The sequence below is a fragment of the Bubalus bubalis genome, chromosome 20 (genome assembly GCF_019923935.1).
Source record: "Bubalus bubalis isolate 160015118507 breed Murrah chromosome 20, NDDB_SH_1, whole genome shotgun sequence".
Classification (NCBI taxonomy): Eukaryota; Metazoa; Chordata; class Mammalia; order Artiodactyla; family Bovidae; genus Bubalus; species Bubalus bubalis.
This window is the reverse complement of record NC_059176.1, coordinates 49,489,922-49,562,010: the sequence shown is the minus strand read 5'-3', so window position 1 is coordinate 49,562,010 and position 72,089 is coordinate 49,489,922. Positions and strand designations below refer to the sequence as shown.

The window sequence follows — 72,089 nt, the reverse complement described above, 5'->3', positions numbered from 1 at the left end:
TTTGGAGGGGGGTTCTTAAGGGAATTTTCAAATACACACAAAGTGAATAGTAAAATCAAACTCTTTGGATGTATTATCCGCTTTCTGCAATTATCAATATTTAAGAAACTATCGGGGTTGAAGGGACTTTCCTGGCAGCCCAGTGGTTAAGACCCTGTGCTTCCAACACAGGGGGCAAGGGTTCAATCCCTGGTTGGGGAACTAAGATCCCACGTGGCCCATGGTGTGGCAAAAAAAAAACAAAAGGAGAAGAACCTGAGGGAGGAGGGATTTGGGGATCAAGCCAATGCTGGAATTAGTGCTGGGACTACCAATTAGTGTCGGGATCCTGGGCAAGGTGTTCAGTCTCTCAGAGTCTGTTTCTTCATGCAATAGGTAGAAATATTACCAAATACCTGAAGCAGTTGTTCTGGAGTAAATGAAATAAGGCAACTCTAAGGCACTAGCCGAATGCCAGCCCAATCCACGCCCCACCCCTAGCCCACCGAGTCAAGGTAAGTGCTCATTCAATAGTGATAATCATTGCTAAAGGCAATGTGATGTAAATCCCAGCTCTCACTGCCTTCTAGCTATGTGACCTGGGACAAGTTCCTGACTCTCTCTGTGCCCCCAGTGTTTTCACAGCAGTATCTACCTTACGGGTGTTTTGTTAGGTAAGTACACTTAGAGCATAGAATAGTGTTTGGCATATATTAATAATAAGAGCTCAGTAAAGATAGGCCTTGTTACTATTAACACAACCTGTCAAATTTTATTTAATTTGGCACTTCCTGCATTCCATTCCCACCCATAAGCATTCACCTACTGAAGTGGAATCTCACCAGATTTTTCCAAAAAGACTGGACAAAGGAAATAGAAGTCAAGTCTCAGAGTCTCAATTCCCCCAGTGATACTCCATTGACACATCTTCTATTTCCTTGCCAGGAACCCCAGACCTGCAGACCCAAGAGTTATATGCAACTGATTTGTTTGCTTGGTGTGTGGGTCATAGATTATTTGCAGGACATCCCAAAATGCTTTTCCACTGAACTGACACAGTCTTGAAAAGCTGGTGTCACAAAGCAGAAGGTGACTTTCCCCACCACTAGACAAACAAAAAGAATCTCAGAACTTGAAGACCTCTGCCCTGCTGCCTGGCCCTTCACTAGGCACCCTGTTGCCTGGAAATCCTGTACTGGGATCCATGGATGAGTCTACCCTGTTATTCTTCTCTCATTGAGCAAACGCAGACCCAGTACCCAATAAGGTGTGGGGGTTCCCTGTATTGGAAGGCAGCTTCTTAACCACTGGACCACCAGGGAAGTTTCTCTTTTTTTTCCAATAGTCTGCACCCAAATGATATCCAGCATCCCTTCCAACCTTGCCTTTTATAATTATATAATTCAACTTTTGATCTGAAATGCTACTATTCTAACAATTTGACTCTTATACCAAAACAAGGGGTGAGGTGCGGGGAGGGGGACAATAAATAGAGAAATCGGGGCCTGTGGCTTCCAGAGAGCGTGGCTTTCCTCTGGGTCTGCGTCTGCCCACACCGCCTCCTGCATCCAGATGTTTACGGCAGCCCAAACCACAGCACTTCCGGAGGTTTCAAACAGTAAGGCCAGCTCATCCCATCTGACCCTTTGCTTTGTTTATTAGGAAAAAACACCCAAAAAATTCCTACCACCAAGGTCCCAGACAGGCTGAACCCATAACCCCAGAGAGGGCAGTGTCCTGAGCCCTGGGGGTCAGAGGGAAAGCCCAGAGGCCACAGGAGGGCTGGAGATCCTTCTAGTGCCCTGGTCAGGATGTCAGGAACTGGAAAGAGAGTCCTCTGCCCAAGTCCTGACCTCGTCACCCAGTGCCTGTGAGGTAGGCTGGGACCTGGGGCCTGAGACCCTTGACTGCAGGGCTTGTACCTCAACAAACATTTCCTCAAGCACAGACACAAAGGAACTATAAAAGGCTAAAAATAACTGCACGAAGTCAGGGCAGTTATGAACAACAAAATACAAAAATGTGTGCCTGCTCAGGTCCTTCGGGCGTGTCTGACTCTTTACAACCCCTGGACTGTAGCCCACCAGACTCCTCTGTCCATGGGATTCTCTGGGCAAGAATGTTGGAGTGAGTTGCCATGCCCTCCTCCAGGGGATCTTCCCAACCTAGAGATCAAACCCACGTCTCCTGCATTGTAGGCAGATTCTCTACTGCTAAGCCACCAGGGAAACCCAGATACAAAGATGCCAAAACCTAATTGCCATTTTGTGACATGCTGGTAGCAAAAGCAGGGTACCAGGGCACTGTTCATGACCCCTGCACACAGCACCACTCTGGGGGTGGGCAGACCACCTAAGCTACCCCTCCAGCCAGACCCATCTACCCACCCCTCTCCTCACCTCATGTGAGGAACCAGTTCGTCCCCTTTTCCCCAGGGAGCAAGCAAGGGCACCTGTTGCCTCTTTTCAGTCCCTGGTGCTGCAGCCCAAGTCCCAACAAAGCCTTGCTCGAATTTCTTGCCAGACTTCTTATCGATTTTTATTGATTAAACAGTCCAAGAACCCGGGTAGGTAAGACCTGGTTTTATTACTTTGTTCCCTCCAGTGAACTCAGTATAAAATGACTTTCTTCTCTGTCAGTCATGTTAGTTAAATGATGCTGTTTAAGAAGCCAGCTGGAACTCTAAGAATCAGGCAGATGGCGGCTTGATATACTGTGCTGTGGTTCCCATTATCCACTGCCCTCCCTTCCTGTGAAAGGATTGTTTATGCCCACCATGAGATTCATGGTCCCCACCCTGTTGTCAGACCTAGCCCTGTGATTTTTTTTTTCTGGAAATTTTTATTTAAATTTTAAAGTTGTTATAATTACTGGTCAGAATTTCCTAAAATATATTTTTATTATGTATTTATTTGACTCTGCTGGGTCTTAGTTGCAGCATCTGGGATCTCATTCCCTGATCAGGGATTGAACCCAAGCATCCTGCACTGGGAGTCTGGAGCCTTAGCCACTGGACCACCAGGGAAGTCCCCAGCCCTGTGATTTAGCACTGCCTGTGAGATAGGACGCTTGCTCCTTGAAAGAAAAGCTATGACAAACCTAGACAGTGTGTTAAAAGGCAGAGACATCACTTTGCTGACAAAAGTCCATATAGTCAAAGCTATAGTTTTTCTAGTAGTCCATGGATCGATGTGAGAGTTAGGCCATAAAGAAGGCTTAACACCGAAGAATTGATGCTTTTGAATTGCTTGAGAAGACTCTTGAGAGTCCCTTGTACTGCAAGGAGATCATTTCTCCTTGATCTTGAGAGTCCCTTGGACTCCAAGGAGATCATTTCCTTTAGTCAGTCCTAAAGGAAATCAACCCTGAATATTCATTGGAAGGACTGATGCTAAAGCTGAAGCCAACTTTGGCCAACTGATGCAAAGAACCAACTCAGGGGAAAAGACTCTGATGCTGGGAAAGACTGAGGGCAGGAGAAGGGGGCAACAGAGGATGAGATAATGGATTGGCATCATTGACTCAATGGACACGAGTTTGAGCAAACTCCTGTAGAAAGTGAAGGACAAGGAAGCCTGGCGTGCTGCAGTCCACAGAGTCAAAAAGAGTCAGACATGACTGAGCGGCTGAACAACAACATGAGGTAGGAGTGTGAGTGATATGCCATCTCCAAGTGGAAGCCTGAAGTGTTTCCTGCAGCAATCTCACTTTCTTTTTGCTGTGGGAATACCAGATTCCAGATAGGAGATCCTCCTTCAGCATGTGTCCTGGAATAAACAGTCATGTGGACAGAACTGTAGCCATGAATATATAACATGAGTGAGAAACATGCCATGGCTGTTCTAAGCCGCCAAGATGTGGGAGCATGTTACTGCATCATGACCTGGTGGAAGCCGACTAACCCAGTAGTGTTATCCCAAGATGGTGTCATGGCTTGCCTATTGGCCTCTCCCGCCTCAGTTCAGTTCAGTCGCTCAGTCGTGTTCAGTTGTTTGCAACCCCAAGGACTGTAGCACACCAGGCTTCCCTGTCCATCACCAGCTCCTGGAGCTTACTTAAACTTATGTCCATTGAGTTGGTGATGCCATCCAACCATCTCATCCTCTGTCATCCCCTTCTCCTGCCTTCAATCTTTCCCAACATCAGGGTCTTTTCCAATGAGTCAGTTCTTCATATCAGGTGGCCAAAGTATTGGAGCTTCAGCCTCAGGCCTACTCAAGACTGATTTCCTTTAGGATGGACTGGTTGGATCTCCTTGCAGTCCAAGGGACTCTCAAGAATCTTCTCCAACACCACAGTTCAAAAGCCTCAATTCTTCAACGCTCAGCTTTCTTTATGGTCCAACTCTCACATCCATACATGACTACTGGAAAAACCATAGCTTTGAATGCACAGACCTTTGTTGGCAAAGTAATGTCTCTGCTTTTGAATATGCTGTCTAGGTTGGTCATAGCTTTTCTTCCAAGGAGTAAGCATCTTTTAATTTCAAGGCTGCAGTCACCATCTGCAGTGATATTGGAGCCCCCAAAATAAAGTCTCTCACTGTTTCCATTGTTTCTCAGTCTATTTGCCATGAAGTAATGGGACCAGATGCCATGATTTTAGTTTTCTGAATGTTGAGTTTTAAGCCACCTTTTTCACTCTCCTCTTTCACTTTCGTCAAGAGGCTCTTTAATTCTTCACTTTCTGCCATAAGGGTGGTGTCATCTGAGTATCTGAGGTTATTGATATTTCTCCCAGCAATCTTGATTCCAGCTTGTGCTTCACCCAGCCTGGCATTTTGCATGATGTACTCTGCATATAAGATAAACAAGCAGGGTGACAATATCCAGCCTTGACATACTCCTTTCCTAATTTAGAACCAAAATTCAAGCACTAGAAATAATCTGAGTCTTTTTCCATCATCATCCAACACCCAGTTGGAAAGCACTAGTCCTGGGAAAGCACCGGGACTTCTGCAAAACCAACTGAACGGCATTCAGATCAACAGGAGCTAAACCTTAGGAAACCACTTGACTTTCATTCAAAATGGTGAGTCATGTGAAAACACTGCTGTTTTCCACTCCACATGATTCTCTGCTGCCTTGCATTAGAAGCACAAAATCTGCTTATTCTGTTCCCAACTTTACCTACTATGATGGCTAATTTTATGTGTCTACTCAGCTAGGGTTTAGGTGCTGCTGTTGTTGTTGTTGAGTCACTAAGTTGTGTCCGACTCTTTGTGACCCCATGGACTGCAGCATGCTAGGCTTCCCTGTCCTTCGCTTTCTATAAAAGGTTGCTCAAAGTCTTGTCCATTGAGTCAGTGATGCCCATCAACCATCTCATCCTTTGTCATCCTCTTTTCCTCCTGCCCTCAATTTTTCCCAGTATCAGGGTCTTTCCCAATGAGTCAGTCCTTCACATCAGGTGGTCAAAGTATTGGAGCTTTAGCTTCAGCATCAGTCCTTCCAATGAATATTCAGGGTTTATTTCCTTTAGGATTGACTGTTTTGATCTTCCTGCTATCCATGGGACTCTAAAGAGTCTTCTCCAGCACCATAGTTTGAAAGTTTTATATAGTATCCAGTATAGGGCATCAATTCAGTTCGTCACTCAGTCCTGTCTGACTCTTTGTGATCCTATGGACTGCAGCACGCCAGGCTTCCCTGTCCATCACTAACTCCTGGAGTTTACTCAAACTCATGTCCATTGAGTTGGTGATGCCATCCAACCATCTCATCCTCTGTCATCCCCTTCTCCTCCCGCCTTCAATTTTTCCCAGCCTCAGGGTCTTTTTCAGTGAGTCAGTTCTTTACATCAGGTGGCCAAAATATTGGAGCTTCAGCTTCAGCATCAGTCCTTCCAATGAATACTCAGGACTGATTTCCTTTAGGATGGACTGGTTGGATCTCCTTGCAGTCCAAGGGACTCTCAAGAGTCTTCTCCAACACCACAGTTCAAAAGCATCAATTCTTCAATGCTCAGCTTTCTTTATGGTCCAACTCTCACATCCATACATGACTACTGGAAAAACCATAGCTTTGAATACACAGACCTTTGTTGACAATGTAATTCTCTGCTTTTTAATATGCTGTCTAGGTTGCTCATAGCTTTTCTTCCAAGGAGCAAGAATCTTTTAATTTTAAGGCTGCAGTCACCATCTACAGTGATTTTGGAGCCCCCAAAAATAAAGTCTTTCACTGTTTTCATTGTTTCCCCATCTGTTTGCCATGAAGTGATGGGACTGGATGCCATGATCTTAGTTTTATGAACGTTGAGTTTTAAGCCAACCCCACATCCAAGGAGCGGCAGCTGCGCAGGCGCAGGAGGGCTGAGAGGAGCTACTCCATGTTCAAGGTCAGGAGGGGCGGCTGTGAGGAGATACCCCTCGTCCAAGGTAAGAGAAACCCAAGTAAGATAATAGGTGTTGAGAGAGGGCATCAGAGGGCAGACACACTGAAATCATAATCACAGAAAACTAGCCAGTCTGATCACACAGACTACAGCCTTGTCTAACTCAATGAAACTAAGCCATGCCATGTGGGGCCACCCAAGACAGAAGGCTCATGATGGAGAGGTCTGACATAATGCGGTCCACTGGAGAAGGGAATGGCAAATCACTTCAGTATTCTTGCCTTGAGAACCCCATGAACTGTATGAAAAGGCAAAATGATAGGATACTGAAAGAGGAACTCCCCAGGTCAGTAGGTGCCCAATATGCTACTGGAGATCAGTGGAGAAATAACTCCAGAAAGAATGAAGGGATGGAGCCAAAGCAAAAACAATACCCAGCTGTGGATGTGACTGGTGATAGAAGCAAGGTCCGATGCTGTAAAGAGCAATATTGCATAGGAACCTGGAATGTCAGGTCCATGAATCAAGAAAAATTGGAAGTGGTCAAACAGGAGATGGCAAGAGTGAGCATCGACATTCTAGGAATCAGCAAACTAAAATGGACTGGAATGGGTGAATTTAACTCAGATGACCATTATATCTTCTACTGTGGGCAGGAATCCCTTAGAAGAACTGGAGTAGCCATCATGGTCAACAAAAGAGTCCAAAATGCAGTATTTTGATGCAATCTCAAAAACAACAGAATGATCTTTGTTCATGTCCAAGGCAAACCATTCAGCATCACGGTAATCCAAGACTATGCCCCAGCCAGTAACGCTGAAGAAGCTGAAGTTGAACGGTTCTATGAAGACCTACAAGACCTTTTAGAACTAACACCCAAAAAAGATGACCTTTTCATTATAGGGGACTGGAATGCAAAAGTAGGAAGTCAAGAAACACCTGGAGTAACAGGCAAATTTGGCCTTGGAATACAGAATGAAGCAGGGCAAAGGCTAATAGAGTTTTGCCAAGAGAACGCACTGGTCACAGCAAACACCCTCTTCCAACAACACAAGAGAAGACTCTACATATGGACATGACCAGATGGTCAACACCAAAATCAGATTGATTATATTCTTTGTAGCCAAAGATGGAGAAGCTCTATACAGTCAGCAAAAACAAGACTGGGAGCTGACTGTGGCTCAGATCATGAACTCCTTATTGCCAAATTCAGACTGAAATTGAAGAAAGTAGGGAAAACCACTAGATCATTCGGGTATGACCTAAATCAAATCCCTTACGATTATACAGTTGAAGTGAGAAATAGGTTTAAGGGACTAGATCTGATAGACAGAGTGCCTGATGAACTATGGACAGAGGTTTGTGACATTGTACAGGAGACAGGGATCAAGACCATTCCCATGGAAAGGAAATGCAAAAAAGCAAATGGCTGTCTGAAGAGGCCTTACAAATAGCTGTGAAACGAAGAGAAGCAAAAAGCAAAGGAGAAAAGGAAAGCTATGCCCATTTGAATGCAGAGTTCCAAAGAACAGCAAGGAGAGATAAGAAAGCCTTCCTCAGCGATCAATTCAAAGAAATAGAAGAAAACAACAGAATGAGAAAGTCTAGAGATCTCTTCAAGAAAGTTAGAGATACCAAGGGAACATTCCATGCAAAAATGGGCTCGATAAAGGACAGAAATGGTATGGACCTAACAGAAGCAGAAGATATTAAGAAGAGATGGCAAGAATACACAGAAGAACTGTTCAAAAAGAGCTTCACAACCAAGATAATCATGATGGTGTGATCACTCACCTAGAGCCAGACATCCTGGAATGTGAAGTCAAGTGGGCCTTAGAAAGCATCACTATGAACAAAGCTAGTGGAGGTGATGGAATTCCAGTTGAGCTATTCCAAGTCCTGAAAGATGATGCTGTGAAAGTGCTGCACTCAATATGCCAGCAAATTTGGAAAACTCAGCAGTGGCCACAGGACTGGAAAAGGTCAGTTTTCATTCCAATCCCAAAGAAAGGCAATGCCAAAGAATGCTCAAACTACCGCACAATTGCACTCATCTCACATGCTAGTAAAGTAATGCTCAAAATTCTCCAAACCAGGCTTCAGCAATACGTGAACCGTGAACTTCCAGATGTTCAAGCTGGTTTTAGAAAAGGCAGAGGAACCAGAGATCAAATTGCCAACATCCGCTGGATCATGGAAAAAGCAAGAGAGTTCCAGAAAAACATCTAGTTCTGCTTTATTGACTATGCCAATGCCTTTGACTGTATGGATCACAATAAACGGTGGAAAATTCTTCAAGAGATGGGAATACCAGACCACCTGACCTGCCTCTTGAGAAACCTATATGCAGGTCAGGAAGCAACAGTTAGAACTGGTCATGGAACAACAGACTGGTTCCAAATAGGAAAAGGAGTACGTCAAGGCTATATATTGTCACTCCTCTTATTTAACTTATATGCAGAGTACATCATGAGAAACACTGGGCTAGAAGAAGCACAAGCTGGAATCAAGATTGCTGGGAGAAATATCAATAACCTCAGATATGCAGGTGACACCACCCTTAGAGCAGAAAGTGAGGAGGAACTAAAAAGCCTCTTGATGAAAGTGAAAGAGGAGAGTGAAAAAGTTGGCTTAAAGCTCAACATTTAGAAAACTAAGATCATGGCATCTGGTCCCATCACTTCATGGCAAATAGATGGGGAAACAGTGGAAACAGTGTCAGACTTTATTTTTTGGGGCTCCAAAATCACTGCAGATGATGATTGCAGCCATGAAATAAGAAGACACTTGCTCCTTAGAAGGAAAGTTATGACCAACCTAGACAGCATATTCAAAAGCAGAGACATTACTTTGCCAACAAAAGTCTGTCTAGTCAAGGCTATGGTTTTTCCAGTGGTCATGTATGGATGTGAGAGTTGGACTGTGAAGAAAGCTGAGCACCGAAGAATTGATGCTTTTGAATTGTGGTGTTAGAGAATACTCTTGAGAGTCCCTTGGACTGCAAGGAGATCCAACCAGTCCATCCTAAAGGAGATCAGTCCTGAGTGTTCATTGGAAGGGCTGATGCTAAAGCTGAAACTCCAGTACTTTGGCCACCTCATGTGAAGAGTTGACTCACTGAAAAAGACCCTGATGCTGGAAGGGATTGGGGGCAGGAGGAGAAGGGGACAGCAGAGGATGAAATGGCTAAATGGCATCACTGACTCGATGGACATGAGTTTGAGTAAACTCCAGGAGTTGGTGATGGACAGGGAGGCCTGGCATGCTGCAGTTCATGGAGTTGCAAAGAGTTGGACACGACTAAGCGACTGAGCTGAACTGATATGGTATAGTGTCTGATATTTAATCAAACATGAATCTAGGAGTTGCTGTGAAGCTACGAGTTGGCAAGAAAGTTCATTTCCATAATATCTTATGGTAAAACCAAAAGAAACTTTTTGGCCAACCCAATATTGACAGATAGGATTAATTATAATCAATTGACTTTTAGTAAAGAAGATGATCCTTCATAATGTTCATCAGCCCTGTTCAATCAGTTCAATTTTGCTCATAAGAGCAAAATCTGAGGTTTCCTGGGGAAGAAAAAGTTCTGCAGCCCAAGTTTCCAGCCTGCCTTAGAAATTTCAGACTTATCAGCCCTTTCATTAAAAGAAATCTCTGTCTCCCCATCCCGTTCCTCTCCAACCAGAGCCAGTCCAGATTTTCCTATATTCCCAGGTCTGAGCGACCTCACTACCCTCAGGGCTGCTGAGAGGGAGGCCCCTGGTCTCAGGCAGTCCCTGTCACACTAGGGATGTGGGATGCGGGATGTGGGATGTGGCAGGGATAGGGTAGGGGGGAGGACTGAGAAGAAGGAGAGGCTCCCCCTCCTTAACCTTCCTTATTGTAAAAAGCCCAGCAGGTGGTAAAGCGGGGAACCCTCTCCCCTTTTCTAGAACCTCCTCTCCCATACCTCTCTGTTCCCCTTCCATATTCACCACTCAGCACATCTGTCACCCTTTGCTGACTTCTCTACCCTGTTAAGGCTATCTGTGAGCATGATTTCATCCTAATTCCAGCAGTATAAAAACAAGTGTACTGGCGCTTCCCTGGTGGCTCAGTGGTAAAGAATCCGCCTGCCAGTGCAAGAGACAAATGTGCTTCCATCCCTGACCTGGGAAGATCCCACGTGCCATGGAACAGCTAAGCCTGTGCACCACAACTATTGAACCTGTGCTCCAGAGCTGGGGAACCAACTACTAAGCTGAGGTGCCGCCACTACTGAAGCCCGCATGCCTAGAGCCCATGCCCGTCTACAACAAGAGAAGCCACCGCAGTGAGAAGCTTAGGCACTGCAATTAGAGAGTTGCCCTGCTTGCCGTAACTAGAGGAAAGCCCACACAGCAATGCAGACCCAGCACAGCCAAAACTAAATAAATAAAATTTAAAAAACAAGTGTATGACACTGAGGAAACCAGAAGGGAAAGAGATACATGTACCCCAATGTTCATCGCAGCACTGTTTATAATAGTCAGGACATGGAAGCAACCTAGATGTCCATCAGCAGATGAATGGATAAGAAAGCTGTGGTACATATACACAATGGAGTTATTATTCAGCCATTAAAAAGAATACATTTGAATCAGTTCTAATGAGGTGGATGAAACTGGAGCCTATTATACAGAGTGAAGTAAGCCAGAAAGAAAAACACCAATACAGTATACTAACGCATATATATGGAATTTAGAAAGATGGTAACAACAACCCTGTGTACGAGACAGCAAAAGAGACACTGATGTATAGAACAGTCTTATGGACTCTGTGGGAGAGGGAGAGGGTGGGAAGATTTGGGAGAATGGCATTGAAACATGTAAAATATCATGTATGAAACGAGTTGCCAGTCCAGGTTCAATGCACGATACTGGATGCTTGGGGCTGGTGCACTGGGATGACCCAGAGGGATGGTGTGGGGAGGGAGGAGGGAGGAGGGTTCAGGATGGGGAACACATGTATACCTGTGGTGGATTCATTTTGATATTTGGCAAAACTAATACAATTATGTAAAGTTTAAAAAATAAAATAAAATTAAAAAAAAAACAAAAAAACAAGTGTATGGATCAAAGGCACATCAGTAGCCTTCCCCCTTCAGGAGCGACGCAGCCTCCGGCCTCTAATCTTTCTTTCCCTCCTACTTCTTGCTCTTCTCACTCCTTCCTCCCCATCTTTTCTCTCATTTCCACAGAAGTGAGGACAGTGGAAACAGTGGGATGGAGAAAGGGAGCTCTGGCAGAGGTGATTGTAAAGAACTGGGGCAGGAACCGAGCCAGACCCCGAGGCACGGAAAGGCAGGTATGGGCGTGGACAGTGGACAGAGGACGTAGAGCGAGTTGGCAAAGGACAGTGCAATGTTGTGATTTACGATAAGAATATGTATTTGGTCTTCCCCTTTTTCTCGCACAGGACTCTTAAAACTCCTAGGATTTCCTAAGTAGTAAGTGCCATAAAGATGTATTTTGTTATTCATAACAAGCCCCTTTCAATCACATCAGAGTTTATATTGACAAGGAGACTTTCGGAAAGCCCCCAGGATGGGCTGGTTGGCGGGAAACCAACCCTGTAATCAGAGACAGGGGTTGGAACGTTCAGCCCCACTCCCAACCCCGGCAGAGGGGGGAGGGACTACAGAATGTGTTCGGTCACCCATAGCTAGTGATACAAGCAATTGGTGTCTATGTAATAAAGCCTCCCAAAAAACCCAGAAGGAAAATCCCAGAAGGATGGACTGATAAACAAGAGTGCATCCACATGCCAGGATGGTGGCACACTCTGGACTCCACAGGGTCAGAAACTCCTGTGTTCAGGGCCCTCCTGCACCTCGCCTTGTGTGTCTCTTCATCTGGCTGCTCCTTTGTGTTTTTGTTTAGTCGCTCAGTCGTGTCTAACTCTTTTGTGACCCCACGGACTGTAGTCCACCAGCTCCCCAAGTTCATGAAATTTCCCAGGCAAGAATACTGGAGTGAGTTATCATTTCCTCCTCCAGGGGATCTTCACAACCCAGAGATTGAACCCACGTCTCTTGCATCTCCTGCGTTGGCAGGCAGATTCTTTACCACTGCACCACCAGGGAAGTTCCTTTTCCCTCTGTGATAAACCAATAACTAATAAGAAAACTGTTTTCCTGACTTCTTTGAGCTGCTCTAGCAAATGAATCAAACTCGAGGACAGGGTGGTGAGAACCCTCTTATTTATAGCTGGTGGGTCAGAGGCATAGGTGACAACCTGAACTTGTGATTGGCAATGAGTGTGTCTGAAAATTCTTTAAGAGCTGGGAATACCAGATCACCTTACCTGCCTCCTGAGAAATCTGTATGCAGGTCAAGAAGCACCAGCTAGAACCGGACATGGAATAACAGACCGGTTCCAAACTGGGAAAGGAGTACATAAAGGCTGTATATTGTCACCCTGCTTGTTTATCTTATATGCAGAGTACGTCATGGAAAATGCCAGGCTGGATGAAGCACAAGCTGGAATCAAGATTGCCGGGAGAAATATCAATAAACTCAGATACTGCCCTTATGGCAGAAAGCAAAGAATTAAAGAACCTCTTGATGAAAGTGAAAGAGGAGAGTGAAAAAGCTGGCTTAAAACTCAACATTCAGAAAACTAAGATTATGGCATCCAGTCCCATCACTTCATGGCAAATAGATCAAGAAACAATGAAAACAGTGAGAGACTTTATTTTGGGGGGGCTCCAAAATCACTGCAGATGGTGACTGCAGCCATGAAATTAAAAGATGCTTGCTGCTTGGAAGAAAAGCTATGAACAACCTAGACAGCATATTAAAAAGCGGAGACATTACTTTGCCAACAAAGCTCTGTGTATTCAAAGCAATGGTTTTTCCAGTAGTCATGTATGGATGTGAGAGTTGGACCATAAAGAAAGCTGAGCATTGAAGAATTGATGCTTTTGAACTGTGGTGTTGGAGAAGATTCTTGAGAGTCCCTTGGACTGCAAGGAGATCCAACCAGTCCATCCTAAAGGAAATCAGTCCTGAGTATTCATTGGAAGGACTGAGGCTGAAGCTGAAGCTCCAATATTTTGGCCACCTGATTTGAAGAACTGACTCATTGGAAAAGACCCTGATGTTGGGAAAGATTGAAGGCTGGAGGAGAAGGGGATGACAGGGGATGAAATGGTTGGATGGCATCACCAATTCAATGGACGTAAGTTTGAGTAAACTCCAGGAGTTGGTGATGGACAGGGAAGCCTGGAGTGCTGCAGTTCATGGGGTCACAAAGAGTCAACTCGACTGAATGACTGAACTGAACTGTGTCTGAAAAGGAGGAGGGGAGCTTAAGCTGTGGATCAGATGTTATCTTCAGGTAGATGGTGTCAGAATTGAGTTAACTGTGGGACATCTGGCTGGGTCACAGAATTGTTTCATATAGGAACCCCTCCCAATACATAAACACACACGGGGTGACCACAAGGGTCAGGAGTGGAGAACTGAGTGTAGAGGAAACACACAGGAGTGTGTGTTTTTCTTTCCAGGTAGGAAGAAAGTGATTTTCATTAAGATTTTAAGTTATCTGTGAAATACTGTGTGGGCTGAGCAGGTAGAAGGAAATTTGGGTCTAAACACCTGAGACTTGTGGATAAATGAATTATGGTTTGGACAGGGCTCAGAATATAGGAGAGAGGTTAGGTTGTGGGAGTAGGTATGATCACTTGGAGAGGAAGAGGTGAGTGACAGAGACACTCTGGCTGGTCCCCGGGGGAAATTCCAGCACTTGAAGGACCAGCAGATAAAGAATTTCTTAAAAAAAGAAAAAAATAATAAGGGACAGGAGAGCCAACCATCTGAAAGTTCCAGAGAAACAGGAGAAAGAAAGGAAAGAAACGGGATGGAAATAATAGAAAAATATATCCACAAATTGAAGAAAGGCATGACTCTTTCAGATTGAAAAGACTCATGTGTCAAGCGAGACAAACAAAGGAACAACAGAAAACCCCAACAAAACTCCTAGATGATATTAGAGCATTCTAAGGATAATGAAAAAAAAATTCTAAGTTTCCAGAGAGGGAAAAACAGGTCACCTGCAAAAGAATGAATATCCAACTAGCCACAGACGTCTCAGCAATATTGGATTCTAGAAGATTGAAACAACGCCTTCCAAATCCTCAGGGAATGTGGTTTTGATTCTGTACTTCTATGCCCAGCCAAAAGATCAAATAACCATTTTCTTCAGATATGGGACTTAGAACATTGACTTTCAGTACTTCCCTGGCTGGCTGTGGTTAGGACTCTGAGCTTCCAATGCAGGGGGCGCAGGTTCAATCCCTGGTCAGGGAGCTAAGATCTCATTTGTCCTGCAGCACCCCCCCCCAAAAAGAACATTGACTTCTGTGTGCCTTTTCCGGAAAAAAAAAAAAAAATTCAAGGACAAACTCTAGCAAAATGAATTCAGGAAAAAGAAATGAAAAATGGGACAAGGGAAAAAATCCCAGAATGATGGTTGTCCACAGATCTGTGAATTAGTGCCTCAATTAGAGTAAGAAGTCAAAGAGTTACATGAAGAATGCTTTCAATGAGAAAGTAGATTTCAACCAACAGGGAGTGTTTATGAAAGAGGATAATCTTTGCTCTCCGTCAATAAAAAAAAAAAAAAATAGGGGAAGCAATTTCAATTAAAAAAAAAAAAGGCAGAGAAGCAATTTTAAAAAGTTCTAGGGAAAGCAAAAAATGGTATAAAAAAGTCAGGATTTATATATAAAATGCTGGGGAGGGAGACATTTCCCAATACCTTTCTAGGTCCTTCTGGCTGGTCTAATAACTAAATTGACATGAGACAGATCAACAGAAGGAAATCAAATTTTAATCTTGTGTGTATGGGAGTTCATAGCAGTTTTTAAGTCTTTTAGATGAAGAAACTATAAATTTGTGAAGAACTGACAAGACAAAGAAACTTCGGCTTAGGTACTAATCAGTGAAGAAACTAAGCAGAGTTTGTTTACACAGCCCCTCTGGGCTCCAAACTCCTTATCTCTGGCAGTAAGGATGTCCAGTGTAGGAGGGTACCTTTCCTGTGGGAGGTTAATTTCCTGCTTTCAAGGGGATAGAGAGGAGGGTCAGAGTGTCCTTGCACCTGCTGTTTCTCAAGGAACTTTAATTCCATCAGTATGACAGAGTGGCATGTATTGGGGCAATCTGCTCTGAACCACATTATAAACTATTTGTTTCATTTAAAATTGAGGTATAAGGGCTTCACTGGTAGTCCAGTGGTTAAGAGTTCACCTTCCAATGTAGGGGATGTGGGTTTGATCCCTGGTTGGGGAGCAAAGATCCCACATGCTTCACAGCCCAAAAGCCAAAAACATAAAACAGAAACAATATTGTAAAACACAGGCCACATTAAAAATAAATCTTAAAACATAAAATAAGATTGAGGTATAATACACATATGGAAAAGTGCATGCATGCCTGCTCAGTCGCATCCAACTCCTTTGACTCTATGGACCCAGGGGCTGAACCCGCATTTCCTGTGTTGCAGGCTGATTATCACAGAGCCAGCAGGGTTTCCCCGGTTGCTCAGTGGTAAAGAACCTGCCTGTCAATTCAGGAGACACAGGTTTGATCCCTGGGTGGGGAAGAACCCCTGGAGGAGGAAATGGCAACCCACTCCAGTATTCTTGCCAGAAAAATGCCATGGACAGAGGAGCCCGGCAAGGCTACAGTCCAAAGGGTTGCAAAGAATCAGATGTGATTGAGCGACTGAGCACGCATTAACACAAGCCCATTTGACTTGGATTCTTAGAACATCTCCTTCAAGCAGCACAAAGAACAAAGAATTACATTTATTTCTTCATGGATCCAATCACAATTTTTTTGTCCTAATACTGTAATTGATATTTATTGAGATATTGGCTTCCTAGCACTACAGTAACAAAAAACCACAATCTTGATGGCTTAAGGGCTTCCCAGGAGGCACTAGTGGTAAAGAACCCGCCTGTCACTGCTGGAGATGTAAGCGATGCGGGTTTGGAGATGCAGGGTTGATCCCTGGGTCAGGAAGATCCCTTGGAGTAGGAAATAGCTTAGGAAAACAGCAGAATTTGTTCTCTCACATATCTGGTAACTGGAAGTCTGAAGTCAAGGTGTCAGCAAGCCTGAGCTCCCTCCAAAGGCGCTAGAGGAGATCTTTCCTTGTGTTTTTCAGCTTCTGGTGCCTCCAGATACCCCTGGCTTGTAGCTGCATCACTCCATTCTCTGTGTCCATGGGTCACATTGGTTCCCCTGAACCTCGGTGTCTTCTCCTCTGTGCGTCTCTTCTAAGGACACCTGTCATTGGAAATAGATATTCCAGGATGACCTCCTCTTCTCAAGATCCTTAACTTAATTGCATCTGTGAAGTCCTTTTTTTCCTAGGTAATGTCACATTCACAGATTTTGGACATGGACCTATTTGGGGAGGGGAGGTTCAGGTGTCACTATTTAGCCCACTACAACTGGTTTTCAATTTTTAAAGCCAACACCTAGATGAGTGCTGCCATTAGAAATATAAATGTGAACAACATGTGTCATTTTAAATATTCTAGTAGCCCTATTGGGCTTCCCTGGTGGCTCAGACAGTAAAGAATCCACCTGCAATGCAGGAGACCTGGATTCGATCCCTGGGTTGGGAAGATCCCCTGGAAGAGGGCATGGCAACCCACTCCAGTATTCTTGCCTGGAGAATCCCCATGGACAGAGGAGCCTGGTGGGCTACAGTCCATGGGGTCGCAAAGAGTCGGACACGACTGAGTGACTAAGCACCAGCACATATGTACTCATATGTAAAAAGTAAAGTCATGTGTAAAAAAAAAAAAAGTAAAAAGAAATAAGTGATATTATGGACTGAATGTTTGTGTCTCCCAAACTCATATGTTCAAGCTCTACCCCTCAGTGTGGCTGTATTAGAGACAGGGCTTCTAAGGAAGTAATTAAGGTGAAAAGAAATCATAAGGCTGGGGCCCTAGTTTGAAGGATTGGTGTCCTTAGAGGATGAGATACCAGTGCATGGTCACGAATATAAATTGGTGCCGTCACTGTGGAAAATAATATGGAGGCTCCTCAAAAAACTTAAAGTGAAACTACCTTAGAAACCATCAACCCCACTTCTAGGTATTTATCCAAAGGAAGCGAAATCACTATCTCAAAGAGATATCTGCACTTCCAAGTTCACTGCAGCACTATTCACAATAGCCAAGACATGGAGACAACCTAAATGTCTATCAACAGATGAATGAAAAAGAAAAACATGGTTTATATATACACAATGGAAGATTATTAGCCCATGAAGAAGAAGGAAATCTTGCAATTTGCAGCAACATGGAGGAAAGTTAAGGGCACGAAGCTAAGTGAAATAAGCCAAATAGAGAAAGACAAATTCTCTATGAGCTCACTTCCATGTGGACTCTCAAAAAAGCTGAACTCAGCAAGTAGATCAGTGGTTGCCAGCGGGTGGAGGTGGGGGAAATGAGTGAAGGTGGTCAAAAGGTACCAACTTCCAGGGACTTCCCTTGTGGTCCAGTAGTTAAGAATCTGCCTTCCAATTTGGAGAAGATGGGTTCAATCTCTGGTCGGGGAAGATCTCACCTGTCTCGGGGCAACTAAACCTGTGCACCACAGATACTGTGCCCTAGAGCCCATGCTCTGCAATGAGAGACGCACCACAGTGAGAAGCCCGCCCACTGCAACTAGAGAGTAGCCTGCACCCACTGAAACTAGAGAAGGTTGGTGATGTAGCACAGCCAGAAATAAAATAAACAAATAAATCTTTTTTTTAATGGCAATACTTCCTAATTAACATAGAGTTTCAATTCAATCCCTATCTAAATTCCAGCTGCCTTTTTGCAGAAGTTGACAAGCTGATCTTAAAATTCATAGGGAAATACAAGAGATCCAGAATAGCTAAAACAATCTTTAAAAAAAAACGAACTTAGAGGCCCCCACCTCCCAATTTCAAAACTTACTACAAAGTTACATTCATTAAGACTTATTTGGTTCTGCAATAAGGATAGACATAAATCAAGGGACTAGAATTGAAAATCTAGATGTCACCCCACATATTTAAGGGCAATTGATTTTTGACAAGGGTGTTAAGACCTTTCAATTGGTGAGGACTTCCCCAGTGGTCCAGTGGCTAAAACTCCACAGTCCCAATGCTGAGGGTCTGAGTTCAATTCTTGGTCAAGGAACTAGATCCCACATGCTTCAACGAAGAGTTTGCGTGCTTCCCGTATGCCACAAGTAAAAAAGATGCCGAGTGTCGCAACGAAGACCCAGTGTAACCAAATAAATAGTTTTTAAAAGAGAAAAGAAAAATAAATGTATAGACATAGAAAGTAGATTAGTAGTTCCCAGGAGCTGAGGATAGACAGACACTAAGAGTGATTGCTCATGGTTACAGGGTTTCTTTTGGGGATGATGAAAAGATTCCAGAATCAGATAGTGGTGATTACTGCAAAACTCTGCGAGTACATTAAAAACTATTCAATTGTACATTCTAAAGGGGTGAATTTTCTGGTATGTGGAAGAAGAGAAAGAGAGAAAAGAAGAGAGTAAGCTAGGAAGAAAGGGAGGAAGGAGGGAAGGGGAGGATGGAAGGAGGGAGGGAGGGAAAGAAGCTCAAGATTTAACTAGACCCTTTATTTTCTCAACGAAACAATCATTCATTCCATAGACCTTACCTATTTTTTAAATTCAAGTATACTTGATTTAATTGAAGAGTCCCTGGTGGCTCAGATGGTAAAGAATCTGCCTGCAATGCAGGAGACCCGGGGTTAGATTCCTGGGTCAGGAAGATCCCCTGGAGGAGGAAATGGCAAATCACTTCAGTATTCTTGCCTGGGAAATCCCATGGTCAGAGAAGCCTGATGGGCTTCTCTGTTCATGGGGTCACAGAGTCAGACACAACTGAGTGACTAACACTTTCACACTTTCATACTTGATTTACAATATTGTGTTAGTTTTCAGGTCAGCTAAGTGATTCAATTATATATCTATTCTTTTTCAGATGCTTTTCCATTATAGGTTATTACAAGATACTGAAAATAGTTTCCTATGTCACACAGTAGGACTTTGTTGTTTATTTATTTTATAAATAGTCAGTTAATACCAAACTCCTCATTTATTCCTCCCTCCCCATTTTCCCCTTTGGTAACCATACGTTTGTTTTCTGTGTCGGAATTTATTTCTGCTTTGTAAATAAGTTCATTTGTATCCTTTTTTTAGATTCCACGTATAAGTAACACCTTATATGTTTTTGACAAATGTTTTACTTAGTATGATAATCTCTCAGTTCATCCATGTTGCTGAAAATGCCAATATATCATTTTTTTTTATGGCTGAGTAACATTCCACTGTATATACCACATCTTCTTTATGCATTTATCTCTGGATGGACATTTAGGTTGTTCCGTATCTCGGCTATTTTCAATGGTGCTGCTATGAACATTGCTGTGCATGCACCTTTTCAAATTAGAGTTTTCCTCTTTTCCAGATAAATGTCCAGGAGTGGGATTGCCTGGGTTATACGGTAAATCTATTTTCAGTTTTTGGTTTTTTTTTTAAGGAAACTCCACAGTGGCTACATCAATTTACATTCCCACTGACAGTGTAGGAAGTTTCCCTTTTCTCCACACCCTCTCTAGAATTTGTTACTTGGAGACTTTTTTTTTTTCAATCGTTCCATGTGGCTTGTGGGATCTTAATTCCCCAACCAGGTACTGAACCTGTGCCCTTGGCAGTGAAAGTTCAGGGTCCTAATCACTGGACCACCAGGGAATTCCCATTTGGAAACTTTTTGACTGGTATGAGGTGATAACCTCATTGTAGTTCTGATTTGCCTTTCTCTGATAATCAGTGATGCTGAGCATCTTTCTCATGTGCTTTTTGGCCGTCTGTCTGTCTTCTTTGAAGAATGTCTGTTTAGATCTCTGTCCATTTTTTGATTGGGTTGTTTGAGTTTTTTTGATATTGAGCTGTTTGAGCTGTTTGTTTGGAAACTAAGCCCTTGTTGATCACACTGTTTGCCAATATTTTCTCCCAGTCCACAGGCTGTCTTTTTGTTTTGTTTATGGTTTCTTTTACTGATCAAATGCTTATATGTTTAAATACTTTGTCTGTTATATGCAGAGCACTTAATAGATGCTTCTTGACCCAGCAGAGGCTCTGTAGCTGCTCATTCAGGAAGTAGGCAATGAGTTCTGCTGATTTAGAAGGGGTGTGGGATTGAGGATTTTAAAAGGGAGAAAGTTTTCTTTGACCTTTCAAAGAACAGAGGAATACCCTTGGTGTGTTAACTATCCTGGTTTATCTGTTGACCATTCTGGGCCATAGTCTGTTGCCCCAAAGGCTTTTTAAGGGTCAGGAATCCTATTTTTGGCTTCTGCAGCTGAGTTGCCTTGCCAGTGACAACATCAGGGCAGCAAAAGAAAAAGATATACTTCCGGTTCCTGGGTAAAATGTCTCCATTGTCTTGGCAAGTAAGTTCTTTTTTTGCTAGTTTCCCAATAAAAGACTCATTTTCCTGGAGGCAACTCTGTGGGCACTTCTTGGACACCCACTCACCTGGAAAAACTGAGGTTGCTCTTGACCTGAAGCAGGTCTCCTAATGCTGCCTTCAGGCAAGACAACAAGGCAATTGTGGGTAAAAATAGCTGCCTTCTCGCTCCTTCCCCACTTAGCTCATCCCTTCACTGCCTAGGGATTCCTTGGTAGCTCAGCTGGTAAAGAATCCACCTGCAATGCAGGAGACCCTAGTTCGATTTCTGGGTCAGGAAGATCCACTGGAGAAGGGATAGGCTACCCACTCCAGCATTCTTGGGCTTCCCTAGTGGCTCCGCTGGTAAAGAATTCACCTGCAATGTGGGAGATCTGGGTTCAATCCCTGGGTTGGGAAGATCCCCTGGAGGAGGGAATGGCTACCCACTCCAATATTTTGACCTGGAGAATTCCATGGACTGTATGGGGTCACAAAGAGTCGGATACGACTAAGTGATTTACCCTTTCACTTTTCACTGCCTAAGAACCCACCTCCAGTGCCTTAGTGACCTGGAACGCACACAGATTTGGCTTAAGAATCGATGCTTTCGAACTGTGGTGCTGGAGAAGACTCTTGCGAGTCCCTTGGACAGCAAGGAAATCAAACAAGTCAATCTTAAAGGAAATCAACCCCGAATATTCATTGGAAGGACTGATGCTGAAGCTGAAACTCCAACAACTTGGCCACCTGATGCGGACAGCCGACTCACTGGAAAAGAAACCTGATGCTGGGAAAGATTGAAGGCAGAAGGAGAAGAGGGTGACAGAGGATGAGGTGGCTGGATGGCATCACCAATTCAATGGACATGAACTTGGGCAAACTCAGAGAGATGGTGAGGGACAAGGAAGCCTGGCAAGCTGGTGTGCTGCAGTCCATGGGGTTGCAAAGAGTCGGACACGACTTGGCTACTGAACGACAACAAGAACTGGAAAACTGGCTAGGACAAAGACGGCCAGTTTAAAATTGTAACGAAGCTGAGAGACATCCCTAAGCCTGCAGGACCGTAAGTACAGAGGCGGAACTTCCCTGGCCTTTCTTGGAAGTAGAAGCTGTGAAATGCCCAAAGCACAGTACTGGTTGGTGCAGTTCTTTTCCCACTCATTCACCGCTGGCCACGTGCCTTGATCTCTACCTGTTGAAGAGTCCCCACCTCTGGTCTTTGGGATGCAATGAAGAGAAGTTCAGTTCAGTTCAGTCACTCAGTCTTGTCTGACTCTTTGTAACCCCATAGACTGCAGCACGCCAGGCTTCTCTGTCCTTCACTGTCTCCCGGAGTTTGCTCAAACTCATGTCCATTGAGTCGGTGATGCCATCCAACCATCTCATCCTCTGTTGTCCCCTTCTCCTCCTGCCTTCAATCTTTCCCAGCATCAGGGTCTTTTCCAATGAGTCAGTTCTTCACATTAGGTGGCCAACGTATTGGAGTTTCAGCTTCAGCATCAGAGAAGGGAAGGTGATGCCCAAATTTGATATGTCCTGCTCCTCTGCGCCCTCTAGTGGCTAACTGGGCCCACTGCTTTCTCGCCCTCCCCCTCAACCATGCCAGGGGAGACTCTTGGATTCCAGGGACTATTTCACAAGTCAGAACACTTCCCTGATGGTATCACACGCTCACACATCCACCCCTACCTCCTCACATGCTTATGACAGCAAATATGCTTCTCAAATGTTTTTGAGAAGTTGCAGTTACATAAGTAGATTAAGTATGTTACTTGTCTGCTAACAGCATATTTGCTTGTGTACATGTGTGCTGTGTATGCACCCAGCCCCCTTGCTATAATTTCAGGAGCTTCTCAGGATAGGAGCCACTAATCAAAGCCAGGCCTTTCTGGCTCTTGAGTTAAAAACAGATTGTGGCTGTAGCCACTGCTGTCCATATTTAGGCTCTTACTTCCCAGGGCTGTGTTCCAGAAGCTGCCTCCTCTTTAGTCAGGGCTGACTGAAATTCCCTGGGGAGGGGGAGGTCCTGGGAGGAGTCACGTGGACTCTCAGCTTCCAGGCAGAAGGGTCTCTGTTGCCATGTGACCTTGTCGTCTGTGTGACTCGCTGTGTGTCAGTGGTGCCGGCAGGCCCAGTGAGTTTGAGAATGTCTCAGGGCACGAGATTAGTCGGCTCATCTCCTGATGCAGTTCTTACCACCATCACAATCCCCAGTGTTTTGTGAGTTCATACTGTATGCAGGGCCTCCTCAGGTGGCTCAGTGGTAAAGAATCCACCTGCCAATGCAGGAGACACAGGAGACTAGGGTTCGATCCCTGGGTTGAGAAGATTCCCCTGGAGTAGGAAATGGCAATCCACTCCAGTATTCTTGCCTGGAAAATTCCATGGACAGAGGAGCCTGGTGGGCTACAGGCCATGGGGTCACAAAGAGTCGGATACAACTGAGCAACTGGGCATGCACACACGAGCTATGTGCAGAGCACCTTTCAGTAACTTATAAAAAGAAGAAAACAGGGACTTCCCTGGTGGTCCAGTGGTTAAGAATCTGCCTTCCAAAGCAAAGGGTGCGGGCTCCATCCTTGGTTGGGAAGCTAAGATCCCACATGCTTCAGGGCCGAAAAAACAAAACAAGAAACAGAAGCAATATTGTAACAAATTTCAATAAAGATTTTAAAAATTATCCACATTAAAAAAAAAAAACTTAGAAGAAAAAAGTAGAAAACCGTGTCTCCATCCTCCAAAAGCTATAGTTCTACAGGAAAGGGAGGGGATGACATTAATCTATAGGAGAAAATAACTAAAAATTCTGTTTAATTCCATCAAAACCAGTTGAGTACTTGTATAAGGAGTTGCAGAAGGCATTTTAAAGGTGCCTTAAAACAGCTTAGCTAGAATCTTGTGAGGACCATGAGGATAAGAAATGAGAGATACTAACTAGGATCCATTCTGCTGGAAGTTCAGTTATACAAACTCACTCAAGCCAAAAAAGGAAAAAGATTATTAGTCCATTGGAAAAGACCCTGATGCTGGGAAAGACTGAGGCCAAGAGCAGATGGAGGTGACAGAGGTTGGATGGTTGGATGGCATCATCGACTCAGTGGACATGAGTTTAAGCAAACTCTGGGAGATAGTGAAGAACAGGGAAGCCTGGTGTGCTGGTGTCCATCAGGCTCCTCTGTCCGTGGAATTCTCCAGGCAACACTACTAACGTGGGCGGCCTTTCCTTTCTCCAGGGGAATCTTCCTGACCCAGGGATTGAACCCGGCTTCCTGCATAGCAGGAGATTCTTTACCATCTGAGCCACCAGGGAAGCCCAGTAGAATATATGCCAATAGAAGGGCAAACTGAGGTGGAAAAAGTATAGACAGTTTGCTCAAGATTACACAACTATAGTGGAATTCTATTGGTTTGCCCAAAAGGTTCATTCGGATTTTTCTGTAACATCTTTTGGGAAAACTCAAATGAACTTTTCGGCCAACCCTACATATTAGTTTGATGTAGGGGATGTGTAAAAAGAGTTAAAACCTGATATTAAGTTTAAAGTCAAGCAAACATTTTTCAAACGATGATAGAATGTCATAAGGAGAGAATACAGGGGAAAATAAAACACAGAATGAGGTGAGGCTTATTTTTTAAAAAAGAAAGTTTTGAAAATCCTCTAACATCAACAAGGGCTACTTTGGTTATGTTCCAAGGCCCCGCCAATGTTTGTAATCTTTGAGGAATTTTTAAGAATGGGCGAGGCTCCACCCAACTGGAAATAGGCAAACGTTCTAATTTTCTAATTTTCCAAAAGAAGAACAGGCAGAGTCTAAGTACTGCAGGCTGATGAAGTGGACAAAGCTCCAGTGTGGGCTTGTGAGGACGGGGTTATGCCAGACGGACCTTGTTTCCATTTTTGAGAAAGTTCTCCCTGAAAGGTTACTTAGGGAGAATACTCTAGACTCCAAGACGCCTGATATTTTAAATCTAAAAAGGATCTCTGTGTGTGCTAAGTCACTTCAGTTGTGTACAGCTCTTTGCGACCCCATGGACTGTAGCCCCTCCGGCTCCTCTGTCCATGGGATTCTCCAGGCAAGAATACTGGAGTGGGTTGCCACTCCCTTCTCCAAGGGATCTTCCTGGCCCAGGGATCGAACCCACACCTCTTATGTCTCCTACATTGGCAGGCAGATTCTTTATCCACTGAGCCACCTGGGAAGCCCACTTAGTTGAATAACATACTCCATAACCAGCAATTCTTCTTCTAGGTAAATTTCCCAAAGAAATTCTCTTATTATTCTCTAAGTAAGGCTGTTCATGTTTGCATCATAATAGCAAAAAGCTAAAGTCAATCTAGGTGCACACCTCTGGGAGATGTGGCACAAGCATCCATCAGCAGGCATTAATTAGAGGCATATTTAACAATATGGATGCATATTAAAAACAGAGTGCTAAGTGAAAAAAAGAGAAATAGAATAAAGCCTATAGCACAATAGCATCTATGTAAATTAAAAGCAGATGCCCATAAAACATGATATGTTTTGCAAGAACACACACAAATAAAAGAATATACACCAAACACATTAGAATCTTATCAATGGGGCGGAAGGAAAGGGAAGTGGTGGGGGGAGTGAAGAGGGAAGATAAAAGCAAATGTCATAGATTCCTCTAAACCTCACTCATAGCCTGTGCTCCTTTACGCCCAAGCACGTGGGAGGATTGCACTTCTCTGCCCATCCCCTCCAGAGCTGGGCAACGTCGTGCGATTAGCTGTGTCCCAGGAGTTGTGAGTGGAAGTGATATATGCCGATTCTAGGGTGGAGCATTTCATTTCTGGTGGGAGGCCATCCAGTACTCTGGTTTTCCACTGCAGATTCTCAGGAACACACACGTTAAGAAGAAACATCCATCAACTTGGACCCTAGAGTGGAGATAAGGACCTGACTCCCTCCCCTGCCCCTTCTCTGCCAATCTGCTTGGGACAGTTACTTTTAGTGAGAATTTTTTTTAAATTATTTATTTACTATTATTTGGCTGTGCTGGGTCTTCACTGCTGTGTGTGGGCTTTCCCTATTTGTGGCGAGCGGGGGCTACTCTAGTTTCGGTGCGTGGGCTTCTCATTGCAGTGGCTTCTCTTGTTGCGGCTCCCCGGCTCTAGAGCACAGGCTTGGTTTTTGTGGGGCATGGGTTTAGTTGCCCTGTGGCATGTGGAGTCTTCCTGGACCAGAGATCAAACCCACATCCCCCTGCATTGGCAGGCAGGTTCTTAACCACTGGACCACCGAGGAAGTCCTAGAAATAAACTTTTGCTGTTGTGATCCACACAGTTTAAGGCTTTCATGTAATCAGTGAAGCAGAAGTGCATATTTTTCTGGATTGGAGAAGACCCTGATGCTGGGAAAGATTGAAGGCAAAACGAGAAGAGGGCAGCAGAGGATGAGATGGTTGGATGGCACCACCGACTCAATGGACATGAATTTGGGCAAACTCTGGGAGATAGTGAAGGACAGGGAAGCTTGGCATGCTGTAGTCCATGGTGCCGGGAGCCACCACGGGAGATCCCACCCATGACAAAGGTCATGCGGAGAGAACCTGACAGGCAAAGGCGGATCAGGCCTCAAGGGACCCCCTGAATCTGCTCGAACATCTACCCCAAAACCAGAATCTGTCTGTCTTACTATTTTGTGCCTTTCACCAACTCTTCTGACATTAACAGGGGGCTATCCCCGACCACCTTTCTCTAGAAAAAGTCAACTTAGGGCTTTAGTTAACAAGTCTCCTGGGCATAAAAGGAATATTTCTATTTTAACCCCTCTGTTGACATTCTAACTTGCCTGACAGGTTTATCCAAACTTACAATTAACACACATGATTGTTCACAACTCCCCAACCTTAAAAGACATGGGAAGCCAAAACATTCTAAAAGTCCTAATGAACATAGAGTCCTTTAAGGGATGAAAAATTATTAGAATAGACAGTACTGGTAAAGGGTTTCATTGTTGAGCCGATGCTTGCTGCCAAGTGCCCATATCCCTTATCCACTGTGCACCTGGGAGTGCATCAGTTAACATAGTTAAAATGTAAGAAAAACAAACAGTAGCCTTGGAATTAACCACATCAGACCTTTGAGCTAATTGGTTCTTTTTTTGTTGTAACTCACTACACCTTTGCTGCATGAGAATGTAACTCTGTTTAACACTTTCTGAGGCTGACATAGATTAAAAATATAAAGAAGAAACACTTCAAGGGAAAATAAGTTTTCTGGTTGAGCAGCCTTTATCAAAAAAATGTCCACAGGCCTCCAAGGCCAAAAGATATTGTACACAACATTATTTATGGAAAAGGTATGCAAAAAAAATCCCGGTTTTGATAAAGACAAAACAGATGTAATGTTTGGGCTGACTCTGTACGACTTTACATCTTTCATTTTCCTGTATGTACAAGTCAAGGTATAAAAGTTCCTTTTAAAAATAAAGTTAGGGGCCTCGGTCACCAAAGCTTGGTCTCCCCATGTCATTCTTTTTTTTCCTTTTCCCTCCTTTTCTCTCTCTGTTCTTCTTTCAAGATGACTCCTTGGAACACAAGAGCTTTATTGGCTTTCTGTGTTAATCAAGGAAGACCAAGCCTCTTTCTCTTCTCTTTATTTTTTCTCCTTTATTCTCTTATCGTTCGACCCCGGACTATCAGGTTTCAATCCATTATAAGACCCCTGTCATCTCTCTCTCACCGACGCCGTCTTTCCTGAGGGTACCCTAGGATCCTGCTGGGGCTGGACCCTGACACCATGGGGTGGCAAAGAGTTGGACACAACTTAGCGACTGAACAACAACAACAAAACCTTTGTTGCTTTAAACTTCTGGTATTGGAGGTGTTCGTTACTACAGCACAGTCTTGGTCTGATTAGCACAGGGACTAATCCATTAAATAAAACAAAAGGGTCCTATTGGGGACCATTGGTCTGGAGAGGGGTCTCCCAGGGACCAGTGATAGCAAGCAGAATGACTAACTCAGACATGTGCACCTGAGCTTTTCCTGCCTGCCCCACCCAAAGGAGATGGAGGAAGAAGGCAAGGCCTAAGATCACACCGCCTTGAGTTAAGGTATAACAACAACCCTCAAAAGGATGAACAAGAGTGAACACTCCCCTGCCTGGATTTCAACAAGGCTTTCACAAGGTTCCCTGGGCTGTTTCCAGGGCAGGACGGAGACTTACAGGCTGAGGAAGTATGGCCATTGGCTTTCCCACTGATAGAAATCCATCGTCTCCTACAAGGGCCGATGAGTGTGTCAGGCAAGTGTCTACTCCTCAATTCTGTCTTGTCACAACACATATTTGGAGTGACAGACATTAAAGCCCTCAGCATGTCACAGCTCTCAGGTCTTGGACAGACCGTGTTATAGCTCTCTGGTCTCGAACCAACCGTGTTACAGCTCTTAGACAAATCAGTGTTACAGCTCCATGTTACAGCTCTATTTTATTTAGATAATAGCAGGAAAATCCATCCTCGAGGCGTGAGGGCATGTCGACCCAAAGACGCAAAGAGAAGAGCGCCCCAGTGCGCGGGAGAAAGAGAGAGCGAGCTTTGGCTCCTGTTTTTACTTGTTTTTCTCTCCCTGGGCCTGTCCTATGTACATTGGGCCAGCCAGGAGTGCTGTTTGTTTTACCTGAGGTCCTCACTCCAGTCCTCGGACCTTCCTTTGTTCCATTTTCGCGGGCTTTTCCCTTCCTTGTCTTTTAGCCATCGCCATCTTGGACTCCTTTTCCCTATTCTAACTACCTCACAAGTGTATCCCCGTCATCCTGAAGCTTCTTGTTGCAAAGCCGGGACCTCAGTCCCACCCAGTTCAACCTTTTATCAATGACTTAGATGAAGAAACAGAAAGCAGGCTGGGAGAGACAGCTAATATGAAGAATGACATCATGATTCCAAACAACAGGCTAGGGACTTCCCTGGTGGTCCAGTGGTGAAGACGTCATGCTCCCGACACAGGGGCCTGGGTTCGAACCCTGGTCAGGGAACTAGATCCCACATGCTGCAACTAAGAGTTCAAATGCCACACTAAAGATTCTGAAAGCTGCAATGAAGACACCAAGCACCACAACTAAGACCTGGCACAGCCAAATAGATTAATAAATATTTTTTTAAACAAACAAAAGAACAGGTTAGCTAGACCAAATGGTAGATATGAGGTCCTCAGACTAGCATCATCAGCATCACTTGGGAACTTGTTACAAACTCAGATTCTTGGTTGATTGACTGGGTCAACTCTGGTGATGGAGCCCAGATATCTCTGTTTTAATAAGTCCTGCAGGCAGCTGTGAGGTACATTAGCATTTGAAAACCAAAGTTTTAGGAAAATGGTCTGACACCAACAGTGTCCTAGTTAACAAAGATAAATGTAAACCTTCTCCCTCACTCCATGTAACCCCACACAATCAAAACAGAAAAAAAAAAAAAAATGTGGATAAGGGACTTAGAAGTTTGAGAGGTTTTGTTCTCTGCTGTTTGTTTTTTACTATAACCTCAAAGTGAACTATTGGTATGTGAGAGGGAGCCTTCCAAAAAACCAACTCCATCTTAGGTCACATTACAAACAATGTTGACCACTACTCAGGAGCCCAAAGGTGACTCTGAGACTTGGGTCTTGGGTCCTGGAATCACAAAGCAAATTTTGTTAAGACTGGAGCCAAGTTTGGACTTCCCTGGTTGCCCAGTGGTAAAGAATTCTGCCTGCCATTGAGGGGTACACAGGTTCAACCCCTGATCCAGCAAGATTCCACATGCCACGGAGCAACTAAGCCTGTGTACCACAATTACTGAGCCCACTTGCTGCTGTGACTGATGCCTCCATACCCTACAGACCAAGATCTGCAAAAGAGAACCCACCACAATGAGAAGTCCACGAATCGCAGCTAGAGAGTAGCTTCCACTTGCTGCAGCTAGAGAAAATCCTGTTCGCAGCAATGGAGACCCAGCACAGCCAATAAATAAATAAATAAAAATTTAAAAAAGGTTGGAGCCGGGGACTTCGCTGGTGGTCCAGTGGTTAAGACTCCCTTCTCCCAATGCAAGGGACACAGGTTTGATATTTAGTCAGGGAACTAAGATCCCATAAGCTGCACATGACAGCCAAAAACTAAAAAATAAATAAATAAATAAATAAAGGTTGGAGCCAAGTTTATCAGTGAAAATATAAATAAATATATATATGTGTGTGTATATATGTGTCTATATAATATGAAATGTTATAAATTTGCAAGATTCAAAATTCAAGAGATGCAAATGGGTATACAATGCAAAGTATCCCTCCCATTCATTCTCCATTCTTCCAGTTCCTTTACCAGAAGCAACCAATTTTATTATATTTCTTTGACTTTTAAAATACATATTTTCCCCATGTTTTAACATCTTTGAAATCAGGCTGTATCTTACAATAACTGTGAGCCAGGTGGCTCTCGTCACGTGGATGCCGACACGTGCAAACTTAGCTATGGCTTTTGTAAGTTACCACTTCAACAGATTTGCATGTGTGTGCTGAGTTTAATTGATATTTTAAATGTCTTCAGAAGGATTATAGCTGCTCACTCGTGTCCGACTCTTTGCAACCACAGGGACTGTAGTCTGCCAGGCTCCTCTGTCCATGAACTTCTCCAGGCAAGAATACTGGAGTGGGTTGCCATTTCTTTCTCCAGGGGATCTTCCCAACCCAGGGATCGAACCTGGGTAACTCTCATTGCAGGTAGATTCTTTACCATCTTATCCACCAGAAAAGTATGATTCCGCATTGAAATGAAAGGTCACTCTGGATGCAGAAAGTCACAGAAACAACGGTGAGGTGCAAAATTGCTATTGGTGAAGCAGATGTATACTTTGTAGGAGAAATGATCACAAGTCCCTATATTGTTGCAGAGCAACCCCAGAGTGCTCTTCTGTGGCACTGCTTCTCCCGCTGCAAAGGGTATGTGAAGCCCCTGGGATCTGGATAAAGTGCAGATTCTGATTGACCAAGCCTGGCATGGGTCCAAGATGCAACCTTTCTAACAAGTCCCCTGGTGATGTTGATGCTGCTGGTCCACACTTGGTCCACTTTGAAGACCTAAGAAAGGAAGATACCCAACATAGGCGAAGAGCTGCATCATATAGAGACTCACGCGAGAGCCTTGCCAGACAACACTGCTCAAGGCAGAGGAAGTTGCCAGGTCTCCCAACATAGAAAGAATTTCAAAGCAGTGAAGGGCTGATGTGACCAACCACGTGTCATGCAGGACTATTGCCATGGCATCATGCCAAATAGTTCACTGATACTCTATTTTTAAATAGGTCATTTTTGAAGCAGTTTTAGATTCACAACAAAATTGTGATAGAGTGCAGAGAGTTTCCCTTAATCCTTTGTCCCCACACAAGTAAGGCTTTCCCACTATCAACATTCCAGTGTCCTACATGCGTTACAATCCGTGAACCTACATTGACACAATATTATTATCCTAGGTCTGTTGCAGGAAGGGGGACCTCTTCCAGGGCCCCAAACTGGGCTCTTATCTAACACTTGGAAATGAATTCTCCGAGGAGACACATCTGCTGACAAAGCAAGAGATTTTATTGGGAAAGGGCACCTGGGTGGAGAGCAGGAGGGTAAGGGAACCCAGGAGAACTGCTCTGTCACATGGCTCGCAGTCTCAGGTTTTATGGTGATGGGATTAGTTTCCAGGTTGTCCTTAGCCAATCATTCTGACTCAGAGTCCTTCCTGGTGGTGCCTTGTTCAGCCAAGATGGATGCCAGAGAGAAGGATTCTGGGAGGTGGTCGGACAGGTGGTGTCTCCTTTTGACCTTTCCCAAACTCTTCTGGTTGGTGGAGGCTTATTAGTTCCCTGTTCCTTACCAGGACCTCCTGTCCTAAAACAACTCAAGCAAACGGTTACTATGGTGCCTGGCCAGGGTGGGCGGTTTCAATCAGTGTGCTTCCCCTAACAGGTCTATAGTTTCTTTTGCATTCCAGTCCCCCATAATGAAAAGAACATCTTTTGGGGGTTTTAGTTCTAGAAGATCTTATGGGTCTTTGTAGACTTATTCAACTTCAGTTTCTTTGGCATTCGTGCTTGGGGCATAGACTTGGATTACTGTGATGTTGAATGGTTTGCCTTGGAAATGAACCAAGATCATATCACTGACTCAGTGGACATGAATTTGAGCAAACTCGGGGAGATAATGAAAGACTGGGAAGCCTGGTGTGCTACAGTTCATGGGGTCACAGAGAGTCAGACACGACTTGGCGACTGAACAGCAACAATAAGTCTAGAGTTTACATTAGGGTTCACTCTTGGTGTTACACATCCCATTGGTTTTAACAAACATATGGTGACATATCCACCAGTAGAGTATCATACAAAATAGTGTCACTCTTCTAAAAGCCCTCTGTGCTCCACTTATCGCTTAGTCCCCTGAGCCCCTGGAAAGTACTGATCTATTTACTGCCACTTCCAGGGTGTCGTATAGTTGGAACCACACAATATGTAGTCTTTAAGACTGGCTTCTTTCACTTGCATTTAATATGCATTTAAGTTTGTAATATGCATTTAAGCTTCCTCCACTTCTTTTCATGGCTTGATAGTGAGAGGGTAACAGGCAGGAAGGCTAGGGGTCCCCAAACAAACAGAGTGAAGAAGGAATTCATAGGGCCTGGACTCCATCTTAGGCCTGTTCATGCTGATCATGCTTGGCCACCTTTCCAATGGACTCTGAACTCTGTGTTTAGTGCCTATGAAAACAACAACAGAAGGATAAGACCCCCTCCCGACAGGGGAACCTTGAAGATCGTATCTAGGTTACTCATTGCCTAAGAGAAAACATATACTAATCACCCTTTCCTCCAGACAGGCCATAACATTTTCTGTATCTACTGGAGTGTAACCTCGGGTTTATTGATTATTGGCTAATTGTTTGACTGTTTGAGCACATGAGCACATAGCACGTGAATGGTGGGGTTATTGGGATTGTATTTTCCTTGGTTTATGTAAGTCTCAAGGAATTTGGGGTGGTGGGTTCAGACACGTCCACATGGGGTATCAAAGATTTTCAAAAATGCTGGTCGGGGTCCTTGGCTAAGAGGAGACTCTTAATTGGGCCCGCCGGTGTAATAAACTGCACTCCACTATCTGCATCGTCCTTCTGAGTGAGTTTGTTTCCCGGAATGCGTGGCTACAACACGAGGAAATAGGCTGCAAGTGTCAGACGTTTTTTTAAATCTCTCTCTTAAGCGGCTGCTGCTGCTGCTGCGTCGCTTCAGTCGTGTCCGACTCTGTGCGACCCGAGACGGCAGCCCACCAGGCTCCCCTGTCCCTGGGATTCTCCAGGCAAGAACACTGGAGTGGGTTGCCATTTCCTTCTCCAATGCATGAAAGTGAAAAGTGAAAGTGAAGTCACTCAGTCGTGTCCGACCCTCAGGGACCCCATGGACTGCAGCCTACCAGGCTCCTCCGTCCATGGGATTTTCCAGGCAAGAGTACTGGAGTGGGGTGCCATTGCCTTCTCCTCTCTTAAGCGGCAGGAGGAAACAAACTACAAGCATCAGATTTTTTTCCCTTCTCTATACAAAATTAAAAGGAGGTTTCTTTTTAAATTCTGTGTTGCCATGACGACACCTGTTTCCACCTGAACTTAACTTTTCTCAAACCTTGAGTTAACCAATGCGGTTTTTCTTATGGAAATGTTTTCCTTAAGCTATGTTAATAAACTATGTATTTACCTTAGACTCTGTTTTTCTTCAAGTTGGTTCCACCTAAGACTCAGAACTTGGTTATTATCTCAGCTTGTTGAGATAATGGCTCAACAGGCCAGTGTGTTTTACTCCTGGAAATGTTCTCTTAGCTATGTTAATGAGACTATGTATTTGCTTGAAATCTGCCTTTCTTCAAGATTCATGTCAATCATTTTATGGCCTGGGATGACTCATCTTATGCCAATGTTATCTCAAAATGCATGTTGTGGGTGAGGGGCCTGGTGCCACTCTCTGAGTTTTGAGACATTTCCTTTCTCTAATTAGCAGCCTGCTAATAGGCGTATAATTTCTTACTGAAACCTAGCAAGGGGACACTCTTTCTGCCCCTTCTGTTGTCTATGTCAGAGGCTTTCTCTATCTCTTTTATAGTTTAACAGAACTTTATCACACAAAATCTCTGAGTGATCGAGCCTTGTCACTGGCTCAGGATCGAATTCCTCTCCTCCGGAGGCCAAGAATCCCAGTATCATTTCACGGCTCATAGCGACAACCTTTCAATAGCTCATTTCTTTCTTTTTTTTTAACTTTTTATTTTATATTGGAGTATAGTTGACTAACAATGTTGTAATAGTTTAGGGTATATGGCAAAGTGATTCAGTTATACATATACATGTATCTATTCTTTTTCAAATTCTTTTCCCATTTAGGTTGTTACATAACAGTTAGCAGCATTCCTTGTGTTGTATGTAGGTCCCTGTTGGCTATTCATTTTAAATATAGCAGTGTGCAATGTTATGTGACGGCCTCAATGGGAGGGGAGTTTTAAGGAGAATGGACGGCTGAGTCCCTTCGCTGTCCACCTGAAACTATCACAACATTGTTAATCAGCTATGCCCCACTATAAGATAAAAAGTTTTAAATAAATAAACAAATATAGCAGTGTGTACATGTCAATCCCAAACTCCCTAACTATGGCATATAAGCAGAATCTAAAACAAAATAATACAAATGAACTTGCGGATCAGAAACAAACTCACAGAATTAGAGACTGAACTTATGGTTACCAACGGGGAAGGGATAGTTAGCTCATTTCTTTTTAGCACTGAATATTATTCCACTGTTTGGATGTATCACAATTTATTTACCCACTCGCCTACTGAAAAACATCTTAGTTGCTTCCAAGTTTGGGAAATTATGAATAAAACTACTATAAACATCTGTGTATAGGTTTTTGTGTGGATATAAATGTTCAGCTCATTTGAGTAAATACCAAGGAGCATTGCCGTGTCACAGAGTAAGAGTGTGTTTGATTTTATGAGAAACCACCAAACTGTCTTCCAGAGTGGCTGTGCAGTTTTCCCATTCCCACCAGCAGTGAACAAGAGTTCCTTTTGCTTCATATCTTCACAGCATTTGGTGTTGTCAGTGTTCCAGGTTTCAGCCATTCTCCTAGGCGTGTAATGATTTTTCACTGTTGTTTAATTTGCATTTCACTTATGACATGTGAGTAGGGAAGGAAATGGCGGCCCCCTCCAGTATTCTTGCCTGGGGAATTCCATGGACAGAGGAGCCTGGGGGGCCATGGTCCATGGGGTCGCAAGAGTCAGACGTGACTTAGTGACTAAACCACCACCAGTGACGTATAACGTGGAGCATCTTTTCATGTACTTATTTGCCTTACGTCTATGTTATTTAGGGAAGTATCTTTTCAGGTCTTTGGCCCATTTTAAATATCAGCTTATTCATGTTTTTATTGTTGAGATGTAACGGTTCTTTCAATATTGTGAATAACAGTCCTTTAGCAGAAATGTCTTTTGTAAAATTGTTCTCCTAGTTTGTGCCTCTTCTCATCGTGACAGTTCTTTCACAGAGCTTAAGGTTTTAAGTTTAATGATTTCTTTCCTGAATTGTTGCTTTGATGTTATATCTAAAAGATCGCTGCCATATCCAAGATCATCTAGATTTTCTTCCATGGCATTTTCTAGGAGTTTTATAAGCTTGCATTTTGCATTTAGGTCTATGATCCACTTTGAGTTAATTTTTGTGAAAGATCTAAGATCTGTGTCCAGATTCTTCTGGGTTTTTTTTCTTTTTTTTTTTTTGCATGTGGTGTCCAGTTGTTCCAGAACCATTTGGAACAACTGGGAATCCATTTATGGGAATCCATTTCTGGGTTCTCTATTCTATTCTATTCCATTGATCTATTTGTCTCTTCTTTCAGCTGTATCACACTGTCTTGATTACTACAGCTTGCAATAATTCGTGAAGTTCGGTAGCGTCAGCCCTCCAACTTTGTTCTTCTTCCAAATAAGGCGTTAACTGTGCTGTTTCTTTTGCATCTCCAGTTAGCAGTCTTTTTCATTTCTTTCCTGTACACAAAACAATGGAGCATCTTGAAACTGATGTTACTTTAGATTTGATAGACTATGATAGCTTTTTTTGATAAAATTATTTATTTTTAATTGGAGGATAATTGCTTTATAATATTGTGTTAGTTCCTGCCGTACATCACGGTGATTCAGCCATCGGTATACATATGTCCCCTCCCTCTTGAACCTCTCTCCCAACTTCAACCCCATCCCGCCCATCTAGGTTGTCACAGAGCACCAGGTTTGGCTCCCTGGGTCATGCAGCAAATTCCCACTGGCTGTCTATTTTACATAAGTTTCCATGTTCCTCTTTCAATTCATCCCTCCTTCTCCTCCCCTACTGTGTCCACAAATTGGCTCTCTGTGTCTGCATCTCCATTGCTCCCTGCAAATAGGTTCATCAGTACCATCTTTCTAGATTCCATATGTATGTGTTAATACACAACACTTGTTTTTCTCTTTCTGACTTACTTCACTCTGTGTAATAGTCTCTAGGTTTATCCACCTCACTAGAACTAACTCACATGCATTCCTTTTATCGCTGAGTAATATTCTATTGTGAAATAGATGGGGAAACAGTGGAAACAGTGTCAGACTTTATTTTGGGGGGCTCCAAAATCACTGCAGATGGTGACTGCAGCCATGAAATTAAAAGACGCTTACTCTTGGAAGGAAAGTTATGACCAACCTAGATAGCATATTCAAAAGCAGAGACATTACTTTGCCAACAAAGGTCCATCTAGTCAAGGCTATGGTTTTTCCTGTGGTCGTGTATGGATGTGAGAGTTGGACTGTGAAGAAGGTTGAGTGCTGAAGAATTGATGCTTTTGACTATGGTGTTGGAGAAGACTCTTGAGAGTCCCTTGGACTGCAAGGAGATCCAACCAGTCCATTCTGAAGGAGATCAGTCCTGGGATTTCTTTGGAAGGAATGATGCTAAAGCTGAAACTCCAGTACTTTGGCCATCTCATGTGAAGAGCTGACTCATTGGAAAAGACTCTGATGCTGGGAGGGATTGGGGGCAGGAGGAGAAGGGGACGACAGAGGATGAGATGGCTGGATGGCATCACTGACTCGATGGACGTGAGTCTGAGTGAACTCCGGGAGTTGGTGATGGACAGGGAGGCTTGGCCTGCTTCAATTCATGGGGCCGCAAAGAGTTGGACAGGACTGAGTGACTGAACTGAACTGAATATTCTATTGTATATATGTCCAATAACTTCTTTATCCACTCGTCTATCAATGGGCATCTATGTTGCTTGTATGTCCTAGCTATTATAAATAATGCTGTAATAAACACTTGGGTACATGTATCTTTTTCCATTATGAATATTTCCAAAAGTATCTTGTGCGTATAAAAGCAAATACACAAATGATTTATTTTTCCCTCAAGTCCATTTTGAATGTCTATATTGTAGGACAAATTTTAAGTCTTTAAAAGAAAATGAGAGTATAAATGTGAATGTCTGCCCCATGATGGGTGCCTATGGGAATTTTTTCAAGTCTTATTTGGCTTTTTTTTTTGCATTTATTTCACACTTACTGTGTGCAAGACTCTGAAAAAAGAATTCTTGGCCCCATTAAGCTTACAAAGTAACAGCAAAGACACAAAAGACTGTGGTTTGAAACATTCTCTCCTATAAGTTTATACCAAATGCAGCTAAGGTATAAAGAGCAGTGATTAATCCTCCCTAGGAATGAGACTCAGAGCAGACCTCACAGAGTGAGGGCTGTTTGACTGGGGTCTTAATACATGAGTGGAGTAAAGCAAGCAGGAAAGGACATTACCAACAAAGGGAGCGGTGTGCTCAAAATATCAGAAGGCAAATGCTAGAGAACATGCCTTGAGGGCTTCCCTGGTGGTTCAGTAGTTAAGAATCTGCCTGCCCCTGCTCCACAACAAGAGAAGCCACCACAATGAGAGGCCTGCACGCCACGTCTAGAGAGGAGCCCCTGCCTGCTGCAACTAGAGAAAGCCTGCACAGCAATGCGACCCCAGGACAGTAGCCTGCACCAGGCTCCTCCATCCATGGGATTTTCTAGGCAAGAGTACTGGAGTGGGTTGCCATTTCCTTCTCCAAACAAAGACCCAGTGCAGCCATAATTATATAAATCTTTTAAAATAGATAAATAAAATAAAGAACATTCCACGAGCTTAGAAAGGTGAGGCTGACTCTGGAGTTGGTGGAAGAAAAGAGAGAATAATAGGGAATGAGGCTGGAAAAGCAAGGTAGGTGAGTCTATAATTTTTTTTTTTTTTTTTAATTTTTGGCTATGCCGGGTCTTAGCTGCAGCGCGTGGGATCTTCAGTCTTTGTTGCAGCTTGCAGGATCTTTAGTTGTGGCATATGGGATCTAGTTCCCTGACCAGGGATTGAACCCAGGGCCCCTGCATTGGGAGTGTGGAGGCTTAGCCACTGGACCACCAGGGAAGTCCCCATAAACTGTTATTCTAAGTGTTTGGATTTATCCTGTGAACAGTGAGATGTGGTGAAGAGATTTTTAAGTGGGAGAGTGAGGTGTTCAGGTCTAAACTTTAGAAAGATCCCTCTGGCTGCAGCATGAGCAGGTGATTAGGAAGAGAAGGAGCAGAGGGCCTGGTGAGGAAGTTACTGGAAAAGGCCAATTCAGACGGTTAAGGAAAGTGGCAGAGACTGGTGACTGTCTCCCCAAATCCATCTTCCTCTTCTTAAAGAAGAATATTTTTTATGGAACATCGCTTTGTTGAAAGCTAAGTGTCACAAAGTGGTTTAGGTTTCTTATGAATATATTCTTTTTTTTTTTAACTTATAGTCCAGAGGAGTATATTTTGAATAGATTTATCAGGGTTGGCCAAAAAGTTCATTCAGATTTTTCTGTAAGATCTTATGGAAAAGCCTAAATGAACTTTTTTGGCCAACCCAATATTTACACATTCAGAAGAAATGCATATTGGTATAGTCATTGAAAACAATAAAGACATTATTCTTTTAAATGGGCAAATTAAAAAATTCAATAAATTTGGCAAATAGGCTTTAGGTGACCCTTTCTACTTCCGGCGTCGGCAGCTCTTTGAAGGATTTTGAAAGTTAAGGAAGGAGACAGGGCAGTATCCTGAGGGAAAAGCAGGGCTGAAGGAAGCTGTTTGGAAATAGCAGCTGTGATGCAAGTGGTGCGTTGGCTGAAAATGTGTGATTAAATGAGGGGAGAGCAAAGGCTGAGCTGAGAGAGGCTACTGGCCAGAGCAATGTTTCAGCCTGGAAGAGAAGGTGTCACGGGCACAAAGGGGGAAGATTTGGAAAATAAAGTGGACGCTGACTGCCACTTTGGCGGCTCCCAATAAGCCATACTCTCTAGTATTTGCCTGTGTATAGCACCCCCTGGAGCTTCCCTGGTGGCTAAGTTGGTAAAGAATTTGCCTGCCAATGCAGGAGACTCATTGCAGGACTTCAGTCTCTGGGTCAAGAAGATCCATGGAGAAGGAAATGGCAACCCACGCCAGTACTCTTGCCTGGGAAATCCAGTGCACAGATGACCCTGGTGGATGACAGTCCCTGGGGTCGCAAAGAGTCAGACACAACTTAGCAACTAAACCACCACCATAGCACCTCCTACCCTGAAAATTTGTAACAAATTTTGCCTGATGGGGCATTAGCAAAAAGATGCTAGCAGAGGCTGAAAAAGTGCCTGAACACCTGGCCTGTCCTTTTGGAGGTTCTCCCACTCAGAACCCAGCTGGCATGCTGCGGGAAGCCCCACTTAGCTGTGTGGGGAGGCTATGAAAAGGTGGTCCCCTGGGCTGACAGCCCCAGCTGGGGCCCATCCAATAGCCGACATCAACTTCCAACCAAGTGAGTCCGGCCTCCTCCAGCCTCAGTCAAGCGGCCCCAGATGATGGCATGCAGACCAGAGAAGAGCTGTCCCTGCCAACACCTGCCTGTGTTACAGAATCTTGAGCAAATGTGAGTTTTGTGGTTTTAAGCCAACAAAGTTTTGGGGTGTTTTGCAAGGGAATAGAAAAGATTGCTTTTCTTCTGAATTTTGGCTTAAATTCTGCTTTCTTATAGTTTGTCTATTACATATTTTATGATGGGACTTCCCTGTTGGCTCAGATTGTAAAGAATCCATCTGCAAAGCAGGAGGCCCAGGTTCCATCCCTGGGTCAGGAATATCCCCTGGAGAAGGGAATGGCTATCTACCCCAGTATTCTTGTTTGGGAAATCCCATGGCCAGAGGAACCTGAAGGGCTACAGTCCATGAAGTCTCAAAGGGTTGGACACGACTAATACATATCCTTGTGATCATTCTATCTTGGCCCATCAGCATTTGCCTGCACAGATCCACTAAAGGCATCAAGATTCCTAGAAACTTCTTTGATATCTGATCTATTGCAGTGGCTTTAGTGCATTAGTTAAAAGCCAGATGGACTGAGTTTGAATTCAACATCGGCCATTCATTGGCTGCAAGACCTGGGTAAGCCTGTGCTTCTGTCAGGGCTTACACGTAGATGTCTTAGGAGATGGCTAAGGAGAGAGCTGAACTAAGTGAGACGTGGAGCTGGGGGAATAACTCTTCCCTCAACCTGCTCTGCTGACTGGGGGGAAACTCTTCTCCATCAGTGAGGCCCACCTCTCCTAGGCCCCACCCCTGAGCAGCAGAGAAGCCTAGGTGGGACAGCAGTCAGATGGTCACAGAATTAGAAACCTTGAATCTCAAAGGGCACAGGTGTCTTCCCCTACTTGGAATCAGAGGCTCAGCTGGAGACTAACAGTGAGGGGTGGGGCTGGAAGGGGACTGAGGCCTAAGGCCCCTTACGGGGTTTAGTTGGTAGGGAAGCCACCTTCATGCCATCTTCTTCATCATCTCCATCATTACGAACAGGAACATGGCTGATATCCAATGAGTCATTGCTATATGCTGAGTACTAGTCTAAACGCTTGCTTACCCATGTGAATTCACTAATACATATACAGGTAAATTCACACGCTTTAACTTCTTACACATGTAGTTCATCTGCACAGCCACTTGATGAGGATTTTTATCACCTACACATCACAGCTGAGGAATCCATGGGCCAGAGGGGGTTTGTAATTTACTGAAGGAGGTGCAGCTGGTGAGTAGCACAGCCAGGGTTGGAGCCCTGGCAGTCTGGCTCTTGGGTCTGCTCGAATGGCTCGGCAATAGGACCTAAGATTTCCACCACCTTCTCCATAACCCTGTGGTTTTGCTCTGACTCTATCCCCTCAAACGTCTTTTCACTGGGTCAGTGTTTTAGCTCAAAAATTGAAAAGCTGTTGCTTTTGGAGCAAATACTCAAGGCGCAATGCACTGTCCGTTTCTCCCCACCCTCGCCAGCTCCCCAGCCAGGCCACTCCTGTCTCCCCTGCTTCCAGTCACATCTAAGTCACGCTGAATGCCACCTCCTCCACAAAGACTTCCTGCTTACTCCCCTCCTAGAAATCAACCCCTTCTTTCCTATTTTGCTTAGGCTGAAGGGTTTCTTCACTGTTATTCAGGGCTCCCACAATCTGATCCCAGCATGCTGACCACTGGGATGAAGCCCTGGGTTCTTCTCTGTGCCATCAGGGTGGCTGTGGACAAACAGCAGTAGGACTTGGAGTCCCTCTGAAGGTGGCAGTCCACCCTACCTGAGCTCTTCCTGGTGCCCCAAATCAAGGCATGTTCACTCTTGACAGAAGAGCTGGGGTTAGGGGCAATCAATAAGATTGGGATAAGCGTTTTGATGTATTCATGTAGGAGTTTTTTCTTCCTCCTTGTATTGATAGTTTTTCCATTCCTCCAAAGAGTGTGGGGCCACTAAGTGACTCCAGGGACTGTAGCCCTCCCTATCTCTGGGCAGGGCTGCATCAGTAAACAGAAGTCACCCACTAAATACAAACTCCCTTCCTGGAGTGCTTACATGGGTCTGATTTAAGGCTCCCAGATAGAGAAGATTTCCTGGAGGAGACAAAAATATCTGGGAGGAAGGGGAAGGCAGATGGGCCTGGGAGGACCAGGAGGTCAGGGGTCCTAGGAGCAGCGCAGACCGGACCTGACTCTCTGGCAGACCCTGGAAACCTCACATGTGACCCCTGGTGGGTTGGCTGGAGAGTGTGTCTTGGTAGAGGGCTAGCTGAGATGGAATTTGCAATTTGAAAGACCAGGGGGCATGGTTGTGGACGTCTCAGCAGTAACCACATGGGCATATATCCAGTGAGAGACAGTTCAGCACAGCCTAAGATGTGAGGACAGAAATCAACCCTGGGGTGGGATAGGGGAGCAAGGAACTCATCTCTAAGAACAGCTGGAGTTAAGCTCCCCCCAGTTTAGCAGGTTTGGCCACGTGATGCAAAGAGCCAACTCATTGGAAAAAACCCTGATGTTTGGGAAGATTGAAGGCAGGAGGAGAAGGGGAAAGAGAATGAGATGGTTGGATGGCATCATCGACTCAATGGACGTGAGTTTCAGCAAACTCGGGGAGATAGTGAAGGACAGGGAAGCCTGGCGTGCTGCAGTCCACGAGGTCAGACACGACTTAGCCACTGAACGACAGCAGTTTGGCAGAGTGCTTGATTCATGAAAAACAAAGCTAAACCTTGTGTGCACCTGGGCTTTCAGACTGAGATTTCTCCTCAGCGCACCTGTTCTCACGTTGTGAGTCCCAGGGAGCCAACGTGTTCCTGTTCTCACCGGAGCAGGGGAGCCAGTGCATTCAGTGGGTCCCATCTGCTGGCAGGGTGGGGACAGGAGGGGGCTGGATTTCCCACAGATGCCAGATGACGGTTCCCTTGGGAGCAAATTCTGCCACCTGGCCAAATCCCTCAGCCCTGAGGGAGGCAGGGGCAGCTTGAATAACACCGATGAGTCCAGGAGCTTGGGACAGCAGGCTCCAGGGGCCAGGAAAAGACAGGGAAAGAAACCTGCAGGAAGGTTTTCATAGAAAGGGATTCAATCCATTTAAGAATTACACACTGAGTGTCTAGAATGTGTCCAGTCTTGGGCTGGGGGCAAGGGAATAAGTAAAAGAAAGCCTGCAAGAAGCATTGTTTCAGAGTCTGGCGAACGGTAGCTGCTTTGCGAATGCTGTCTGCCTCACACTCTTCCTGGAAGGATTATTGTTATTGTTTAGCCACTAAGTGACCCCAGGGACTGTAGCCCACCAGGCTCCTCTGTCCATGGGGTTTCCCAGGCAAGAATACTGGAGTGGGTTGCCATTTCCTTCTCCAGGGGATCTTCCTGACCCAAGGATTGAACCCACATCTCCTGCATTAGCAGGCGGATTCTTTACCACTGAGCCACCAAAGAAGTCATCCCGGAAGGATACAAAGATGAGAAACATACAATTTTGACCTCAAGGATCTTAAGATCCTGTTAGAGGTCAGGAACCTTGCACACGGTTCCCTAGAGCCCAGGCAAAGCAAGGGAGGCACTGCAGCCCAGGTCCAAAGGTTCTGGGGTTCAAGGGAGGGAGAGAGAGGAAACTGGCTGAGACTTCACAGAAGAGGTACCATTTGAGGGTTGAGTGTGTATAGGGCAGACAGGAGGTGAGGAAGGGGCTGGGGCACAGGACTCGTGGGAAGCTACCAGAAAACTAAGCTATGAGAAAACACATTCTGGCAGTCCCTAACCTCCAGAGTGTAAGTTCCTGTGCACATCAGTTGTTTGGAATTTGGAATGCATTTTCCCATGGGAACAAGACCATAAATGGAGGCTAGGTTCCTGGGCCAGAGGATGGAAACATTTCCCCTACAATGTTATTCAACTCGATTACTCAGAGCTGGTCCCTAGTTTAGTGTTCAGAGACACAGGAGTGCTGTGGCCTAACTCCCTTTTGGGGCCCCTGAGCCTGCCATAGGCCAAGGACTTTTTGGCAGGGGTTTGGTATGGTTTAGGAGGAGATTAAACCTGAGAACTCATGGGATATCCCTGGCGGTCTTGCAACTGAGACTCTATGCTTCCAATGCAGGGGGCCTGGGTTCGATCCCCGGTCTGGGAACTAAATCCCACATGCTGTGACTAAGACCTGGTGCAGCCAAGGTTGAAAAACAAAAGAAGAAAAATTTTTAAAAACCTCAGAAATCATAAGGCTAGTTTTTATCATTTTAATTTTTATTTATTTATTTTGGTTGCACTGGGTCTTCAGTCTTCATTGCTGCTTGGGCTTTTCTCTAGCTGCGGGGTGTGGGGGCTACTCTCACTGACGTGTGCAGGCTTCTCATTGCTGTGGCCTCTCCTGTTGTGGAGCACAGGCTTCAGAAGTTGAAGCTTGCTGGCTCAGTCATTGCAGCTCATGGGCTTAGCTGCTCCCTGGCATGTGGAATCTTCTGGCATTTGGGATGAAACCTGTGTCCCCTGCCTTGGCCAGATGGACTGTCATGCACTGTATCACCAGGCTAGTCTTAATTGTATTTAATAACAAAGCTATCCACTGACATACACTTATGATTACATATTAAAGGAATAGCCTGTTTGCAGGACATAGAGATGAAGTAAATTCTAAATTAGTATCAAACCAGCTGGCCAGCTAGGTCTTAGAATTTCACCGTGGCTAAAGCAGTTCTGTTTGATGTAAATGCCTTCTAATCCCTAATCCAATATGACTGGTGTCCTTATAAAAAGGAGGAATTTGGACACAGACACACACAGGGAGAACAGGGTGTAAAGACAGAGGCTATGATCGTGGCGATGCCGTAAGCCCAGGAGCTCTAAAGATTGCCAGCAAACCACCAAAATGCGAGCATGGACAAGATTCTCCCTCACAGCCCTCATGAGAAACCAGTCCCGCTGACACTGATCTCAGACTGATCCTGCATCCAGAACTGTGAGACAACACCTTTCTGTTATTTAAGTTTGTGGCACTTTGACTCAGCAGCCTTAGAAAATGAACCATTCTGGTTGTCACAGACAAGTGACATGCAGCCTAATTCCCCCACCGTTGTGACAGCTGACCTGGCCCAGGATCTCTGACAAAGGCTGACCAGTGCGACCTGACCTGGACAGGTGCTAGAGCTATGCCCAACGGGTGCACCCTATACTGGCCACCCAGTCAGATCGTTTGTTTTTTTTTTCTTTTTTTCTTTTTCAGCTGTGCTGGGTCTTTTTTTTTTTTTTTTTTTTTTTTTAATGATCTTATTTATCTATTTTTGGTTGTCCGGGTCTTCGTTGCTGTGCTTGGGCTTTTCTCTGTGCTCGGGTTTTTCTCTAGTTGCCAGGAGCGGGGGCTACTCCTCAGTTGTGGTGCACAGGCTTCACTGCGGTGGCTTCTCTTGTTGCCAAGCACTGGCTCTAGAGCACAGGCTCAAGAGTTGTGGCGCCAGAGCTTAGTTGTTCCGTGGCATATGGGGTCTTCCCAGATCAGGGACTGAACCTGTGTCTCCTGCAGTGGCAGATGGATTCTTTACCACTGAGCCGCCAGGGAAGCCGCGTGCTGGGTCCTTGTTGCAGTGCGCATGCGTCTCTAGTTATGGTGCTTGGGCTTAGCTAACTCACAGCACGTAGGATCTTAGTTCCCACACCAGGGATCGAACGTGCTTCTCCTGCAATGGAAAGCAGAGTCCTAACCACTAGCCCACCAAGGAAGTCCCAGATCATGTTTCTTAAAGGGTTTATGGAAAGTGCAAGACTCTCAGAGAAGGGGGACACGGAGTGGTAGAGGAGCGGAGAGTAGGAGGTCCATAAGCAGAGGCCACGGAAGGAACAGAAGCAGATCCTTCAAGCAGGGAGGAGCATGCAGCCAGGCACTGGGAGCAGCAACAGAGGCTGAGACTCCAGGGCGAAGCAGAAGCCAGGGCAAAATGCCTGGACCAAGATGCACTTGAGGGCATCCCTTGGAGCAAGGCCAGCACCTCCCCTAGCCTTGAAGGCTGAGCAGAAGCTTACCCCACTTCTCCCAGGGGGCCGCTAGAGCCACCGCCATCCTGAATGATCTACCAGCCTCCTAGACACCTGGCATCCTCACCTTTCTGGTGAAGCCTTAAAATAACCTCACCTTTGCCAGGTTAGACACCTGAGCTGGTCTCTTCTCTGCCTCCCTGCAACCTGAGGGAGCCTAACACATTACTACACATTTCCTTGGGGAAATTTTAGAAAATATAGACAAGGCAAGATAAGAAAATAAAGGTCGCTTCTGACCCCACCACACAGAAATGACCACTGATAATATTTCAGTATTCTTTCTCAAAGTCTTTTATTCTATGCATATATTTTTACAAAATAGGGTAACACTACATAACATGACTTTTCTCTAAATAGCTTCAAGCACTTTTCAAAACCAATAGCAATTTGCTGTTATTTGTAAGGAATGTTTCCTTGTGTGGGATGAGTGCTAATCAACCTCCTATTGTTGGAAATTCAGTTTGTTCCCAGTTTTAATGTGCAAACACTTTGATCCTACATTCCTACTTTTAGGAATACATCCCACAAAAGTAAAGCACTGGTTTCTAAGAAGACATTTACAGAGACAATTATTGCCAGATTATTGACAATAGCAATAATCACAAGAAACAACCTGGATGTCCACCAACCAGGGGGTGATTGAATAATTTATGGTGCATTTTGTACTATGAAATTTTGGACTGCTATTAGGAACAAGAAAGGTCAATATTATTTGTAAAAAATTGGTCATGATATGTTGTTAAGTGAAAAATACATTGTAAGCCAGTTGTACAAGGTGATTTTTGCTTTTGATTAAAATGTTGTAAATGGAAGTGGGGAACTCCTATCTGCATTTTTACGAACTTGCATTTGTATTTCCTTAGGAAAAAAATAGGAAAGAAACTCACCAAACTGTTAATATTGTTCACCTTAGGAGGTGGTGGTAGAGATATTTATTTAGTTACAATAGATAGATATTGATTTTGCAACTTGAATAATGTAGTAGAAAACAGTTTAAGAAGTAACAGTAAAAAGAACACCATGCCCTAGAGCAGAGATTGTGGCAAGGATTTGAATGTTTAATCCCTTTGAAGATGCTTGCAGAAGATAGAATGGGGGAAAGAAAAGAGATGAGAGATCCAGCAGTGTTCCTTATTCCTGCATGACCTTGAGCAAGTCATTCATCTCCCTGGGCCTCAAGTTCCCTGTCTATAAAATGAGAATGATAACAATCTCTACCCATCAGGGTTGATGTGGGGGCAATGCCAGGAGAGACAGCAAGCAGGCATTTGTCTTTTTCACACTGTCAATCCGGTTTAACCTATAACTGATACAATTTAAAATAATGTTCAGTGAAAGGGGGAAAAGATCTATTTAACTCCCTCTGAAAGCATATGGGGGCTTCCCAGGTGGCTCAATGGTAAAGAATTTGCCTACCATCGCAGGAGGCATAGAGATACAGGTTCCATCCCTGGGTCAGGAAAATCCCCTAGAGGAGGAAATGGCAACCCAGTCCAGTATTCTTGCCTGGGAAATCGCATGGACAGAGGAGCCTGACGGGCTACAGTCTATGGGGTTGCAGAGTCGGACACGACTGAGCGACGGAGCAGGCACACAGGAAAGCATGTGAGCTCTGCTTGAGAGGCTGCCCCAGGATAACACTAATCGGCTACTCAAGGGTTCATCTCTAAGTGACAGGAGCACTTGGCGGCGTAGTGGGGGTTTCTGGGGGTGAGGAGAAGCAGGGGTTCCAAAGGGGCCATGGGGAGTTAGGGACTGCATTCCTTGGGAGCTTAGAGGACTGACTTCTCAGCATTAGTAAACAGCTAAGAATTCTCTGGGGAGCTTCCATGAGGAAACTGATATTTTTGGTAAGAAAATAAAAAATAAAGCCTCTAAAGGAACTGTGGCTGTGGAATCGGGGAGGGAGGAGCGGATCTGGTGCATGACGCTCTGAGGCAGGTCCCCTTGGGATCACGGAATGATTCCTGCTGCAGTTCCCACCCTGGCCTCAGGGCGGCACTGTTTCCTCTTCAACAATTGTCATTTCTCCCGGCTCTATCCGCTGGGACTTTTCAAGACAGCCGTAAAAGATGAATAACAAAAGGAAAATTGTCTCAGAGGGCACTGTGTTAGAACTCGAGCTTGCCAGGTCTAGCTAGGTTCCCTTCAGCTCACAGGCCCTGTGCACCAATGACCCTAAGACCTACAACTCCCTATTTTCTTTCCCACTTCCGTTTTCAGGTCTAATATTATACATTGGCGCTAATATTATACATCCTTGGCAAGAGGATGAATGGAGGTCTTCGTACCGGTTGGGCAGGAATTCTGGGGTCTGGTTTCCAGAGTCTATTCTGAGAGTGAGTATCAGTTTCCCAGGGCTGCTGTAACAAAGCACCACATACTGCATGGCTTCAAATAATAGAAAAGCATTGTCTCAGTTCCGGAGGCTTATCAAAATCAAGGTTATCAGCAGGGCCACACTCCATCCGAAACCTGTACAGGAGAATCCTTCCTGGTCTTTCTCTAGTTTCTGGGGGTTTTTAGGAATCCTTGTCTTATATTGTGTCACTCCGGGCTCTACTCCATCTTTTCATGGCCTTCTCCCCCCATGTGTCTGTGTCTCATGTTAACTAATTACAACTGCAACAACTCTATTTCCAAATAAAATCCCAGTCTGAAGTACTGGGGGTTAGGATTTCAACATATCTTTGGGGGAAACTCAGTTCAACCCATGGGTTTCCCAGGTGGCTTAGTGGTAAAGAATCCATGTGCCAGTGCAGAAGACAGAGGTTTGATCCCTGGGTTGGAAAGATCCCCTGGAGAAGGAAATTGCAACCCCCTCCAGTATCCTTGCCTGGGAAATCCCATGGACAGAGGAGCCTGGTGGGCTTCTCTCTGCCCTCGATAGTATCTCAATAAAACAGTAGCCCAGCCTTCTTCTGAAAGATGGAAACCTACAGTAATATGGGATAGGAGCTGTCCCTCCAGGAGCACAGAATGCCCTTCCTCTCTCCAGAGACAGATAATTCTGCCTTAATGCAATTCTTCATCTGCTCTGTCTCCAGCTGCTGAGAAAGCAGGCTCCCATAGCAGCCCCGGTGAGAGATAAGGGCTCTTTGCCTGAAATGAAAAATTCATGAAGGAAGACTAGGGATCAGGCACTAGGAGAGCCGCCAAGTGGCTGTGCTCTAGGGACGTGGCAAGAAGCTGGAAAAGCCAAATGGAAATTTTCTTTCCTCTCCAGCACCTCCCTCAGGCTCCCCTTCCGTGTTCAGCGGGGCTCCTTTCACCCCTGTAGCCGCCCACACCTCCGCAGTCTCATTTGAGACTCCAGGCCAGCACCGGCAATGCCCATGTGCCAGGGCATTCAGGAAGAGGGGTACTGCTCTGTACCCAGACCGGGCATCCACCACCAGCCTCAGTAAAATGTGTACTATTGCTAGAGCAAGCTGGCACAGTCCTGACCACCTGCCGCCCCCAAAACTGGAGAAGCCCCAAACTGGCTATTATTTGCCCCTGGAGGTACCCCATCTCCAGATGACTTCCTATTCCAATTCCCTGACCCACAAATCTAACCAAAATTCATAAGATTGATCAGATGATCGTACTTACAACTTGAAGAGGAAACCTTGGATCTGTTGTTACCATGCTGGGCAGGCAATGGTTTATAGAGCTATTAACATGGAGACGTCCCTGGTGGTCCACTGGCTAAGACTCTCTGCTCCCAATGCACTGGACCTGGGTTTGATCCCTGGTCAGTGAACGAGATCCCACATGCCACAACTCAGAGTTTGCAAGCTACAACTAAAAATGTGCTGTAACTAAAACCTGCTGAGGCCAAATAAATAGTAAATAAAATAAAAACCTTTTAAAAATAAAATAACTGAGTTGACACATTTTTTAAAAAAGATAGAGTTCAAGGGGAAAACACAGTTTTAAAAAAGAGTTATAGGGGGAAAAAACCTTGAACCCTAAGAGTTGAAGAATTTGACTTTAATGAAATGATGGATTGAGAAGTATGACTGGCCAGCCTGTGAGATGCAAGATGGACAGGAGCCACAGACGCCAGTGCAGAGACAGTGAGCACTGGGGTGGGGAGTGGGGGCAGGGAGTGGACAACCCCCCAGAAATCAGGTAGGGGGACAGGCTGCCATCACAGGAGGGAATCGGCCACCAGTCTTACTGAGAAACAGGGAGCTTGAGTCTCCTGCTGCAGAGCTGCTATCTTCCTCCTAGTCACTGGTGCTGCAGGAAAATCTCACTCCACCATCCCTGCCCATGCCAGCTGGGCCGTCAGGAACACGCCTTCCTCCACGAGCCTGGGGGGCCTCGCAAGCGCCCAGGGCCTTGGCTCCTGATTCTTGGTTCTTTCAGGCCTTTCCCATTCACAGAGGGACCCGGGCTCAGACAGCTGCCTCTCCATGAATAGCAACCCTTGTGCCTGCTTCCCTGAGTTCCTGAGAACCAGCCCAGGCCTGTCTGCCAACACCAGCTCCCCAGAACAAAGGATGTGTTCTACCCTGTCCTCCATATTCCATCTCCATCAGGCAGAGCACAGATCAGCTTATCTGTGCCCACCCGGCATAAACAGGAGCCCCTTACAAGACATCAGCAGAAAGACAAAGCCCAAGTTAGGTTCTCAGTGGACCACCCTCGTATAATGGGTTGGCCCAAAAGTTAGTTTGGATTATTTATACAATGTTATGGAAAAGCCCGAACAAACTTTTTGGCCAGCTCAATACTCGGGAACCTAGCCATTCAGACTAGGACACCCAGTCCAAGCGTGATGTAGTTATTTCTTCTCCTGTGTGTGGAAAGTCTTTTGGAGTTTTTTCCTACAGATTATAAAAGTGATTTGTACTCCCATGGAACACTTGAAAAGTCTAAGTACAAAGACAAACAGGGGGAAAAAAATGTACCTAGAATCTTACCACCCAGAGGCAAACTATTAATATTTTGGCATATTTCTTTTCTATTTTTTTTCTATGACTTTTTTATTTCACTTGAAATCATACCAAATACATAATTTTGATCCAGTATTTTCCCCATAGCATTAATGATACTCCACAAATTTATTCATGGCTGCATAACTGTCCACAATACACACTGGCTATAATTTGCTTCATTTGATCAATCTTCTGCTCTTAGACATCTAGGCTGCATCTGCTATTTTGCTGACTTAAATTACATGATTCCTATTTCTGCATTAATTTGTGTCCTTTCATTTTGGAATATTTCCTTAAGATCGAGTCTCAGAAATGGAATTATAAAGTCAGAGTTTCATAGGCTACAAAGTATTTTCAGAATCCTCTTTCAAAGGGTCAAATGGCTTTTCTGGAAGCCTGTCCATCCCATTAGTTTATGAAAAGGCTGTCTCTGCAAGACTATTCTAAGCTCCACCAGGTCCTAAGGCCAAAGCTACATGGGGTGAGGGGGACACAACTGAGCTTGAGGTGAAGGAAGAGTAGACCCAGCCAAGAGGAGCTGGAATAGGCAGAACTAGGAAGGCTGAGGCTCACTGAAAGCACCAAAATTTGAGGAGGCTTTTGAAAAAATACTTTTATTCATTTATTTGTTGTTCTGGGTCTTTGTTGCTGCGTGGGCTTTCTCTAGTTGCGGCGCATGGGCTTCTCATTGTGGTGGCTTCTCTTGTTGCGCAGCACAGGCTCTAGGGCGTAAGCTCAGTAGTTATGGCGCATGGGCTTAGTAGTTCCGTGGCACATGGAATCTTCCCAGATCAGGGATTGAACTCGTGTCTCCTGCATTGGCAGGCGGATCCTTTACTACTGAGCCACCAGGGAAGCCCCTTGAGGACACTTTTAAGACATGATTTCTGGAAGACACAGCCTCTATCTTAGAAAGAGAGAAACATCTGGACCCCATGACTGAAAGGAAAGACAACCAGAATCCTGTGGCCAGGCTAAGATCCGAGAAAAAGCACAGTGTGTGATGAAGAAAGGGGTTTAGGGTCCCAGAGTTCTTGTTCATTCTGAAATACTAAGGTCAGTCTCTTGGGGATGATGTGCACTAGGGGTTTGTCTGGAGGAAGTTCAGGACTCGATCTTAAAGAAAAGAAATTTAGGAATGGATAAGGGGAGTTGGTTCTAAAGCTGGCAAAGAGAGGATAAGCGTAGTTTCAGATGCTCTATTATTGTGAAATAGGCATGAATATGTCAGAGAGGAAATCTAAAGCTGGCTCATCTCACCTTATTGATTTCTACTGTTGCCTGAATGAGTCACTTTTATTGGAGAATCATTTCCTTTTAATTTTTTTATCTTGCTTGTTTGACTGTTGTCTCTTTAATCAATCACAGTTGCTACTTCTTTTAAAAAATGTATTGAATTGCAGCTAGTTGATCTACCATGATGTATTAATTTCTGCTGTACAGCAAAGTGATTCAATTATATGCATGTATACATTCATTTTCATATTCTTTTCCATTATGGTTTATCACAAGATACTGTATACAGCTCCCTGTGCTATACAGGAGGACCTGGTTGTGTATCCATCCTACATATACTAGCTTGTATCTGCTAATTCCAAACTCCCACTGCATCCCTCCCCCACCCCCACTCCCTCTCGGCAGCCAGTCTGTTCTCTGTATCTGTGAGTCTGTTTCTATTTTGTAGATAAGTTCATTTGTGAATTTATAAGTGATATCATATGGTGTTTGCCTTTCTCTTTCTGACTTACTCCTTTCAGTCTCTCCATGTGCTTTCAGTCTCTCCATTGGCGTTGTTTCATTTTTATGGCTGACTCGTATTCCATTGTATATATGCAACCACATCTTGTTTACCCCCTCATCTGTCCATGGACATTTAGGTTGCTTCCATGTCTTGGCTATTGTGATTAGTGCTGCATAAGAATGCATTATCTTTTTGAATTATAGTTTTGCCCAGATATATGCCCAGGACTGGGAGTGTTTCCAGTATTTAAATTATAGCCATTCTGATTGGTGTGAGGTGGTACCTCATTGTAGTTTTGATTTTCATTTCTAAAGTAAAAAGCAATATTGAGCATCTTTTCTTGTGCCTGTTGGTCATCTGGATATCTTTGGAGAAACTTCTATTAAGATATTCTGCCCATTCTTCAGTTGGGTTGTTTGGGGGAGGTCTTTTGTTGTTATTGAGTTGTGTGAGCTCTTAGTATATTTTTGAAAATTAAGCTTTTCTTGTAAGAGCTTAATGATGCAGATACAACGATACAAATGATGCAAATGCAAATTCACATCATTTGCAAATACTTTCTCCCAGCCTGTAGGTTCATTTTGTTTTGTTTTTGGTTTCCTTTGCTGTACAAAGGCTTGTAAGTTTGATTAGGTGCCTTTTGTCCATTTTTGCTTTTATTTCTATTGCCTTGGGAGACTGACCAAGAAATATTGGTATGATTTATGTCCGAGAATGTTTTACCTATATTCATCTCTAAGAGTTTTATGGTGTCATGTCCTATATTTAAGTCATTTTGAGTTTATCTTTGTACATGGTGTGAGGATGTGTTCTAAATTCATTGGTTTACACGTGGCTGTCCAACTTTCCTACTACCACTTGCTGAAGAGATTGTCTTTTCTCTATTGTATATTCTTACCTCTTTTGTTGAAGATTAATTGACCATATTTTCTTTATTTCTGGGCTCTCTATTCTGTTCCAACGGTCCATACATCTGTTTTTGTGCCAATGCTCTTTTGATTACTATAGCTTTGTAGTATTGTCTGAAATCTGAGAGGGTTATGCCTTCTGCTTTGTCCCTTTTCTTCAAGATTGTTTTGGCAACAATTGCCACTTCTTGATAGAACATGGAATTCCTTTCTTTTAAATCAGGTTTATTGTATTCTGACTACACATACAAAATTTACTCAGAGTAAAAAAACTATAGTATGTAGAAAATCATGAAGTATAAGCAAGAAAATAAAGATCATCTGTAGCCTGAACACCAAAAGATAACCATTGTAGACATATTATATAATTCCTGTCAGATTTTCCCCTATACATTTTCCCTCTCTTTCCCTCTCTCTTTCTCTGTCTTACAAAAACACACACAGAGGTTATTGTATTATATATTAATATATAGCCATTTCTTTTCATGATAAAATAAACATAAAATTTACCATTTTAACCATTTTTAACCACACAGTTCTGTGGCATTAAGCACAGTCACATTGTCGTGCAACTATTACCACCGTTTATCTCTAGAAGTTTTTCATCTTCTCCAACTAAAATTCTGCACACATTAAACATTAACTCCCCAGTCCCCTCCACCACCAACCCCCAGCCTCTGGAACCACCATTCTTTTTTCGGTCTATGAATTTGCCTTCTCTAAATATCTCATGGGAATGGAGTCTTACAGTATTTGTTCTTCTGTGACTGGTTTATTTCACTGAGCAGAGTATCTTCAAGGTTTATCTATTACAGTGCGTGTCGGAGTTTCCTTCTTTTTAAGGTTGAATAATGTTCCATTATATACCAAATCTTGTTGATTCATTCATCTGTCAGTAGACACTTGGCATCTATAGTTTAAGTTTTTGGGCGGCATGTGGGATTTTGATTTCCTGACCAGGGATCAAACCCATACCCCCTGCCCTGAAGTTCAGAATGTTATCCACTGGACTGTCAGGGAAGTCCTAAGTTAGCTTGCTTATTTAATATATCATGGATGTGGATTCATTTCAATAAGGTAAGATTATATTATTATTTTAATGGCTTGTTCATATTTCATTAAGCAGATATTTTATGTTATTTAACTGGACTGCTGACAACAAAACTTGATTTTGTTTCCAAATATGTACTTCATAAACCTCTTAATGATGAACACTCTTTACAAATTTTTACTGATAAATATATCACACATGAGAGGATATGAGATATATATACATATTTATATAAAGCTTAAAAGATATTAATAAAATGAACTCACTCAGTGCTTAAGAAATAGAGCATTATCAGAATCATAGAAGCCCCCTGGAGGCCCTGCCCAGGGGGGCTTATCATTCTGTCCTCCTCCTAGAGTTACTCCTATCCTGAATTTACATTAATCATTCCCATGCTTTTCTCTATAATTTTATTATGAGTATGCATCCTCCATGCCCCAAAACTAGAACCTAAATATAAGCCTACAGGATTAAAGAAAGAAAGAGAGCTGCTACAGGCATCTGGATTCCTGGCCTTCCTTTCTGGACCAGGGACCCTGACTTACTGAGCTCTACATTCAAGCCTGGAGCTTACTAAAAAGTGTTTGTTACTCATTGTGTCCGACTCTTTACGACCTCATAGACAGTAGGCAAGAATACTACAGTGGGTTGCCATTCCCTTCTCCAGGGGGTCTTCCCAACCCAGAGATTGGACCCAGGTCTCCTGCATTGCAGGCAGGTTCTTTACCAACTGAGCCATTAGGAACTGACCAGCAATTGTTTAATGAATGCATGAATGAATTTGTGAATGAATGATTGAGTGAAAGAACCAGGGTTCAGTGGAACTCTTGCCATAAATATTGAATAAACTTCTACTTTCTTTACTGAGTAATAAGGGAGAATTTCCTTTGCAAAGACTATGAGCCTAGACTTCTTCCCCTGCAGGACCTTTCCTGTCAGGACCCCTCCATGTCATTCTGTGGACCACCTACCATCTAACATGTGCAAACTCACTTAAAAGGGCCTGTGGAGAGATTTTTAAATAGTAGATCACTGAAACAGTTTTACAATGTGTATTTTTTTAAAACTGTCCTAAGTTATCTGCTGTTACATAACAAACTCAATGCCCCCAAAACAAGCATTATTATGTTTTATGAACTCTGGGTTAGAAAATGAAACAGGATCTAACAGGGGTGGCTTATCTATGCTCCCTGATATCTGGAGTCTTACCTGGGAAGATGCAAAGGCTGTGGATGTCCCAGTGGTTGGGGGCTGGGGTCATCTGGAGGCATCTTTACTTACATCTGGTTGTTTGATGCTGGTTGTTGTCTGGAGCCTCAGCTGGGCTGTCAGCCCAAACACCTACACATGGTCTCTCCACGTGGACTAGTGTGGGCTTCCTCAAACTAGCTTGTAGCTGGGATGCAGGAGAAAGTGTCCAAGAAGGCAAAGCACAGTGCGTGCTGTTTGCACAATCCTGCCTTAGAAGTTACAGAGCCTCAGGACTTCCCTGGGTTGTCCAGTAATTAGGACTCCATGCTTCCACTGCATGGGGCACAGGTTTGGTCCCTGGTTGAGGAACTAAGATCCCACACGCCCCACAGGGTATGGCAATAAATAAATAAAAGAAGTTACATGGCCTATTTCTGCTATATCATATTGACTGAGGCAGTCATACAGTTGCCTGGGTTCAAGACAGGGAGAGTAGTGAGTTCTAGAAGAATATTTATTTAAACAGGAATTATCGTGTCCATCTTTGGAAAACATAATCTGCCAAGCTTTCCCTTTCTTTTTCTTTAAATTGCCTAATCCACACACAGAAGAGTAAATATAACATATGAAGAGTCTAGAACTCTCCAATCATGTCCATCTCCCTTACATCAACCCAAGGCCACCACTCTCATGAATTTGGTGTCAATTATGCTCTTGTTTTCTTTATGATTTTGCCATTCCAGGTTTATTCCTAAATATTGCCTGTTTGCAAACTTTATAAAAATGGAATGATACTTACATAATCTTGTTCATTCCCTCTTGTATCAGGCAGGATTGCTCTGGTTATGCTGTGGTAACAAACATCACCTAGATCTCATTGACTTAATACTACAAACATACTACATATATGTTGAGAGTTGGCTGCAACTTCGCTGTGGGATCTAGGCTGAAAGAGCAGTTCCTACCTGGAACATCACTAGCCTAGTGACAGAAGGAAAAAAGAAAATGGTGGGCCATGAGCAGGCTCTTCAAACTCTTGCTCAGAAGCGACATCTGGCTGTTCTACTCACATTTTATTAGCCAAAGAAAGTCACGTGCCCAAGCCCAAGGTCAATGGGGTTGCAAATACAATCCTCAAGTAGATAGGGACCCCAAAGGAAGTAGCCATAGAGGAGCAACAGACATTTTGGAAAATAATACAATCTACCCCAGTATTCCCCTTTGGTCACAAATATTTATTTCCCTGGTTTTTTTGCAAAATAAATTCATTCTTCTCACAGGCAACAACCTAAATTCCCATCTAAACAAGGCACCAGACTTTAAGTCAAGGATTTCATGAGTGTTGCTATTGTTGTTGGCCAAAAAGTTCATTTAGGTTTTCCCATAAAAACTCAAATGAACTTTTTGGCTAACCCAATACATCAGGTCTAGAGGTAGCTCCAATTGATCAGGAGATCTAGACCATAAAAGACAAGTTATCAGCCCTCTATACACCCAATGGACAAACGAAGAACAGAGATTGGACAATCCCAGTAACTATTTCATTTAGAAAGGAAAGAATGGGCGACATGGTAGTCACTGGTCTATAGAAATCTTGAAATTCTGCTGGGCTGACATGGAACCCTAGGTAGAGGGAATGTTTCTTGCTTAGGTCTTAGTCCTGCTCTCAGGGGAAGTGGGGATTCATCAGGCCATTGTCCTTCATAGTTCTTGCCTCTGCCATCCTGGAGGTTCTTCTTAGAGAGGGCATATATGCCCTCCTGGAGGTTGTGAGGTTTTTCGACTTGTTTTCTGTGGTAGACTATATTAATATTCAGAATAGTCATTCCCTCCTCTATGGGTCCCTGGCTACTGGAGGCTTTGTAAATGTTCACCCCATTGATGACAAACTTGGTCATGTGACCTTTTTTGGCCAGTGGAATGTGAACACCAGTAAATGTGCCACTTTCAGATAGAAGCTTTACCAGGGTACTAACTATTTTGATTTGCCCAGAACCATTGTGGTTTTGGCGCAGGAAACCCCCCATCTGGGCAAAGTGGGATATTTGATCACTGTAGCTTTACGAATAACTAAACTACCTGGCCAACCACTTCCTTTTTTTCCTTTTTTGTGAAACCACAAATATCCTCATGAGAAGGTTCCCATGAGACTTGATCACAGAATGAAAAGGAGATGCAAAAAAAAAAGAAAAGAAAAGGAGATGCAGCTGATGTCTATGGACACGAAACACGAACAAGAAAGAAATCTGTGTGGTTGTGAGCTGTGGCTGTGTGACAGCTGTTTCTCACTGCAGCCTCAGGCATATTTAGCTTAAGCAAACAGATAAGTGATGATGAGGTTTCTGACATCCAGCCATTCATTCATCCACTTCTTGTTGAGGCCTGGAGTACTCTGTCTCTTCCTCCTCTCCCTAAAGTTATGCCAAATTTATTCTTGAAACTCTGCTACTGTTGTGAGTAGGGTTGCCAAACAAAATACAGAATGCCCAAGTCAATCTGAACTTCAGGTAAACAATAATTTCTAAACAATTTTGACTGAATTTAAATTGATCAAATTTATTAAATTAAAATTTTTTTCCTAGCAAATTCACTAAATTAAAATTTTTTACTATTGAAAATAATTTTAATTATATAATACATGCAATATTTGGGACACACTTATACTAAAAGTGTATTTACTCTTTATCTGAAATTCAAGTTGAACTGGACATTCTATAATTTCATCTGCTAAATCTGGCAAGCTCGTTGTGAGGAAAACATCTTCTGAGGTACCTGGGAACAAGGAGTATACTCAGAAAATTTTCTTTTCTGCAGGGAGGCAGCGTTGTAGAGGAGAGTGGTCCTCAAACTTAACTGATCATCACACTTATGGGGAGCTTTAAAAAAAGGAGCTAGGTATGACCTCAGACCTAATGAACTAGAAACTTGGGATACCTAGGGAATTTATACTTTAAAAAAACAAAGAAACAAAACTCCCTAGTTAATTCTGATTGTCAACCAGGTTTGGGATCTACTGATCTCAAATTTTAAAGCACACACAGGGGCTTCCTTGGTGGTTCAGTGGTTAAGATTCTGACCTCCAGTGCAGGGGATACAGGGTTGATGTTCTATCCCTGATATGGGAAGATTCCACACTCCACAATGCCGTGGGGCAACCAAGTCCAGGCGCCATAACTACTGAGCCCACATGCTGCAACCACCGAAGCCCGCGTGCCCTAGACCCCAACCAGAGAAGCTATCACACTGAGAAGCCTGAGCAAAGCAGCTAAAGAAAGCCCGTGAGCAACAACGAAGATCCAAAAATAACTTTAAATAAATAAGAAAATAATAAAGTAAATAAATAAAAATAGAGCACATGCAAAAAAGACAGGAACATGCCAAAAACAGAGACTGGATCAGTGCGTCTGGGGTAGGACCTGAGGTCCCACATTTCTAACACATTCCCAGAAGATGCTGATGCTGTGCACGTGTAGGTCACAACTTTGCTTTGAGTAGCAAGGCTTTGGGGGCTTCCCTGGTGGCTCAGTGTTAAAGAACCTGTCTGCCAATGTAGGAGATGTAAGAGATGCGGGTTCGATCCCTGGGTTGGAAAGATTTCACAGTAGAAGGGCATGGCAACCCACTCCAGTGTTCTCGTCTGGAGAATCCCCATGGACAGAGGAGCCCGGCAGGTTATAGTCCATGGGGTCGCAAAGAGTCAGACACAACTGAGCAACTTACCACTCAGGCACAGCAAGCCTTTAGAGCAGTGATTCTCCCATTGGATTGTGCATCAGAGCTGTGAGAGGGCTGGCTTTACCAGATTGCTAAGCCCCCACCCCCAGAGCTTCTGACTTAGTAGGTTAACAGGTAAGTAGGGCCCCCACTTTTTAGAAGAGTTTCAGGGGCCTCACACTGAGAATCGCTGCCCTAGGGGAAAGCGTTCTGGTTTTGGAACCAGGCTGACCAGAGTCAAATTCCATCCCAGCAAGTGAACCACCTCCAGCAAATTCCTTACATGGTACTCCACTCTGACTATACATTAGAGTCACTTGAGGAGCTTAAAAATTTTAGACGCCAGTGTCTTATCACAGATCAAATGAAATCAGAGAAGCTGGAATACCTAGAGTCACAGTTTAGGTGATTCTAATGTATAGCCAGAGTGGAGAGTCACTGAGATGCTTTGAGCCAGGCATCCCCAACCTCTAGGATCTAATACCTGGTGATCTGAGATGGAGCTAATGTAATAATAATAGAGTGAACAATAAAAGTGATGTGCCTGAATCATCCTGAAACCATCCCTCCCACCCCCAGTCCATGGAAAAATTGTTTTCCATGAAACCAGTCCCTGGTGCCAAAGACTGGGGATCGCTGCTTTGAGCCATGCTCCTCATCTGAAAATGAAGACTGTGTGGGCATTAAGTGAAATTAAAATGTAAAGGATCTGGTACCAGGGAGGTACTACAAGCAGTTGCTATTACTTGTTCTTTCTCTGTTGGTGATTTCTTTCCTCTCTTCCACCTTAGAGGAAGGGTTATCTCCAGGCCTGTGCAAGATCCATCTGGTCTGCTTTCCTTTCCCCCCTGAAATAAACCTAGTCACCTTTGACTCTTTGCTTCTGTCATTCAGTCGTTCAGTTCAGTAGCTCAGTCGTGTCTGACTCTTTGTGACCCCATGAACCACAGCACGCCAGGCCTCCCTGTCCATCACCAACTCCCGGAGTCCACCCAAACCCATGTCCATTGAGTCGATGATGCCATCCAGCCATCTCATCCTCTGTCGTCCCCTTCTCCTCCTGCCCTCAATCTTTCCCAGCATCAGGGTCTTTTCCGATGAGTCATCTCTTCGCATGAGGTGGCCAAAGTATCGGAGTTTCAGCTTCAACATCAGTCCTTCCAATGAACACCCAGGACTGATCTCCTTTAGGATGGCTTCTGTCACTGACCCCACTCAAAAGCATCTTTTTTTTTTTAAATTTTTGGCCTCACTGCGCAGCATGGGAGACCTTAGTTTCCCAACCAGGAATCAAAGTTGCACCCCTGCATTAGGAGGTGGAGTCTTAAACTCTGGACCCCTAGGGAAGTCCCTCACCAGCATCTTAAGTCTATTTCCCATGGGCTCTTCCCTATGTCTTTTGAAGTCCTCTGAACACCCTCATCACTCAATATTGCTGCCATCCTGTTTCCTACCCTTTCTTATGAATGTACTTCTCAAGCATGTGGCTACAGCTGGACCAGTTCCTGGGTTCTCCTTAACCCCTGGGGAAAAGGAACTCATTCTTTCCATCCCTGACCCTAAATTTTATCATGCAGACATCCAAAGATTATCAAAAGCATTTGAATGGTCAACCCCAAAGGCCTTTTCTCAGTAATCATTCTCCTTTAATTGAACAAACATATTTAGTACCTTCTATCACTGGGGTTCAAAGATGAATAAGTCATCATTCTTGCCCTCAAGATGTGACTATAGAAGTAGCTATTAATGTAAATAGGTCAATAGTATTGATGAGATAAGAACTATGATATGAAGTGTGAACTGTGAGGATTCTTGACCTCAGCACTCAAACTTAGTTCAGGGTCTTGAACATAAATATTTTTTGAATGAATGAATGAATGATTGAATGAATGCATGAACTCCACAGGAAGGTGACAGAAGGCTTTATGAATGAAGTGACCTCCAAGCAGTGTCCCAAAGGATGAATAAGTTTTTCCAGGTAGGGAAGGGTATAGTTAGGTGTTCCAGCTGGGGTCAAAGGTGTGGGAGCAAGAAATAGCATGGCACATTCCAGATACAGTGACGATGTAACTGGGTGACATGGAGGTATGAAGGGGAATGGGAGGAGGAAAGGATTGGGATGGAAGGTGGTTAGGAGGTGGAGGTGCAAAGAGATGCTGAAAAAAACCTCCTGTGCCTCCAGGAAGAGTTTGAATGTTATCACTCGGGTAATGGAAGCCATTCCTAGGTTTCATTTTAACAAGGGAATCAGTTGATTAGGAGTGCATTTTGAAAGACAGCCTGGTAGCCACTTAAGCTACTAGAAGAGGATGAAACACTTGGAAAGAGTATATGGGAGAGAAAAACAGAAGGCTGAGGTCAGAACTGTGGCTGAAGAGTCAGACACGGGAAGAAGAGTCCACAATACACGCCAACAGGGAATGTAGGGAAACCAGGGGTGCCTACCACCAGAGTCCCAGGCTACCAAGAAGTCAAGAAAGGGTGTCTGAAAGCTGACTGCAAGACGTGGCAGTGAGTGGGGGTGATAGTGACCTTGTCAGAGCCTGTCCAGTGGAGCAGCAGGGGCAGAGCTAGGACTATGGCAGTGGGCACTGCGAGACCACCCCCTCCTCCCTTGACCTCTGTGACCACGCGCCTGCTCTCTCCTCTCTCTCTCTCAATGGAAATACAAACTTAAAAATATGAAGCCATGGGAATGAATTTCTTTGCCAGGACATTGAATGTTAGTTTTCTTCTTCTTTTTTTAAAGCTTCTTATCTAAAAAATGTTCAGGGACTTCCCTGGTGGTCCAGTGGCTAAGACGCCATGTTCCCCATGCAGGTCACCTAGGTTCAATCCCCAGGATGCACATGTACTCACTGCTATATTTTAAACGGATAACCAACAAGGACCTACTGTAAAGCACAGGGAACTCTGCTCAGTGTTATGTGGCAGCCTGGATGGGAGGGGAGTTTGGGGGAGAATGGGTATATGTATATGTATGGCTGAGTCCCTTCACTGTTCACCTGGAACAATCACAGCATTGTTAACTGGAAATACACCAATACAAAATAATAAGTTTAAAAAAGACAGAGAGACAGGGTTAACATGATCAAGGCGACATGCAGGTGCCTGGAGTTTAGGATGCCTGGGGTGTGACTTGCGCTGAACTAGGATAACCAAATCCTCAGGCAGAGAAGATGAAGCCATCAACTTCGATGAAATAGTAACCAGCGTCTGTCATGTCACTGGCCCATTCTATCTCTTCACCTTCTCTCCTATTGATTTTCCACTTGGACTCTGCTCTGGACAAGTCAAATTGCATTCTTCCACTTAGAGGCCTCTGTCCCCGTGTCCTCCCCACTCCCCGGATGCCATGCCACCCTCACCCTGACCTCAGCCCATAGACCTTCAAGCACCAGTTCATATCTCTAAGAATCAAAATCAGAAGAAATTGTTCCCTCTGTGGAATAATTGCTCATGACATCGATTACACTTTATCACTTACTACTCAGTCCTTTTTAGTGAGCTCTCCAAGTATTTCCCCTTTGGCCTACACAGAACTTGGCTTTCTGGTTCTCTCTCTGTAATACTAAATGTCTTGCTCGGTAAAAATATTTGCTCTGTTATTAAATCCAATATATGGTGAAACAATATAGGGATCTCTGGCAGGATGTAAACAGCTTAAAAATAGCTCAAGAACATGAAATTATGCAGGAAAGGCTTGTAAACCACTTTATGCACAAGTTTTACTGACTCCTTTGGAATTAGCAGCTTGAACAACTCAATTTTTATTACTGTAATTAAGGATGACGTCAAGAAAAGGAATGCACGGTGACTAAGAAGTCATCTTTAGCCCATCATCTGTATTAATCACTCTGATTATGTATCTGATTATAACGCTGAAACAGCTTTGCATCTGTGCGCGCGCGCGTGTGTGTGTGTGTGTGTGTGTGTGTGTTACATAAACATTCACAGTCCTGGGTCCTACGTAAGTAAGTACAAGTATCACCACACTATTTATCATTCAAATCGAGACCATTTGAGAGTGAACGGGGGACACAGTTGCAGTGAAAAGGAAAAAAAGGGGAATGAGTTTTTCTTTCTTAGAACAAAGAAGATAAAGAGAACAGTGAGCAGGCTTGATCATTCCTGGTTTTCACTTTAACTATTCCTAATCTGTGGTTTGTAACTAAGTTTGCTTTTCTCAAAACTAACCTGACTCTATGTAATTTACATCCTGCATTTAACTCAGCATGACTTGCATTCTGCATCTATTATCCTTTAACTCTGTGCTAATTGCATCCTGTACCCGGTGCTCACCTTCCTGGGACCACCTCTTGTAGTTTTTTATCTTTTTGCATTTTTAGCCAGAAAGCCACAGTACAAAAATCCAGAGACAAAAAGACCCAATTACTAGGCTACACTGGACTGCCAGACTCAATTCCTGGGCTACCTGACGCCAGATAGGAGTTTTGAAACAAAGCAAAAAAGAAAAAAAAAAAGAATGCAAACCTTCATTACTTTGAGCCTTATCATTTATCTAAAGACCAGAGACCCAGACTATGGAAAGTCCCTGGGTTCCCTTGGGGCAGGGAGCACAGTTCTTGAGACCCTAGCCTGCTGCGTACTCCTCTCCACTGGCTGAGAATTAAGGCCACCTTTCTTTTTCCTCCAAACTCTGTCTCTGTAATTTTTAAATTTGGCTTCAGTGGGCAGAGAAAGGCAAGATTTGGGGGATAACAACACTGTTAAAATTCTATTGGGGCAGCAGGCATAAAACCAAGACTGTCCTGGACATAAAAGCACCCTGTGATTTGACCACAGACAACTTCACAAGTAAGTTTAAGGAAGCAGCCCAAGTCACAGACAGGGATCTTGTTCAACCAGCCAGCAGGAAGCTTTACTGATAACAGAAGAGGCTCAACCGTTGAATTTCACCATAGTTTGTCCTCGTGGAACTATTGAGTATGGGAACTTAGATCTTCTAAACAAACTTCATCTGTGTTATCAATCAGAAGCTAGCCAGGAGGCCTGGCCCTGGGGCTTTCTGAACACATTGCCCAGACTTTACACACAGGCAGCACTGGGTATGACAATAAAGTGACAGTGTTGGAGTCCTTAGAGCCTGACCTATCTCAGGCCTTGAGGGGAATCTCATGGACACCCAGGTTGCAGCCACAAGCTTTCACCTTTCCCTCAGAGGGATTATGCTGATGAGGTCTAGTCCCAAAAATCTTAACTCATGGTGGGGATGTAAACTGGCGCAATCACTATGGAAATCAGTATAGAAATTCCTCAAAAAACTAAAGATAGAACTACCATTTGATCCAGCAAGGGCTTCCCTGGTGGCTCAGCAGTAAAGAATCCGCCTGGCAATGCAGGAGACATGGGTTCCAACACTGGGTCAGGAAGATCCCCTCGAGAAGGAAATGGCAACCCACTACAGTATTCTTGCCTGGAGAACCCCATGGACAGAGGAGCCTGGTGGGCTACAGTCCATGGGATCACAACAGTTGGACACAACTTAGCGACTAAACAGCAGCAACAGTGATCCGGCAATCACACTCCTGGGCATATATCCAAAGTGAAAGAAAGTGAAGTCACTCAGTCGTGTCTGACTCTTTGCGACCCCATGGACTGTAGCCTACCAGGTTTCTCCATCCATGGAATTTTCCAGGCAAGAGTACTGGAGTGGGTTGCCATATCCTTCTCCAAGGGATCTTCCTGACCCAGGGATTGAACCGAGTCTCCTGCATTGCAGGCAGACGCTTTACCATCTAAGTCACCAGGGCATATATCCAAACAAAACTATAATTTGAAAAGATAGATGCACCTCTATGTTCATAGCAGTCCAATAGCCAAGACATAGTTCACAACAGCCCAGACATGGAAACAACCTAAATATCGTCAACAGAGAAATGGATAAAGAAGATGGGGCACATATATACGGAATATCACTCAGCCATGAAAAGAATGAAACAATGCCAGCAACATGGATGGACCTGGAGATTATCATACCAAGCGAAGTAGGTCAGAACGAGAAAGACAGATACATATCACTTATATGTGGAATCTAAAATATGCCACAAATGAACTTATTTACAAAACAGAAACAGACTCATAGACACAGAGAACAGACTTGTGGTTGCTAAGGGGGAGGAGGGGAGGAGAAGGTTGGGTTAAGTGTTTGGGATTAGCAGATATAAACTATTATATATAGAATGAATAAACAATAAGGTCCAATTGTGTAGCATGGGGAACTATTGTAGATATCCTGTGATAGGGCTTCCCTGGAGGTCCGGTGGTGAAGAATCTGTCTTGCAATGCAAGGGACACTGGTTCAATCCCTGGTCTTGGAAGATCCCATATGCCGCGGAGCAGCTAAGCCCATCCAACACAGCTACTGAGCCAGCCTTCTAGAGCCCTCGAGCCACAACTAGTGAGCCCACGAGCTGCAGCTACTGACGCCTGTGTGCCTAGAACCTGTGCTCTGAACAAGAGAAGCCACTGCAACGAGAAGCCTGCACACCACAACCAAGAGTAGCTCCTGCTTGCTGTGACTAGAGAAGGACTTAATGCAGCAACAAAGACCCACCACAGCCAAAATAAGTAAATAAACAAATCTTTAAAAAAAAAATCCTGTGATAAACCATAATGGAAAGAAAGATGAAAACTCCCCTTAACTCAGTCCTCTGAACCTTCCCTGGTAAGGAGTCTGAAGGAAAACCTTCTCTTACCATGTGGCAGGTGGTAGATAAAACTAGCAAAAAAACAAAACAAAACAAAACCCCACATGTGTTAGGGTGATGGGTAAATGAGAAGTTTCTGTACTTTCTGTCCAATTTTGCTGTGAATCCCAAACTATTTTTTATTTTTATTTTATTTATTTGGCTGCACCAGGTCTTAGTTGCAGCATGTGAGATCTTGTTCCCTGACCAGGGATTGAACTTGGGTCTCCTGCATTGGGAGCTCAGAGTCTTAGCCACTGGACCACGAGAGAAGTCCCCAAAACTATTTTTTAAAATAAAGTCTATTCGGGACTTCCTTTGTGGTCCAGTGGCTAAGATTTGACCTTCCTACTCAGGGAGTGTGGGTTCAATTCCTGGTCAGTGACCTGGGATCCCACATGCTTGATGGCCAAAAAATCCAACAAACACAAAACAGAAGCAATATTGTAGCAAGTTCAGTAAAGACTTCAAGAAAAATAAAGTCAGTTCAGTTCCTTTCAAGTCGCGTCAGACTCTTTGCGACCCCATGAACCGCAGCACGCCCAGCCTCCCTGTCCATCACCAACTGCCCGAGTCTACCCAAATCCACGTCCATTGAGTCGGTGAAGCCATCCAAACATCTCATCCTCTGTTGTTCCCTTCTCCTTCTGCCCTCAATCTTTCCCAGTATCAGGGTCTTTTCCAGTGAGTCAGCTCTTTGCATCAGGTGGCCAAAGTATTGGAGTTTCAGCTTCAGCATCAGTCCTTCCAATGAACACCCAGGACTGATCTCCTTTAGGATGGACTAGTTGGATCTCCTTGCAGTCCAAGGGACTCTCAAGAGTCTTCTCCAGCACCACAGATCAAAAGCATCAATTTTTCGGCACTCAGCTTTCTTTATAGTCCAACTCTCACATCCATACATGACTACTGGAAAAACCATAGCCTTGACTAGATGGACCTTTGTTGGCAAAGTAATGTCTTTGCTTTTTAATATGCTATCTAGGTTGGTCATAACTTTCCTTCCAAGGAGTAAGCGTCTTTTAATTTCATGGCTGCAGTCACCATCTGCAGTGATTTTGAAGCCCCCAAAAATAAAGTCAGCCACTGTTTCCACTGTTTCCCCATCACTTCATGGATCCTGAATTCTGTGACCACTACTTTTGAGGGACAGAACTTGAAAAATGAGTTAGCACTTGAAGAAATGTTCTTAAGTGAGTTCTTATAATAACTATGGCAGGAACTTCTGTAGCAGTTCAGTGGTTAAGACTCTGGGCTAATAAATAAATAAGGCACACACTTATTAGGAGCTAAATATGTGGCAGGCGCTGTTTGATGCACTTTACATCTATTAACTTGTTTGTTCCTCACAGCACCCCATGAAGGAAGCATAAATACCGTCATCTGAATTTTATGGAAAAAAAGTGGACACACAGAGGTGCAGAACTTGCCCAAGGTCACAAACCTGGAAAAGGAGGAGCCAGGATTCAAGTCCCAGGGGAACAGATGCCAAATCCCACTGCTCTCGATCATTCACTAAGGATAAAGGATAATGAAAACGACAGACTGAGTGAATCACTGACTGCTATAAGAGAATAAATAGAGCTCACTACCTGCCCTGACCTCTGGTGCCTTATATCTCTCTGAAGACCTCAGCGACTTGGTCACAAATCCTGCTGAGAGACCCCAGGTGAGTTTAGAGTCAGTTTGCCTTCAGTAAAGTGATGGAGCTTTAGTCATTCTGGAATGTGAGTGGGTGCACACCCTCTCCCTCCTTCCCTTTATAACAAGGCACTCTCATGCTTTCAGAAATGCATCTCATAGCCACATGCTAACCAATGCAATGGTTACCGCAAACCAAGCCATCCCAAATTCTCAATCCCAGCAGGCTACTAAACTTAAAGGCAAAACTGAGTCCATTCTCTTCCCCTAACTGGCCTCCCACAGAAAAGCTTTATAGAGGGAAATCATTTGATTCAACAGAATATGGCAAGAGCCAAAGCTGGGGAGAGGAAACAGAAACCAGAGACCAATAAGAAAACAGTCCTGTGTGTTGCAAATGGTAATGGATCATTACTTAAACCAGCCAGAGCTGCAAAGGAAAAGATGGTCATGTCCTTTCCCTTGTTCTTCTCTGCCTGGGCTCATTCTGCACCTCCCTTGGAGCTTCGGTGACACAATTGTGCTTTAGAATTCCTGAACCGAATGGACATCCCTTTCTGGAACTCTTGGCTGAAGCTTTGTTCCTGACCTGTGTGGAAAAATCCATTTGCACAATAAGTCTATCTGCAATCTACTCCCAACAGCTGCTATTTGTGGCTCTGAATCAAGCTGGAAAAGTCTTCCCGGATCCTGGGAGCCACTTCATGCCTTTCAGAGCCTAACGAAACATCTCAATCTCCTTCAGCAAACACCAGCAGGAGCAAACCTGTTCCCCCAGCACACGTGCAGACATACGTATGGCCACCAAGCAGTACTATTTAAAGACACAACAACTGGAAAACTCTGGAACAGAACCAAATGCACACACACACACACACACACACACACACGTGCACATACACATGAACACACACACACATATCCAACTGGCCACAGGTCTAAAGCTCCTTTCCTGCAAGCACAAACTTTAAAAAATTTTTATTTTATTTTTAATTAGAGGATAATTGCTTTACAATATTGTGTTGGTTTCTGCCATACATTAACATGGGTCAGCCATAGGTATACATATGTCCCCTCCCTCTTGAACCTCCCTCCCACCTCCCACCCCATCCCACCCCTCTAGATTGTCACAGAGAACTGGTTTGATCTCTCTGTGTCATACAGCAAATTCCCACTGGTTATCTATTTTACGTATGATAGTGTATATGTTTCCATGCTACTCTCTCCATTCATCCTGCCCTCTCCTCTCCTCCCCACAAGTCTGTTCTCTGTTCTCTACATCTGCATCTCTATTGCTAACCTGCAAATAAGTTCATCAGTACCATCTTTCTAGATTCCATATATATGTGTCAATATATGATATTTGTTTTTCTCTTTTCTACTTACTTCACTCTGTATAATAGGCTCTAGCCTATTATAGCCTCTAGTGAGATTCATCCACTTCATTAGAACTGACTCTAATGTGCCCCTTTTTACGGCTGAGTAATAGTCCATTGTAAATATGTACCATGCTATTTCAAATCCTGAAAGATGATGCTGTGAAAGTGCCGCACTCAATATGCCAGCAAATTTGGAAAACTCAGCAGTGGCCACAGGACTGGAAAAGGTCAGTTTTCATTCCAATCCCAAAGAAAGGCAATGCCAAAGAATGCTCAAATTACCGCACAATTGCACTCATCTCACATGCTAGTAAAGTATTGCTCAAAATTCTCCAAGCCAGGCTTCAGCAATATGTGAACCATGAACTTCCTGATGTTCAAGCTGGTTTTAGAAAAGGCAGAGGAACCAGAGATCAAATTGCCAACATCCGCTGGATCATGGAAAAAGCAAAAGAGTTCCAGAAAAACATCTATTTCTGCTTTATTGACTATGCCAAAGCCTTTGACTTTGTGGATCACAATAAACTGTGGAAAATTCTGTAGAGATGGGAATACCAGACCACCTGACCTGTCTCTTGAGAAATCTGTATGCAGGTCAGGAAGCAACAGTTAGAACTGGTCATGGAACAACAAATTGGTTCCAAATAGGAAAAGGAGTACGTCAAGGCTGTATATTGTCACCCTGCTTATTTAACTTATATGCAGAGTACATCATGAGAAACGCTGGACTGGAAGAAACACAAGCTGGAATCAAGATTGCCAGGAGAAATATCAATAACCTCAGATATGCAGATGATACCACCCTTATGGCAGAAAGTGAGGAGGAACTAAAAAGCCTCTTGATGAAAGTGAAAGTGGAGAGTGAAAAAGTTGGCTTAAAGCTCAACATTCAGAAAATGAACATCATGTCATCTGGTCCCATCACTTCATGGGAAATAGATGGGGAAACAGTGGAAACAGTGGCAGACTTTATTTTTGGGGGCTCCAAAATCACTGCAGATGGTGACTGCAGCCATGAAATTAAAAGACGCTTACTCCTTGGAAGAAAAGTTATGACCAACCTAGATAGCATATTCAAAAGCAGAGACATTACTTTGCCGACAAAGGTTCGTCTAGTCAAGGCTATGGTTTTTCCTGTGGTCATGTATGGATGTGAGAGTTGGACTGTGAAGGAGGCTGAGCACCAAAGAATTGATGCTTTTGAACTGTGGTGCTGGAGAAGACTCTTGAGAGTCCCTTGGACCACAAGGAGATCCAACCAGTCCATTCTGAAGGAGATCAGCCCTGGGATTTCTTTGGAGGAAATGATGCTGAAGCTGAAACTCCAGTACTTTGGCCACCTCATGCAAAGAGTTGACTTATTGGAAAAGACTCTGATGCTGGGAGGGATTGGGGGCAGGAGGAGAAGGGGACGACAGAGGATGAGATGGCTGGATGGCATCACTGACTCGATGGACGTGAGTCTGAGTGAACTCCGGGAGTTGGTGATGGACAGGGAGGCCTGGAGTGCTGTGATTCATGGGGTCGCAAAGAGTTGGACACGACTGAGCGACTGAACTGACTGAACTGAAATACGTACCATAGTTTCTTTATCCATTCATCTGTTGATGGACATCCGGGTTGCTGGAGGCACAAAAATTAACATAAAGAGTTAGAACTATGAGGGGGGTCCCTCACTATAATCCTTTGAGTTTTTCTTTCCCAAAATGAAAAGAATATAGAGGAATAAATAAATGTTGAGGTTAAAAAAAATTTTTTTAGGTAGCATGACAACAGAATGAAAAATAGAGCATCAGTGGATTCTTTCTCTTCCTTCAACCTATATGTGAGTTCTCTCAAAGGCAGACCCAAAGATCTGGGGCTAACTTTAGGCTTGAAGGTTTATTTCTGTTCACATTCAGAATAGGCAAGGGGCTTCAGGAGTTCCTGACAGATTTTATGCTGATTAGCCTTCAAAAGGATGAAACATGAGCCATTGCACGCTTGGATGGGTGAATAGGAAAAAGGAAGCTCCATTTTTCCTTGTCATAATACTGAAATGTGTCGGAAAAAATTTAACATTGATACAAATACCACTGCCCATCTCTGGCTAAATCACCATTCCCATCTCACCCTGTGCTCTCTTTCTTCCAGCCCTATGGTGCCTTGGTAGGGTGGCCCTGTCTGCCCTAGAATAGTTGCCTTCAAGTCAGTCAAGTGTTCTATTCTTGGTAAAAGCACATGCCAATACAAAAGTAGTTTCAGACTCATAGAATGTTAGAACTGGTCCTAATTCCATAGACTGATGTGTCAGTGAGTGGAGAACTAGTCTTGCCTGAACGCCTGCCTACTCAGTGCCAGGCACTGTTGGTGTTTCATTGTTGAAGTTTAGTCACTAACTCAAGTCCGAATCTTCTGCAACCCCTGGTCAGTAGCCCTCCAGGTTCCTTTGTCCATGGATTTCCCAGGCAAGAATACTGGAGTGGGCTGCCATTTCCTTCTCCAGGGGATCTTCCTGACTCAGGGATCGAACCGCACCTCCTGTGTTGGCAAGCAAATTCTTTACCACTGAGCCAGCAGGGAAGCCCAGGGGGTTGGGGAATGGAGAGTTATTAAATCTTCTCATCAACTACTGTTCATCTCAGTTGCCAAAGCAAAAAATCTGGACCTAAGCAGAAAGGTTAAATGACTTGCTCAAGACCATGTAACCTGCACATGCCAACAGAGTTCTAGTTATGATTCCAAAGGCCACATTCTTCCAGGCTGCCTTCAATTGGGCGAGGGTCGTCTTAAGGACAGAAAGAACAGTGGGACAATACCTGAGATCCACACTGCCCCGCATGTCCCAATCACACTTCCCTAGCTAGAAGAGGCCAGAGACGGCTGCCTCCTCATCCTTTCCTCCCCTTGCGGCTTGGTGACTAACCTGCCTCCTGTCTCGTGGGACACGACCCCAGATTTTGCCCTGGTGTCCTGGACTACAGGTGAGTCCATTGGTCGGCCTGAAGCCTTCAGACCCAGAAGCTGAACTACCTGCGTGCCTTCCTCCTCCCAAACCCAGACGACACTTGACTCTACCCCGCCCG

General features: G+C 44.1%; 1 long non-coding RNA gene across 1 annotated transcript; it reads left to right on the top strand.

The window, feature by feature from the left end:
* Nucleotides 1-39,062: 39,062 nt before the first annotated feature.
* Nucleotides 39,063-67,520, top strand: LOC123330702. Its single transcript, XR_006546774.2, has 2 exons — nt 39,063-39,829; nt 67,357-67,520. It is a non-coding gene; the product is annotated as an uncharacterized LOC123330702 (long non-coding RNA).
* Nucleotides 67,521-72,089: the final 4,569 nt, after the last annotated feature.